The following is a 64,116-nucleotide window of genomic DNA, read 5'->3' on the forward strand; positions in this document are numbered from 1 at the left end:
ATGCGAATTCCATCGCTCCACGGTTCAGTTCCTCGGCTACGTCATCAGTCAGGATGGAATTCTGATGGACCAGGGGAAGGTAAGGGCCATCAAGGAATGGCCGCTTCCACAGTCTGTGAAGGACCTGCAAAGATTCCTTGGATTCACTAACTTCTATCGCCGGTTTATCAAGAACTTCAACATGCTCACAGCTCCTCTCACCTCCTTGCTCCGAGGTTATCCCAAGTCCCTGTCCTGGAGTTCCAATGCCCATGAAGCATTCAAAACGACTCAAGGAGGCTTTCAGCACGGCCCCCATCCTTCGCCATCCAGATTGTGGTGGAAGTGGACGCCCATACCCCGTAGACCCTGGTCCCACATAGGAGTGGATTTCATGACTGACCTACCCATCTCAGACGGTAACACATGTATCCTCGTAGTGGTAGATCGCTTCTCCAAAGCCTGTAAATCTACCAACGGCACTAGAAACTGCTGAGTCCTTATTTACTAATGTCTTCAGGAACTACAGCATCCCGGAAGAGATGGTCTCAGACCGGGGTCCTCAATTCATCTCACGTGTGTGGAAGGCCTTCTTCCGTCTCCTGGTAGTGACTGTGAGCTTGGTAATACCTGCCAAATGGCCAGACTGAACAAAGGATCCAGGAGCTCGGACGTTACCTCCAGTCATACTGCCACAACGATCAGCACAGCTGGGCCCACTTCCTCCCCTGGGCCGATTATGCACAGAACTCCCTCCGACAGAAGACCATCGGCCTGACCCCCTTCCAGTGCATACTCGGCTACCAGCCCCTGCTCTTCCCATGGATGGAAGGGCCCTCTGAGGTTCCAGCTGTGGACTACTGGTTCCGAGTGAGCAAGAGAGAGTGGGACTCAGCTCATGTCCACCTACAGCGAGCAGTTGCTGAGGCACAAGGCCTTCGCAGATGCCCGGTGTACCTCTACTCCCACTTACCAGCCTGCAGAGAAGGTCTGTCCACCCGGGATCTGTGCCTCCACCTGCCCTGTAAGAAGCTGAGTCCCTGCTACATTGGTCCGTTCCCTATACAGAGGCAGATAAATGAAGTCACCTACCTTCTCCAGCTTCCACCCAGTTACCGAATTCACCCCTCATTCCACGTTTCACTCCTCAAACCATGTTCTTCTTCCACCGCAGAACCCACCGAGCCGGAAGCACCTCCTCCTCCAGAAAACCCTTGACGAGCCCTCCGTCTACCAGGTCAGGGACATTCTGGATTTGCGGCGACGGGGCGGCCGATTGGAATATCTAGTCAACTGGGAAGGATACAAACCAGGGGAGAGATCCTGGGTGGCCCGGGACGATGTACTAGACCCATCCCTGCTAGAGGAGTTCCACCGCACCCATCCAGATCGTCCCGCACCCCGAGGTCGAGGCCGCACGCATCGCCACATGAGGGTGTCAGGAGCCGCCTCTGGAGGAGGGGGTAATGTCAGGGAAACACCACAGTCACTCACATCACCGTTGTCACCTACCTCAACACACACCAGATCCCAATCGCCCGAATTCTGTAGCAAATCTAGCTCAAAAGGGAAATGTATATAAATAATTACAATTAATTATGATTAATTACAATTATTTATATCGGCTGACAGTAATAACTGTAGCAGAATGAAATTGCCATCAACTGATCTGTTCGTCCAGCGAACATTCAGTGTAAGTTCATATCAACTCTAAGAAAGGATATTTCCGTGGCCACAGAAAATACTTTCCTATTAATGCATTAGAGCATGTAGCGAGGGTCAAAATCGTAAAGAGACATTAATTTGCAAGGCAGAACCAGAAACTCATGTAATTTGTGCACACAACTTTTATTAACTAAATGCTAACACACATAACTAATCTAAACAAACAAACAAATAAACATACACTCACGCGTACATACAAAGGGGAGCTAAAGTGGATGAATGAAGCTATTAGAGAAACCAGAGAATGCAGTTATGGAAAGAGTCAGTTAACCACCTGAGTAAAACCATCAGTGCCATTTATGACGGGATCTATAGCTTATACTAAATCTCTGTTTCGTTTAGTTAAATGTGCGATACTTGCATTACCTTGGTCGTTGACCAAGTGTCCGGATGCAGTCTCGGATGAAAGTTCTGATGGTTTGAAGGTTTGGTGGTGTTGGAGTTCTTCAAATTCTTCCGGGTTTGAAGGGTGATGCACTCCAAAATATGTTATTCTGGCTCGGTGGTAATTGGGAGTTTCTTCCCAGGTAGAAAGGGAAAAAGAGCTAAGAAAGAGATCTGCTGAGATCCGAGGATCCTTGGTTGTATGGTAAGTCAAGGACTTACAGAGTCGCAAAACTTAAGGGTCGCTGAGTAGCTCACATCCTTCTCATCCTCTTAGGATCTAACAGATCCGCAGACTGGGAGCGGTTCACTGATGTGAGAGCTTTATCTGATATAGAGGTCACACCTCTGGGGTCACACTCTACTCTTTTCCAAGCTGTCCAGTCTACCGTTCACCACCCTGACTCCTTACCTGTTACTTACCTGTTGTTTACTCACCTCTAGAAGCTCCATCGTCTCCACGATCCCAATCTCCAGTGATCCCCGTTCACCCCTGGATACCTGCCAAGGAAATACCTGCAATTACCAAGAGCTAAGAACCCAGAACTCTCTTTATCATCTCGTACTCACCTGCCCTCAGTCTCATTGCACTCCGAATTGCCAATAAACCCATCTGTTTGCACTTTTACCTTGTGTCTCATATGGGGTGCAAAGGTTTATATATACATATTTTTTAAAGCATACCTTTAATTTTGAACTATATCATGCTAGTGACGTGCTGCTGCTTCTTTTTCATCATTGGGCTTGAGTGTTTCCTTTAAAAATAATAATAATAGGATAAAACATGTAAATACTACTGATTTGAGTGATGTACAGTGGAAAGAAAAAAGCACCACATTCCCTCCTGAGACCCAGAAAATTTTTTAGGAAAAAATTAGTATTTTTTCCATGTCATTACATTGTTTAGAGCATTTAAATTTTTTTTATAAATAAATAAATAAATTAAAATGATATTTAATTCATAAGTTATGACATGTATAATATATATATATATATATATATATATATATATATATATATATATATATATATTTTTTTTTTACCAAACTTTGTGTAAATATAATTCTCAACTATGTTATAACAGAATGATTTGATATACCATTTTTCTTTATGCAAAATGTGTGTAAAATGGCCATAAACAGATTTTCTCATTATATACAATGTATCTATAAACTAAATCTAATTTGCATATTAATGTATTCATAAGAAGATTTTCATAATATGTAATACTTCATAGGAATATTGAAATATAATTTCTTTCCTATTCATTTGCGTCTCCCAAAATGCTTAATAAACATGCTTTTAGTCCCATTGTCCTCAAATGAGGACATCAACGTCCTGTTTCGTAACATAGTCAAATTTTTATTTGAAACCCCATAACATTTTCATGAGATGTTGATTTATGACACACAGTTAAAAAAAAAATCAGATTTAAATAAATATTATCATATTTCCATAAGAGTGTCACTAAATTAATTTTAGACATTTTTGAAGGCCAATGAGAGGGAGTTGTCATGGTGAAACATCCAATCATTTGGTATCTCTGAAAAGACCTGAATGTGATCTGTACAGGACATCCAGAGTTAAAACTGTGACATGTATAAAGCTGACAAAATATTATCAAACTTTTTATTAAATATCATATTACATCATATAATTAAAGTGAGAAAAAAAATCACTACTAACTGTAATTACTCTTAGCTAAACATCTTCCTTTCCTATCACAGTCTTAAATACTTTATTTTGTTTTTCTTTTCCCTTTTCCCTGCTCAGGTCTTGACATGTTTTCCCTGTCATTGTATTTGGCCATCCTTTCGATCAAAACCTGTTTATCATCAGTATGCAGATAATAGTTTACTGGGTCTTTAATGCGTGCAGTAGAATGGCGTTACGCCTGTTTCACACATGCTCCGTTTGCAGTGCGTATGCGGTCCGTGTGCGTTATGTATGCGGTGCAGAAGCAGCACGGACTCATTTTGCTTTCACACGAGATGCATTTGCGGTCCGCTCCTGATCCGCGGCTGTTTACCACAGACACAACATTTATCCATTATTTTGATTTCAAATCCAAACGTTATTAGCATATATACTTAAAGTGCTTTTTCAGCATTGTATTGGTCCAGTTACACAATCTTTCATAGACATTCACGCTTACTCAATTAATATAAACAACGTATTAAATGCATTTGGCTATAGATTTGTATATTAAGTTGCTCAAGCAAGTGGAAACACATTTAAACAGCATATAGCCTACGTTGTGTTACACTGTAAAAAATTACTGTAAATTTACAGCATAAATTTACAGTACTGAACTGTTTTCTAAAATTACGGTGTCTTACCATAAATGCACACAGGATTGGTAGGGGAGGGGAAACCAAAGGCATATCTTGGTATAAGTGATTGACGCTGACACATCAAGGAGCATCGGTTTCAGTGAAAGTTTATGCATTGGTTTCATCTCAAGTTGAAGCTCCTTTACAGGTAAGCAGATCAGAGTCTGAAAAAAGTGTGTTCCATGTTTATTTAATATGTTTATTTTTTAATTTGCCTTTGACAAATTGTTGCCAACCCTGAGGTTTAAGACTGTGAATTAGTGAAATTTACATATTTGTCCTCAAAGCTAAGTGTGTGTGTGTTTGTAAGAAAGAGAGAGAGATTCTTGCAGCTAATTGCATGTTTTTGTTCTTTCCTGGTGTAAAATCCTGTAAATGTTAACCTTATATAGAGGGAAATGTAAAATACTTGTGTTCGCTGTTTATTTTATTGAGTAGAATACGGCTTTCTACTGTAAAATGAACATGAGCACGTGATTGGTGGGGGAGGGGAGCGACGGTTAGCTTCTGATACCAGTGAGAGAAGCGTCGGTCTCAGTGGATGTATAAACGGATTTTATCTCAAATTGAAGCACGATTACAGATAGTAGATAATGGTAGATCTGAAGTAAGTGTGTTTGCTTGATTATTTGAAACAATTATTTGCACAATCTTTATATTTGCATTTTGCATGGAGGGTGGAGGATTTAAAATGGAGGATTTGCTTAATTTGCATTCTCGTTACTAAGTTAGGTGTGTGTAAAGTTGGCAGATATTATATATAGGGAAATCGAAAATAGGCGTGTAAACAATTTTATTAAGGAAGAATAAATTGAACGCCTTTTGCATGAGCACTTGACATTGGTCTCAGTGGAAGTTTTGCACGGATTTCATCTTAAATCGTATAAAGCAATTTAGAGTGTAATCTAAATATATTGTAACTTATTGTTTATTAAGTGGGCTTTGTATATGAGCACATTTTAATCGCAGATTTTGCACTGGATAAATTGGTGCCAACTGCGTTCAAACCTCTATATAACAGAGGCAACGTAACTTCATTCACTTACATTCTAACTTGTTCCTGTGTGTGTGTACCTGTTTTTCTATTCAGGTGGGGACTTAAACCTGAATACACACAGACTCATGGGGATTCGTGTCACGGTGGGGACCTAAATTGAGGTCCCCACGGGTAAACAAGCTAATAAATCACACAGAATGAAGTTTTTTGAAAATCTAAAAATGCAGAAAGTTTTCTATAAGAGGTAGGTTTAGGTGTAGGGTTGGTGTAGGGCAATAGAATATATGTTATCCAGTCAACATTTTTGACTGCAGTTGCGACAGTGTTTGCTATGTACTACATCTTCAACCTGCAGTATCATGAGGAGGCTTTTTACACGTTAGAAGTTCTTCAAAAGGTAAGTGTTTTCCTTTTTGCTTGTTTTTTTTTTCACTCTCTTAGAATCTATGGTAACAGTTTATAATACGTATACAGTAAAAAAGTAGTAAATAATTTGCAAACTAGTTAACTCATATCCTTTCTCCTGTGTTCTCCTTGTGTCTGGTATGTGAATAAAACCGAATTTGAGTTCATTGTCTGAAACTCTGTGGTGTTATTCACATACCAGACACTGGGAGAAAATAGGAGAAAGGCGTGTAGATCCACAATAAATCCAAACAAGGAGACAGCGTCTATATAGATAGTTTGCAAATGATTTATAAGTGCTTTGTTACTATATACTTATTATAAAGTGTTACCAAATTAATCTAAATTCTAAACCAAATTAATTAATCAGAATTTTGAGAAATGGTTATTGTATACTTTGGTAATTTTTAATGCAACTGTCCTTACTGTGCGTTCACACCAGACGCGACTTGCACGAATAAATCCCGCTATTCGCGTAGTTGGACGCTTGAACATTTTGAGTTTACTCACTTCATTCGCGGGTGAAATTCACTTCACAACAGATGCGAATTCACGTCAAGGAGGGGCTTCTGCCAGGCGGCTCCAGTCTCATTACACTATAACACTGGTCCAATCACAAATAACTATTTTTTACTATACTATTGTGAGTGTATTTGCAATAGGATATAATTAGAATGAATATATTTATTTATAATGATAATGATTTTATTAAAACCATGATTTTTTTACATGCACACTATAAAAGCAACTGATGCAATCTGTTAATCAGTTAATTTGGTCCACTAATGTTGCTCGAATACTCCGTTACCTCTCCCTCCTCTAATCACTTGCCGAACCGGTCACCCCTCTTTGTTCCGGGACCTCGCAATTTACAAATTAAACACTGCTCATACTAGTGGTGTGGAAGAAACGGTTGTTATTTTAGTCAAAGCGTAAAAACTAAATTTAAAAGGTAAAATAATACAAAATCATCAGTCGATTAAAAATATTGATGTTGACTAATTATCAGCATTGACGCAGTCGATTATATAAACCAATCGTGACAGGCCTATTAACAATAAATCATGAACTGATAAGAAGAAATTATACAATTAGCAATTAAAAAGAGAAAAGAAGCATTTTCCACTTCTATGAATAATTTAAAATTTTATGTGAGTGCTCTGCACTGAAAAAAATATAATATAAAATTTACTTGATAAAATCCTCGTAACAATTTGCACAAGTAGATTAAATATATTTTACTTCTAATATAAAGCACAACTCACCTGTCATTATCAGGTAAAATCTACTTACTATTTAACTTAACACTCATGAAGAAATTATATGAAATTATATGCCCTATGAAATCCATTTTATTTTTTCCCAAATTCCATTTGATTTTTTTCCAAATTCCATTTTCTGTTTTAATTTTTCCAAATTCCGTTTTAATGGTTAAAATAAATTTTAGAAATCAAATAGCATGTCCAATTAACTGAAATCCTGAAACTTATTCAGTTTAACAATTTATTAGTATATTTTTTTAGGAACCCTATGAAATTTTTTTTCCCCCAAATTCCATTTTATTCCTGTTACAATTAAAACATGGAAGAAAAATGTATTCCTTAAACATAATTTTTAATGATTATTATTATTGTTATTTTTATTATTATATTACTTTGAAAACAACATATTCTACTGTACAATAGTGATATATATCTGTCACAATTACTTCACATTAGCCTAAACTTTTATTTTGAAGGGTTGATGTGAAGATGCTTGATTTTTTATTTTATTTGTGTGTGTGAAATGATGGTAAAATATTGGTAAAACGGCTTTCAAAGAAGCTCTTATATGAAGTTCATGTATTCTTGTCCTCATATGGTGAGAAAACAGGTCACGTGTGCTTTAGTATGTTTGTAGTAAACAAAACCGCACATCTACGTCATTCATTCACACAGAGACACACAGGTTTAGAACTGGTTAAATTGGTTTAGAACAATGGCAACTTGGAATTAAGTGCAGTGTGAGAAGCCCTTTTTATGAAAGTCTCCCTCTCCTCCCCACCCCTTCTTCAACAAACTCAAAAACTGTCACCCCTATTTTCTCTCTCCTTTTAAGTGAATCTAATTTCTTCATAACAAATTCTTAGTTTGTGTAGTATTATATGTTGCTTGTTGTCATGTTCTTTTGACATTCTTTTGATGTTATTTTAACTAACAATTAAATTTTTTTTTCTATTTTTCTAAATTTTCTATTTTTTTTCAATGTTTATGTTTCAGACTACACCCGTCCCTGGCTACACTTGCATCAGAGTTGGTGACAGTTTTATGTTTCGTGGACTGTTCTGCAAATCCTTGCCAGGTTTTGACTTTTATTACACCAAAATAAGAATGTTGTTCAGAAGTTGTTTGCCATTTCTGAAAGGCTGTTTTTAGGGAAACGTACACCCCAAGCCCATGCTATGTCATACTCATAGCACACAGATACACCTTAAATGACAGCTTGTTTTGTGGTTATATAGTCAACTTAAATCAGTTTAAATATGTCTACAGACTTCTGCTGGGTTCTTTTTGCACATTGTCTGTGTTTTGTAATGCTATGGTTCATTTTTCTTCTCTTCATCTCATCTTTCTCTAACATACACAAAGACTGATTCTTCCATTGGACTGTAAACTGATTCTTCCATTTTGATTGCTTTTTTGAGAAAGCATTTGAATTATTGTTTGGGCACTTAAATAAATACTAAATAAGAAATATCCTCTTGGTCTTCTCTTTTCTGTGTATTTGCTGCCACTTTTTGTATAAATGAAATTACAATGCCAGTGTGTAAATTTGTTCAAGTACAGATATTTATAATAAAGTTAATGATTGACAAAATTGCCAGTTCTACCGTTTTATTAAAGAAAAAAAACAACAACCTAGAATACAGTAATGAAACTGTAAAATTTCAGAACACTGGTGGAAACCCTGCTGCCAGCATTTTACCGTTAAATTACAAAATAGCTGTAATTCATAATACAGTAATGAAACTTTAAAATAACAGTACACTGCTGGAAACCATGCTGCCTGCATTTTACCGTAAGATTACAGAAAAGCCATAATTCAGAATACAGTAATAAAACTGTAAAATTACGATACACTGCTGGAAACCCTGCTGCCAGTATTTTACTGTTAATTTACAAGGACATTTTTTACAGTGTAGGCTACCACAAATATTTTAAATTAAAACTTACCACTGACAGAAACAGTCGGCTCTCATGCCTTTTACATTTAAATCTTTATTACAAACAGTCCCGCGGGTCTTAAAGAACTTTGTTTTTCTACCTCCACAAGACACAAATGCATATGTTGCCTTGTTTATCTAAAAGTTCATTTTTTTGTGAAATTACTACATTTCCATGTCAATCCATGTTCATTTTTGCCGTGAACAAAGCGCTGTCACTTAATTCAGTGCGTGCAGCACAGCAAAAATAGACTCGGTGCGGAAACGATCTCTGCACTGCTGCAGATGCACCGCTCCTGGAATGCACTGCCGGACCGCAACCCCGTGCAGTGTAAACGCTTTAAACCGTTAATATGGGTACGGGAAAAAATACGCACTGCAAACGGAGTATGTGTGAAACAGGCGTTAGTCTACCACTGCGCTGAAGCTGTTTCTATGGCATTATTCAGCCAACACTTAGCAGTTACAGCTACAACAGACACATCAAAACATGAAATGAAATTGAGTTGCTCTGCTCACATTCCTTTGGGCAATAAAACTAATGTTATCAGCATTGGTTGCCATGGAATCAAAGGCCTGTTCTACATTTTTGAGGTGTTAGCTGCATTTTGGGGGAAGGGTCCATAGACCCTCATAGTTGGCTTTTTGAGGAGGTGTTAGGGATTATTTGTTAAATATAACAAATAATTGGGTGTCTGATTGGTCCAAATGCTACACTGTGCGCCCCCTGACCTGCTTGAAAACCCCTGCGGTAGACCGATTCAGTTGTTGCTCACGGCTACACAAACGCACTGAGAAATCATAAATCCCAAATCCAGGGTACAGAGATTCAGTGAATGTGGAGGTGAATGTGTGTAAGTGTGTGAGTGTGTGAGTGTTAGAGATGCTGTAGAAGGACAAACTGCCAGCCAACCAGTCCAAATACACACCTACTATCTTAGAGGAATGTAAGGGGACATGTATGTCAGTTGAATTATTATTGTGACGGGCAATTAATCCGTCATCAGAGCAGATAAGACTCCAGGAATTTTCATTTCGTCCAAACCAACAGTCATGACTCTGTCCTTTCCTGCTGATTCCTTTATATGTCACTGATATGACAGAATGTCCCCTCCATTCAGCCTCCCAGTAACAGCGTCCAGACAGACTCTCTCTACATAGAACCTGACGACATATATCAAATCTTTCTGGATGATCAGGATATGACTGTTCCTCATCCACACGTGTCACCTTTCTGTTCCCCTCAGACAGAATGAGTTGAGTGTTTGCTGTGTTTGGATCCAGTGTGAGAAAACAGGCATCTGAACACAAGAAGAGAGAACATCTAGAACAACACAACACAACAACACTCACTAAAGGTGTGCATTTGCAGACATACATTTGTGTAGGCCTGCTGTAATTCTGAACTCTCCTCCATGATCCACACTATAAAACACACAGTGTTCACATTCTGCACATCATGTACAATCAGTAAACAAACAGCAGTGTAACTCTTCCTGCTCAACATACTTGAGTTTGTTCAGTGTGCAGTTTGGATCCTCCAGTTTTTCGGAGAGATTGACTACTGAATCTCCTGGGTGATTGTAGCTCAGATCCAGCTCTCTCAGGTGTAAGGAGTTTGAACACAGAGCTGAAGACACATAACGACAGCCTTTCTCTGTCACCATACAGCCAGACAATCTACAAACACACACAATATGTCCACATCATATTAGTTTGACAATCAAAAGTACTAAAAATACTGGTATAGCTGTACATTGTGTCCATGTGTTGTGGTAATATCTTTTTTTTTTCTTTCCCCAAGTCTTTCTTCTTTTTTGCTTTCACTTTCCTAGTTACATCCCATTGGCCCACGTCGCACACCTTTGTTTATTGCACTTTTTTTTTTCTTCTGTAATTAATCACAATTAATCCTGATTAATCCCACTTAACATTAAAGTTTTTTAAAATAATTTTACATTATATTGTTTCTACTTTAATTTAAAGATTAAATGTGAAATTATTGCAAAGCCAGTATATTTTTTTGTACGGTCTTCATCATAGCTTTAGTTTTGTTTTGACAGTCAGGTAAACTCCCTTCCCTCACACAAGAAATTAACAAATCTGCAGAAGCAAAACAACATTCACATTGATATAATATGCTGTGATGCTTGGAAATACACACGTCCTTTACTTATGTAAATACACAATACAGCGATAGGACGCTAAAGTAGAATGTGGCTAATGCGATAGCTCAGTGAAAATGATTAATAAGTCACTTTAACCTTAACAGTTTACATTTATATGCAGGTATAGTGAACATTAATATAGTATAAGCGATGCTGTTGCAAGGTTGGTGATTAAAGAGAGTCATCGTTACCGCTGCCCGCATGGAGCACTCTACTTCCTACTACTTCCTGATTCACGTGAACACCAGAAATCGCAATTTAAAGTAACATTAAACTTGCCACTAGATGGAACTCTAAACCATTAATAAAGTGAATTGGAGAAGTACTTTCATTAAAGAATTGTACTCAATAAACAATTAAATGTCTAATCAAATTAAACATTAAACATGGAATCTGTTTAAATCAAACTTGTTCCAGCACATTTTTAATATTTGCATAATGGCATCTTTGTTTTATGAATAAAGGCCAGTATCACTGATACCAATACTAGTGATGTCTCTATGAAATAGTTTTTCTGCTAATATTTAACCACTGACTAGCCATTCAATATTACAAGAGCTATCAGTTTTAACATTTATTAGACTACTTAAAATAACTTCTAATTTAAATGAACTTCAAACAATATTCACATAAACCCATTATAATAAATGTCATATTTAGCTACCTGTGCCCTTCAGCAAGTAGGAAATATACAGAAATTGAATAAAGTTATCAAACACTAAATTCTAAATTAAATACAGTTGAATCCATAAAGCTACAAAAGTTATTGTTTTTTTTCTTTTGATCTGTAAAGTGCTTTGAGTGCCCAGAAAAGCGCTATATAAATGTCAGGAATTAAATTATTATTATTATCTTTGATTAATAGACAGATTAATAGATGCTCTGAGCACAGTACCACTTCCACTCTCGTTTGACTCGCACCTAATTTTTACTGCTAATTTTTAGCAGTAATTTTTACTGCTAAATTCTGAAAAAAACAGAGGTGTTAATTATCGGACCTAAAAACCCCACATGTAATAACCTAGAACATTATCTAACACTTGACGGCTGCTCTGTCAATTCTTCTTCATCAGTCAGGAACCTAGGTGTGCTGTTCGATAGCAATCTTTCATTTGAAAGCCATGTTTCTAGCATCTGTAAAACTGCGTTTTTTCATCTCAAAAACATATCTAAATTGCGACCTATGCTCTCAACGTCAAATGCAGAAATGTTAGTTCATGCATTTATGACCTCAAGGTTAGACTATTGTAATGCTTTATTGGGTGGTTGTTCTGCACGCTTGATCAACAAACTACAGTTGGTCCAAAATGCAGCAGCTAGAGTCCTTACTAGAACCAGAAAATATGACCATATTAGCCCGGTTCTGTCAACACTGCATTGGCTCCCTATCAAACATCGGATAGATTTTAAAATCTTGTTAATTACTTATAAAGCCCTGAATGGTTTAGCTCCTCAGTACTTGAGCGAGCTCTTATCGCATTATAGTCCTCTGTAGTTAATACCTAACTACATAATACTACTATTGTTAGAACTTGCAACAAAATTAAAATAGAAATATAAACTTTTGAACTGTGGGTTTCGTCTGGTCAGAGGACAACTGGCCCCCCGACTGAGCCTGGTTTCTCCCAAGGTTTTTTTCTCCATTCTGTCACAGAGGGAGTTTTGGTTCCTTGCCGCTGTCGCCTCTGGCTTGCTCAGTTGGGGACACTTAATTTCTAGCGATTATCGCCGATTTGATTGCACAGATACTATTTAAACTAAACTGAGCTAGACAATGACATCTCTGAATTCAATAATGAAATGCCTTTAACTGAAAATTGAAAATTGAGTGTTTAATCTTATCATTATACATTACTGACACTATCCTCAAATTTGATACTGTTAAGTGCTTTGACACAATCTGTATTGTTAAAAGCACTATATAAATAAAGGTGACTTGACTTGACCTGCGCTGAGGCGAAGCTGGAGCGCGCATCTGAAAAGTCTCTGGTTTGATGTGGTCGTAAAGATATTCTGCGTTTAAATAAACAATGGTTCTTGTCAAGAAAAATTAGATAGAAGCAGCAGTTGTGAGTGGGGTGGCCAACCCTAGACCCACCCCTGCATTAATTGCATTAAATATTTTTAATGCGTTAAACTGAAAAATTAATCACCTGTGTTAACAAGCTAATTTTGACAGCACAACTATATATATATATATATATATATATATATATATATATATATATATATATTGTTACGAATGGAATCGCATGTTTTTAGGGGAACGGGATATCATTCGCTTATGTGTGTGCGTGCGTGGGTTTTTCCCTGTGTTCCTCTCTCTCTCCCTCTTTCGCTTTAATTGTTTACAGGTGACGCTGATTAGGAGGACTGAGCTGGTTGGTGACCGGAAGGATTGCCGCAGTATTTAAGTCATCCGGTGGAAGAAATTGTTGGCTCCCTGCTCTCCTGGTGGCTTTGTTGTTTCCTCTGTTTAACGTGTGTAAATGCATTGCTAACTGAGACATTTGTTGTCAACCATTGATTAAAGTAATGGTTTAGTTGTAATTGTATGTTTGGTTGCTTACGTCCTGGACCTTGTTTCAGTGGAGCTTGGTTGGGAGACGGGTGCCTGTTTGTTTTGTTTGTTTTCTCCTGTTTATGTTAGCAGGGAGGTAAGAACTTGTATTTTATTTGTTATTTGATTTGCAGGTTAGTTTTTGTATAGTAGTAGTTTTGTTATTGTAATTTACTTTGGCAATTTGCTCCTCCTGAAGTTTATGATGTTCCTTTTGTTTATCCTTAACTTATGTTTATTTACACTTAAGTGTCTTGTGGTTGAGGATGAGAGCGGGGACCCCAGGGGCCGGTTGCACCAGCTGGACGTACACCCGGTCGTAAGGCTAGGCTGGACGTAAAATGCGCTTTAAGTCATGCGTAGAATTTATACCTGTTACACCGTCTCGGCGTAGTGCTAAATCTTACGCCTAGTCAGTGGATCTCGGTGTTGACTATAACACTTTTGACAGTAATTGAGCTAATAAAAAAATGTACATCTTGTAATTATACAGTAAAATATTACATGATCTGGGATTATTAAAAGAAATGTAGCCTACCATTCCACATCTTGCTTTGAAGGACAGTATGCTTGGAAATATTTCACGTCTTTAATTCCATTGTAGCGTGCCTGCCATTCAATAATGACAGTAAGTTTGTGCTTTGTTGTTTTTAATCAGAGATAAAAGTATCGGCTTTCAAACTCTGTCAGTTTTATCACAAAATACTAACTATAAATGTGGTTTTCCAGCCACAGAAAGACGTCACATTTGGCTACCTCAGGAAAGACATGCATTGTACATATAACCTCGATTGTCAGCTAGAAAAAAATAACTAGAAAGAAGCCTTGTATTGCATTCATTATATTTTACTTAACCTGCTGCCTTCATTTTTAATGTTTGTTTAAAGAAATCTGTCATGGGAACGTGCAGGGAGACTATATAAAAATGCGGACTTGTTAGAAAATGTTTACTCAATGAAATCATGGCGCGGTGGCTTCGCTTGTTATGATGTCTTGAGCAATTCAGTTCTATATTAGTAGTTGTTGCCATTGCAGCGTGAACGTCGTCTCGGCTATATCTATAACTGTGGGAGAATGTGTCAGCGTGGATGCACATCGTCTACGCCGGGCTTAGCTGCGCCTGATCGTAGTTTTAGTTGGTGCAACAGGTGTAAATATTTATCGTAAAGCTGGACGTTGCAAAGCCCAGCGTAGGGCTTACACCCAGCTTTTTAACGTCTAGCTGGTGCAACCGGCCCCTGGGATCTTTCTTAGATGGATCCCTGTTAATTATGAACCAATTTATTTTCTCTTTGAGTAGGGTTTAATTTGTAGTTCGTAACTATATATATATATAAATAAAACATTTGCTTTCAGTTCAGCCTTGTATCTCATGTATCTCTTCACCTAGTTGTGTTATGTGTTTGCAAATGTGTGTTCTTCCCAAATTAATGTTACTGCCGTTTACTCCTTGACTGACCAGGGTTTGTTACGCTGTGCCAATGACCTTTAAGGAAACATCAGTATGCATGAACAAATCGTTAAACCTGTTCAGCTCATGTGCACACAGTAAAATTTTCAGTATGTACACTGCTCAATCTACATATTGTTCCAATCAACCGAGTGCTGAAGTAATGCTGAAGCAGTGTTGCCATTAATTAGACAATTGATTAAGTGATGATTGACCATTAGTCATGACACCTGATGTTAACAAGCAGAATCACTGAAGGAAAACAACAACTACATCTGATTAACAGCCACACAGCCTTACCCTGTTGAAAAAAACAGCATATGCTGGTTAGGTAGGTTTTGAAGCTTGGATGCTGGTTTGAGCTGGTCATGTGCTAGTCCTGAGCAGGAGGGACCAGTTTAGGACAGCACATGACCAGTTAAGGACCAGCTTAAACCAGCTCAAACCAGCATCCAAGCTTCAAAACCTACCTAACCAGCATATGCTGTTTTTTTTTTTCAACAGGTCCTTGATTATGATTTCACTTTTTTTTAACTTGAGCTAGTGAGTAATGTTGCTGTTTAAGCATGAACAACATCTGCAAAGTTACGATGCTCAAAGTTCAATGCAAAGTGAGACATTTTCTTTTACAGAATTTGCTTTTTAAGGCCTACAACAAATGGCTGGTGGGGACTACAGCAAGCTTCTTCTTGGGTTTGTGACTTTACGAACCCCAAAGTTTATATAAACCGTGCTCCCAGGAACACACAACAAAGAGGGTGAGGCCATGTTGAACATGGAACTACCCGTAATGGTAAGGGTGTGACATTTGCGGCCAATGTGCACTAGGCAGTTAGCGAATCACAACACACTGGGCCAGCTAACCAGTCCGAGTCCATTGCATATTTGAGGTATGGGCTTCACAGAACCAGGAAGTCAACAGGCTGTTTTAGGGGAACGGAAACGGTAGTGTATTTTATTTATTTTTTTTAAATGAAGCATGGACACATGTTACGGTGCCCCCCATAAACGCAATCAAGCCTTCAAAAATAGTTGACTGACCACCCATTGAAGACCTATTTGGACAAAACAAGTCTTCCTGGATGATAAATTGAAATAAATTTGTTTCAAAGACGTACAGCCTAAAGACGTATTGTCTGATGCCTGTGTTTTTCTTACATAACCTTTATAAAACTTCTAGAGCAAATTACATACTGTTTTTCAGCTAATTCAATGGACCTCTGAGAAACCTAATCCCATCCAAATGTGCATGTCTATGATTGCTGATAATTTATTATTTCTCATGTGATTTTTTTTGAGTTACCATTTGTGCACAATTCTTCCACACCTTTCAATATGAACGGTATCTGACAAAAATAAATAAATAAAATAACAATACTGGACATTTTAATATCAGCATCAAGTAAGACACCCAGATTTTAAACAACAAAAATTTTAAGCAGTGTTTTTGTAAATATGTTACAGTCTAAAAATCCATAAAATAGTAGCGTTTTGTTCCGTGTATATGAAGGAATTTTCTGTATTGATTTTTCACAGGTGTTTTACATGTATTTTAAATTACACATTGCGTTTTATGTTTAGGGTTACAGGAAATGTCCATAAACTTAACAGAAAATGTCCTGGCAGAACATTACCAGTACCAGTTTTTCTACATATTTTAAGTTAAGGTAGTCTGAAAAGTTGCTAAATGTAGCAACAAAATTTCTAAGTTGACAACACTGCTCCCACCTATGCATTAAACATGGAGATGTTAGTTCAAAAATGGTACAGGAAATCACAGATGTCAAGTGATAAGAACTGTAACTCACACCTGGTTTGATGACTGGAGACATAAAAGGAACCAGGATCAGGGTTGAGAATTACTGCTCTAACCCTAATCAAACACCTGAACCAACTAATCAAGGTATTCAGTCTTACAAGAAATATTCAGGCAGTGTCTTTGGTGCAAGTTGGAGCTAAACTCTGCAGGACATTGGCCCGCCAGGAGTAAGTTTTGACACCCCTGTACTAGTCCAAACGTTAACATTTGTGAAAGCAAACAAATTGCTAATCACATGATATTTACATAGCTCACAGTGTTCATTGCATGTACAGTCAAACCAAAAATTATTCAGACACCAGATATAAGCTAGTTTTACTAACAGCTTTCGCCAGCGCAAACCGTCTTTTGGTGTTAAAATAGTACTGTCAGGTTTTACTAAAGAAGCGCAGTGACAAATTAGCACTGAAAAGGCGTTGAAACTGTTATTTTTGCGCCTGACCTTATTGAATATGCATTTGTAGGAGTTTCCTTTTCAGACGCAAAATTTATGGGAGGAAAGTATTAAAATGAATCACGCAACGTGATTTACTAATGTTTGTGCTCCTCAAATTACTGGTATTTACTCCATTATTTAATGCCCAAAAAAGCATGTCTTAAAGCGGGCGGTAATTTGTGCTGCTCCTGGTAGATTATCATTATGGAAATTATCTGGCTGCATCTGTGTTCTTTAATGTGTGCACTGTCAGTAAATCGCACACAGAATTTTTCCCTTCCATTAACGCTTTTATGGAATTGCGCTTTAATGCTAATTTGGCCTGTTTAGTAAATCTGGTCACAAGGTTGCCTAGAAGCTCAAAATGTTCAATATTACTTTTTAGCAAACCAACTAGTTAAATAGATTAACAAAAAACTATATCAGACTAATTTATGGATAGATCTAGAACAAAATCAATGCAATAACACCTCAGTAGCAGACCTTGCTTTTTTACCCAATTAAATTAAGAAAATACACTACTTCAAGAATGTTACAATCACCTCGACTCTGACAGCCTGGTGGGAAGTGAATAAAATTACTAATTCACCACTAACACCATGTAAACACACCCCGATCTGGCACAACCCTGATTTCCAACTAAGCAATAAACCTATCCACTTTCCATCTGGGCAACAAAAAGGAATCACCCACCTCCATAATTTATTTTAAGAAAATAAATTGTCACCATTTAAAACATTAATCCAGAGGTACAGTCTTGGGGGAGAACAGTTCTTTCAATATCAACAAATTAAATCCATAGTTAAATCAAAGATTAATATAACTAATAACCCATTTAACCCCTCTCTCGAATAATCTACTATATATATATATATATATATATACTTAGGGCTGTCAGTCAATTAAAATTTTTTATCTAATTAATTACAGGGTGCTGCAATTAATTAGTATAATTAATCGCAAACTAAATTTGGCTGTGAAAATACCCCCAAAAGATCATTTAAACCTTTTATTGTGTTAAATGTTTTGGCTACAATGTCCTAACATAAAGTATGGAACATAAAAGAAGATAATTTGAGAAACATCTCAGTATTTTTTGTTCATGCAATGAAAGTCACTACCGCTTAGTTACCGACAGTATTCAAAATACCTTCTTTTATGTTGTGCAAAAGAAAGTAATTCATTCAGGTTTGAAACAATATGAGGGTGAGTAAATGATGACAAAATGTATTTATTTATTTATTTATTTATTTTATTTTTTAATAAATGAAATGATACTCTAAAGAAGAAACTAAAACTACCAGCAGATGGCAGTAAATGTGCTTATGAGTCGATTCGTTCAAACGGCTGATTCATTCAGAAACTAAACACCGCTGTGTTGCTCATAGATGCACAACAGTTCTGCTGTGGCTTTATAGGTAATATTTTCATGGGCAAAATTGAACTAAACGCACAATATTGTGTTTACATTTTGCACAATATTAACTTCTTATTTACTGAACTGTTGTAAAAAATCAAATTTGCACAATATTTGGGACAAAAACTGCACTCATGTGATATTGCTCTCGCTTCTGGTGTGATATCGCTTATCATTTGATATTAATATGAGACAAAAACTCATATGGGGGCATTTTTTGCCCCAATATCTTTAATTTTTAGGGCATAACTGCATTTATGGAGTTTTTGTCCTGCATCATATTTGTCAACAGTCAACTGTGTAAAATGATATACAGGGCCAGTCAGTCTGGGGGCAGGGCCAGTGCGTTAATGTTACAGTTAACTGCATTAAAATATTTTAATTGCGTTATTTTTTCATAACTAATAATTAAGTTAATGTGTTAAACTGACAGCCCTAATATATAACAATCCTACACAAACACTTCACATAATTATATGTAAATTTAAATTCATTGTTTGTGCTTTTGTTTTGGCTTAATTTGTTTGTTTATTGTCAGACTTGGTTTATATATACAGCACTGTTTTCTTCTATTTTGTACTGTTTTATGTCCTATTTTGTCCTGTTCTAAAAGCAAATAAAAAAATAATTTAAAAAAATTATAAAACTTTTGGTGTTGTATATGTGCATATGTGCAGTACAAAGAACAGTAAATGCTCTCAAGCTTGCTGCACATACACATTTATATATGCAAGTTGGCTTGTGAATGTGGCTGAGGTGAATGGCTCCATAGAGACTGATTATTTCTATTCAAAACCTTGCTTGCAGTGAACATTCATGTGGAAATTCATGTTTGGTGTAAAAGTCCCTTGAATCTTTATCTGTGTTCCTAAATACCTCAGTATGTTCAGTTGACAGTTTGAACTTGTCAGTCCAGCCAAGAGAAGCTTCAATCCTGAATCTTGCAGGTCATTGTTACTCAGATCCAGCTCTCTCAGATGGGATTTTGATGATTGTAGAGCTGAAGACAAACTTTCACAGCACTGACCAGTGAGATTACAGTTGACCAATCTAAACAGAAAAAATTGAGGAAGCAATTAATTCACAACACCCTTTAAATTACTTAAATGACACACATTCTGACCAACATTTACTAATGCTATAGAATCACTTTAAAATAATAATAAATATTAATTTATCAAACTTGTAGACATGGAAAAGTGTTTTGTGCTGTTTTCACACGTTAGCCTAACGCAGTAGTTGATGTGCTTCTCCAAACTGCATTAGGATGTGGTCTTGGGTGGAAAGACAAGGTCAATATAACTACATCTATAAATACAGATTGCAACGGGAGTTAAAGGTGAGTAGTGTCAGTAAAGGTACATAATACACTACAATATACATTCTAAAATCAGCTCCAAATATCAAACTGAAATAGAAATCCAAATGCAAAGATAATGTGGTTTAACAGTAACAGGTTTATAGACAGGTTACAGTCTGTGGGTTGTGAGCACACACACAGAAAGTGAAGGTAATTGGCAGGCAGACAATGTTGAAGGGCGGGTAACAGTGGTATGAGGAGATCATAGAAGCACAGGTATCCACACTGAAGATCATTTGAGGAACAGAATCTAGGATTCACCACACTGGGGACCTTGGGAGTAAAGACAAGCTGACACTAAGATCACTTGATCAGCAGAGATAAATATCACTGGACAGGAGTAATATCACAGAGGATAACAATCACTGGAGGTACTAGGAGAATAGGTTAGTTATGCTGCCTTCACATGCTATTGGATTTATCATAAATATAAGTTGGAAATTGGGCATGAACAGCATTTCAAGTCAAATTCATCACTGGGAAGCTCAGAAATAATTCTGATACCCAAGTTTCCTAGTTGGGCGGGCCATAAACTTTAAACTTTAAACATGGTGGAGGACAGAAACTAGTACTGTAAGAGTAGCTGTAGTACAGTTTTAAAGTTTTATTAGTTTTTCCCACAACATCTACATTGCTTTCTCCTGAAGTTACCCTCATGTGTAGTTGTGTATATAAATAACCATTTGATGCATATTCTATGTATTGAACACAGCAAAAATAGCATTTATTTGACCAAAATTTAGGAATCATCAGCCAGCTGAATATCTACATAGCACAGCGAAGGTTTGTACAGTAACTAATGAATGGAATGCTACATCTTATTCAAAACCTGTTGGATATTGGCTGAAGATCTTCTATACTGTTTGGCTTTAATAAGATTTCCCCAAGAAACAGGCAAGAATGAACTCATGAATGGCCAATCCACCATGATCCCTGTTCTTTCCAATAACAAAGCACTTGAACGCGACAAACTCGTAATTACAATTTCAGAAGTGGGAAGTAGGAAGTATATGAATATGTGAAGGCAGCATAATTGACAGCAGTGGTTCCGAGTCATGGTCCTGGAGAACCCCTAACACAACACATTTTAGGTTGCCTCTCTAATCTAATAAACCTTATTCAACAGCTCATTAGTAAATACTCAAAAACCTTAAATTTTTGATGTGTGTTAGATAAAACATAAAAAATGTGCAGTGTTGGGGGTTCTCCGGGAACCACTGATCCACAGAGTAGCAAAAAGCGAGGATGAGTCTATTCAGACCAGATACTGAGTGAGTGAGAAGGGCTTTTTGGTGTTGAGCTGCAGGTGATTAGAACTACAGGGAGAGTGAGCACTGTGTGTGTGTGCGAATGGAGTGCCTGGTGTGTCCGTGGACCGTGACACAAACATGTTTGATATTCTCTGACTGGATGGAATTACAGTTTGAAGCTTAAAATTTACACACTATATGATTTTCTGTGAAAATTTACTTTCACAAATTCTGTAGACTGGCTTTGACATGTTTAATAGTGTCGACTCATTTAGACTGCAAATCGAAGCAAAAATCTGAGCAAAAGTCATGCAGTGTATTCCAGCCTCAAGATTTCCTTGCTCTGATTTTTGGCTATAAATCACATTATTGGAGAACATGTTAGCCCTTAAATGCATACCGCGATCTTTAGTGACCCGGTACATCATTCTCTACCCTCTCCCTCCTTCATTTTTTTAAAGTTAGACATCAACTTTCTTAGTATTTCTCAATCTATTCATTATAAACAATAAAACAAGAAAAAAATAGTAAAATATAAAAGAATGCCAGTTTTCTGATTAATTTTTTTGTAAGAGACCCGAGGTATGTAAATGTGTATTTTTTTCTGCGCAACTACATTTACATATCTGATGACTCAATACGTGCAATGCATCTTTTTTCCTCAAGGTGGCACTGTTTAAAACACAATGATGACATGACGTTTCACTCATAATTACCGCAGGCATTAAGCAAAAGAATATCATCAGCACAAATTGAACTGGTTTGAATGGCTTTACTGCAGAGCAATTACTGTACACAATGAAATATAAATGTCACTGCCGTTTGATGGTGGATGTGTTGAATAAGCTGCCAGTGATCAAAATATTGAATATGAAGTAATTGGAAACGCTAGTTTTGAGAATATGGTTGAGATCGTGAATATGAGGCAGATGCTGAATGTACTGTGGAAGTACGCTCTGACGATGACAGCGATGGTAAAATCATCTGCTCAAATTGAACCCTTTTAAGTTTCAAAAGGTAACAAAATATGCTTTATTTTATTCTTCTTTAATTGTTCTTAAAATATCAAGAGAGTTTTTTGTTATTGCAGCAGTTAGAGATCCATCTGTGCTGGATATATAGGTCCGGGTCGCTAAAGACCCGAATATGTAATAATGATTGGTGAAACATTCATGCATTTAAGGGTTAATATAGTCAGTAATATTATCTACAGTATTTGAACACAGTGAATGAGTAACCGTGAAAGTCAAACCTCAGTATGTTCACTTGACAGTGTGAACTCTTTAGTGCAGCAGAGAGCAGCTTCACTCTTGAATCCTGCATGTCATTGTTACTCAGATCCAGCTCTCTCAGATTGGAGTCTGATGATTGTAGAGCTGAAGACAAACTTTCACACTGCCGATCAGAGAGACCACATCCAGCAAGTCTATAACAGAATGACACAGAGCAATAAAGAGGTGATGGATGGTTAAAAACATGTTTTCTGTATTCCGTGTATGTATAAGTGTGTGATGAAATGCAGCTGGAGATTCCTCATCATCATTACTACACTACTATTACTACCTCCTATTACCTAACTTTTAAAATCTGAACAGATGCTAAGTATTAAAATTAGAATTATACACTAAGAATGCTAAGAATTGCTGATTTTCAAAATGGTTACAGAGAAAAACTAGGCATCACACACTAAATGACTGAGGATAACAGACTCAGCTCTTTATTTCTTTGCAGCCTGACAAAACATACCAATTTGCAAAACTAACGGAATGCATAGTTGATATATAAACTGGATGACTAGTAATTTCCTACTGCTAAATTCTGGAAAAAAAAAAAACAGAGCTGTTAATTATCGGACCAAAAACCTCTGCATGTAATAACCCAGAACACTGTCTAATACTTCATGGCTTCTCTCTTAATTCTTCATCAGTTAGGAACCTAGGTGTGCTATTTGATAGCAATCTTTCCTTCGAAAGTCACATTTCTAGCATTTGTAAAACTGCATTTTTCCATCTCAAAAATATGTCTAAATTATGACCTATGCTTTCAATGTCAAATGCAGAAACGTTAATTCATGCGTTGAGTTGCGCTCATTCAACCCCCACAAAATACCATTTTATGCTTAAAAAGCCCTTTATGCATAACTTTTTATGCATAAAATGCTTACAGTAAAAAAAAAAGTTTAGTTTCAATCTTGCTTGGTTTCAATTTTGTGTGTGCAAAAATGTAAGCAGTTGAAAAAAACTGTATATGCTTCAATGCTCATAGGAGAAAAATATGATTTTATTCACATTTTGTTCTATGAATAAACAGTCATGGTTTTATAGATGAATTAGTTCAAACAAAGCTGTTTCTTCTGTGATGACATAAATGAATGTAATGACATGAATGGATACTCACAGAGCTTTTCTGCAGTTTATCACAGCAGGTAACAGTCTCCGTCTTCCCTCAGGTGATGTATTATATTTCGTGAGATCAAACTCATCCAGCGGCTCCTCTGACATCTGAAGCATGTAGGCAATGGCTGAACAGTGACTAGGAGTGAGTTTCTTCTCAGAGTGTTTGTCTGATTTCACAAAACGCTGAATCTCTCTGTAAAGAGTCTGATCTTTAACTTCCAGCAGACAGAGGAACAGATTGATAGATTTTTCAGGTGACAGACGATTATTTCTCTTGATTATGTTTTTAATGTGTTTTTTTATTTTTCTGATGGTGTTTGAGCTATTCTCTTTGCATGTCAAAAAAGCCTGTAAGACTCTCTGATTGGACTCCAGTGAGATCCCCAGCAGGAATCGCAGGAAAAGATCTAGGTGTCCGTTTTTACTTTGAAGAGTTTTTTTAACTGCTGATATTAGCAGCTCACGCAAAGGGCTTTTTTCAGATCTGTACCTCTCATGTTTATCATTCAGAAACAACTTCAGTGGCTCCATTTTCTTTAACAGATGTGAGTAAAACACATAGAAAGCAGCCAGAAACTCCTGAAAGCTCAGATGAATGAAGCTGTAGACTTTCCTCTGATGAATCACAGATTCCTCCTTAAAGATCGCAGTGCAAATTCCAGAATACACTGAGGCATCGGTGACGTCTATGCCGCTCTCAATCAGGTCCTCCTCATAGAACATCACATTGCCCTTCATCAGCTGTTTGAAAGCCACTTCAGCAAGTTTCACAACCACTTCTTTTTTGGACTGCAGGAGTTTCTCTTGATCTCTATCTTCATACTTCTGTTTCCTCATGTTTATTTGAGTGAGCAGGAAGTGGATGTACATTTCAGTCAGATTTTGAGGGATTTCTGCACTGTCATCTTGTTTCAGGAGCTTCTGAAGCACAGTGGATGAGATCCAGCAGAAGACGGGGATGTGGCACATGATGTGGAGGCTTCTTGCTCTTCTGATGTGTGAGATGATTCTGCTGGCTTGATGCTGGTCACTGATTCTCTTCCTGAAATATTCCTCCTTTTGGAGCTCATCAAATCCCTGGATTTCTGTCAGACGGTTGATGTATTTTGAGGGGATCTGATTGGCTGCTGCTGGTCTGGAGGTGATCCAGATGAGAGCAGAGGGAAGCAGCTCTCCTGTCATGAGCTTTGATATCAACACACCCACTGATGAAATCTTAGTAACATCAGAAATTTTAGAAGCGTCTGAAAACATCAGTGAAATTCTGCTTTCATCCAGACCATCAAAGATGAACACAACTTTACACTCCTCATAAATTCTTGAGTCCAGATCTTGAAGTTCAGGATGAAAGTCCAGCAGAAGTCTGTGAAGACTGTACTGATGATCTCGGATCAAGTTCAGCTCTCGAAATGGAAGCACAAACATGAAATCTACATCCTGATTGGCTTTTCCCTCGGCCCAGTCCAGAATTAACTTCTGCACAGAGACGGTTTTTCCGATTCCAGCGATGCCTTTAGTAAGAACAGTCTTGATTTTTTTCTTCTTCTTCTTTTTCTTCTTCTTCTTATAACCTGGTTCAGGTGAGGGTTTAAAGATGTCATTGCAGTAGATTGGAGTGTCTTGTGTTCTGGCTGTTTTCTCCATCTGTAAAACCTCATGTTCTTCATTCACCCCTTCACTCTCTCCCTCTATGATGTAGAGCTGTGTGTAGATCCTGTTCAGGAAGGTTTTATTCTCTTGTAGTTTGACTCCCTCACATAATCTCTCATACTTTTTCTTCATGTTAGTTTTGTGTTGGTCTTTGACTCTCTGTAGTTCATCATTTACTGATTGGTGAGATTCCTTCTGCAGGTCTCCAGTCTGATCATCTCTATCCACACGGCAGAAACAAGAAGAATGAGACAAAGACTGAATGAGAGCATGAGCAGCAATATCTTCTAGTAAAGTTACCTGTGTCATTCTTAAAACAAGGTAAGACAATAAACAGCTCTATAGGCCCATGTTTATACAGAAACTATTCAAGATCAGCTAGAACAAGCTTTATAAATGCCACTTAGTGATTTTTTTAGTCTCTCCATGTTTGTTTGTTTATAAAATGATGCTCCACAAATTACTATTTACCTAAAATGTCTCCTTCCTTACTAAATAATAAGAATGAAACTCTCTGGCTCACTGCTGAAAACTGAAATCTTCACAAAGATACTGTTAATGCACATACAGGTGATGACAATGATGGATGAGAATGAATATTTAGGCTAATCTCAAATCAAACAGATTCACGCCAACATTCACACGATGCACTGCGTAATTCACAAGGAAGCATTAGTTTCCAAATTGGGGACCACACAGTTAGAAATTCAAGGCAATTGTATTTGATTATGAATGGAACTCTGTGTTGAATACTTTCTGCTTTCTGTACTGACGCGTGCATGGTGTTTGCGTATTTTACCAGTTTCTTTTCCACAGAAGACAGATGCTGATTCATCTGTGCAGTGCACATAAAGTCGAACACACCTATTGACTTCAATTCATATGCATCTGACTACAAAAAAACAGAAGTGCAAACTCCATGTGGAGAAATTTCATATATTGCCGCCACCCTACTTTATTCAGTTCAACCATACCAGAATGTAAAATACCATTTAATAAATTAGCTGCATGGTATGCGGTGTCTATGTAAGCAGGAGCCAATGGTATGTATTTTAACATTTGCAGTTCATTTGCTAAATTAATTCTGTGGCATGCTATTACCCCAAGGGTCCTCTGAAATATGAAATATATATATACAGTGGGGCAAAAAAGTATTTAGTCAGCCACCAATTGTACAAGTTCTCCCACTTAAAAAGATGAGAGAGGCCTGTAATTTTCATCATAGGTATACCTCAACTATGAGAGACAAAATGAGAAAACAAAATCCAGAAAATCACATTGTAGGATTTTTAAAGAATTAATTGGTAAATTCCTCGGTAAAATAAGTATTTGGTCACCTACAAACAAGCAAGATTTCTGGCTCTCACAGACCTGTAACTTCTTCTTTAAGAGGCTCCTCTGTCCTCCACTCGTTACCTGTATTAATGGCATCTGTTTGAACTCGTTATCAGTATAAAAGACACCTGTCCACAACCTCAAACAGTCCAACTCCAAACTCCACCATGGCCAAGACCAAAGAGCTGTCAAAGGACACCAGAAACAAAATTGTAGACCTGCACCAGGCTGGGAAGACTGAATCTGCAATAGGTAAGCAGCTTGGTGTGAAGAAATCAACTGTGGGAGCAATTATTAGAAAATGGAAGACATACAAGACCACTGATAATCTCCCTCGATCTGGGGCTCCACGCAAGATCTCACCCCGTGGGGTCAAAATGATCACAAGAACTGTGAGCAAAAATCCCAGAACCACACGGGGGGACCTAGTGAATGACCTGCAGAGAGCTGGGACCAAAGTAACAAAGGTCTCAAATCCTGCAGTGCCAGACGTGTCCCCCTGCTTAAGCCAGTACATGTCCAGGCCCGTCTGAAGTTTGCTAGAGAGCATTTGGATGATCCAGAAGAGGACTGGGAGAATGTCATATGGTCAGATGAAACCAAAATAGAACCTTTTGGTAAAAACTCAACTTGTCGTGTTTGGAGGAGAAAGAATGCTGAGTTGCATCCAAAGAACACCATACCTACTGTGAGGCATGGGGGTGGAAACATGCTTTGGGGCTGTTTTTCTGCAAAGGGACCAGGATGACTGATCCGTGTAAACGAAAGAATGAATGGGGCCATGTATCGTGAGAGTTTGAGTGAAAACCTCTTTCCATCAGCAAGGGCATTGAAGATGACATGGCTGGGTCTTTCAGCATGACAATGATCCCAAACACACCGCCCGGGCAACGAAGGAGTGGCTTCGTAAGAAGCATTTCAAGGTCCTGGAGTGGCCTAGCCAGTCTCCAGATCTCAACCCCATCGAAAATCTTTGGAGGGAGTTGAAAGTCCGTGTTGCCCAGCGACAGCCCCAAAACATTACTGCTCTAGAGGAGATCTGCATGGAGGAATGGGCCAAAATACCAGCAACAGTGTGTGAAAACCTTGTGAAGACTTACAGAAAACGTTTGACCTCTGTCATTGCCAACAAAGGGTATATAACAAAGTATTGAGATGAAATTTTGTTATTGACCAAATACTTATTTTCCACCATAATTTGCAAATAAATTCTTTAAAAATCCTACAATGTGATTTTCTGGATATTTTTTTTTCTCATTTTGTCTCTCATAGTTGAGGTATACCTATGATGAAAATTACAGGCCTCTCTCATCTTTTTAAGTGGGAGAACTTGCACAATTGGTGGCTGACTAAATACTTTTTGCCCCACTGTATGTATATATATATATATATATATATATATATATATATATATGTACTGTATATGTGTATATAAAGTGGTTCCCAAACTTGGTCATCTATCCCTTGTTTATCTATAATACCAGTTAAACTGCCCACAGTTCTTCAGAAGAAGGATCCTCCAGGTCCTGCATATTTGGTTTTCCAGCATCTTCTGCATATTTGACCCCTTTCCAACAGTGACTATATGAGATCTCTCTTTCCACCACTGAAGGACTCATACACAACTATTACAAAAGGTGCAAACACTCACTTATGTGCGAGTAGGCAATATTAGCAGCATGAAGATGTGTAAATTGTTCTTGTTTTGATATATGGGAAACATAAAAATATCATATGTAACTTCTAAACGGCAGTGCAACATAAAAACATAAGACCTTTAAACAAAATACCTGTATTACAGCCATATCATCTTTTTTGTTTTTTTGGCATAGCACATGATTATAGCAGGTTTCATGTATAAAAAGCTAATGTATAAATGAAGAAAAAAATGTAACGGCACACTAGGGCTGAATGAATTTGGAAAATAATCAAATTGTGATTTTTTTTTTTTTTTTATAATTTTTTTTTACCAATATTGCAATTGCGATTTAATATGCAATTATTTTTTAAAGCTATTTATGTTCTGTATTATTCAACAAAGACAAGCAATAAGTCATTGTATAGTATGACCAACACAATATTAGATAGATTAAACATAAATGTTCTTTTCTGTAGGCCAGGCCTAGCCTGACTACGTCAGACTTCGTACTTCCGCTCAATTTCATTTCGCTTCTGTACTCAGTCTGATATAGCAGACCATCTCCCAGTTTATCTCTGGCTCCGCAGCAGCCGGGCCAATCAACGAACAGAGGGCGGGCTGAGAGCCGTGACGTTGATGCTAAGCGCCAGATTTAAGATTGTATTTTAGGTTCAGGTGAGGGAAATCTAACACAACAGCAGACATGGAGACACAGGATGCTATTCGCTCTGTTGTGGAGAATATTTGCCAACCGAAGCCCGATCAAGAAGAGTGTTTGGTTCACATTTTGAATGGAGGTGATGTTGTGGCCCTACTCCCGACAGGTTTTGGGAAAAGTTTAATTTATCAACTGTTACCGATCGTCAGTGAGAAACTGGGGAGGCCAAAGTTCGGCAAGGCGATAATTGTGGATGCGTATATTTACTTCACATAATCTGCAAAAGTCGTTCACAGCCATCTTCCCTCCGGTATTTCGCTCTATGGTTTTGTTTTCACCGCATACCTGTGTTTACAGCGGAAGTTCGAGGCAGCTGAGTCACCGAATAACATACGTCATAACCAACCGTTATGTGATTGGCTTACGGGTACACCAATGATTTTAAACTTCAGACAAGCGCCCACCCACGAGAAAGTAAACACTTGTCAATTATGCCCTTCCAGACTCTGTCTACGAAGCAAAGCGAAGTAGCAGAGTAGGCCTATATGTTACAATGAAATTAGGTGATGCATGAATTGATATGAATGACATTTTTATTTAACAACTACAATCACAGTAGTATATTGACTGATTTGTTGAACTTCCAGCCTCGTATGAATGTAATAATTATGACAACATAAAACACTGACCAATAAGCCTGGTGTAAACATTAATATGAAAGTCAGTAACAAATCACACAAACTAAAGTAGATTGCAGAAATATAAAAACAAATCTGTTGCTTTACCACACTCAGTATTGAGGTAATTCAAAGTCACTGTAATAAACATATATAGATAGCACTTTTTAAACACTGTCTGAAAACTTTAGAAAGACTTTAAAAAAAATTAACTAAGCTTGAATAAAGAATAATCAATATAGCTTATGCATACAATTTATAGTCTGTGAAGATTGTTTTAAGTTCACTTATAAAAAGTTATATTTTTAAAGCCTATTAAATGTTAAAAATAATTTCATAACATTTCAATTATACTGTAATATTAAATGGCTATAATTAATGGCTAAAATTAAAGGAAAAAATGGATTTAATAGAGACAACAGTGACATTATTTATATCAATGATAATAAAAAGATGCCATTAAACACATATTTAAAATATACCATCTTTATGTTTTTTCTATATTAATTTGGAAGTTCAGTGTGAAAATATGACAACACAAATATATTAATATGCGTTTAGTCACATTTTTTTAATTACAGAAAATTTTTATTGAATGGCAGACAGCACTAATGTTAACCTTTCATAGATGTAACTGTTGGTAATATTAGTTAATTTTACAGCTGAATATGCATTTAAATTTAATTTCCAATTTTAAGGAAGGCCCCCCCAGAAAAAGATCGGATTAACTCTGAGTTCATTTGGGGCTAATAATCCAAATCAAATCTGTATATACTCCCCTTTTACTTAAATTCCAACCCCTATACAGTGGGGAATTTTTTTTTGATCCCCTGCTGATTTTGTACGTTTGCCCACTGACAAAGCAATGATCAGTCTGCCATTTTAATGGTAGGTTTATTTGAACAGTGAGAGACAGAATAACAACAAAAAATTAAATTTGCAAATAATTGTACCAACTGTTGTCACCTTCTCACCAAGCTGCTTGGTGATGGTCTTGTAGCCCATTCCAGCCTTGTGTAGGTCTACAATCTTGTCCCTGAGATCCTTGGACAGCTCTTTGGTCTTGGCCATGGTGGAGAGTTTGGAATCTGATTGATTGATTGCTTCTGTGGACAGGTGTCTTTTATACAGGTGACAAACTGAGATCCCTTTAAGAGAGTGCTCCTAATCTCAGCTCCTTACCTGTATAAAAGACACCTGGGAGCCAGAAATCTTGCTGATTGATAGGGGATCAAATACTTATTTCACTCATTAAAGTGTCAATTTATAACTTTTTCTGAATTTTCTTTTGGATTTCGTTATTCTGTCTCTCACCGTTTAGATAAACCTACCATTAAAATTATAGACTGATAATTTCTTTGTCAGTGGGCAAATAATTTTTTCCCCACTGTAGCTGTTTGAAATGTGATGGGGGTCCAGTAAATTAAAAAGTCTGACTAGTTTAAAATAATAATTATTGTCTGCAGTTCTGGTTATTGTCTCACCTGGGTTTAAAGGTCACTGATCCTTCACTTAGATTTGGAGGCTGATTTATGGATCCATCACTCTCCAAAGACACACAGCTGGGCCCTGAAGATGCTGCTCTTTTTCTCTTTTTTCTAGTGATAGTGAAAAAAACATCAACAAATCAGATTATCTGACTTTACCTCTGATCGGTGGTGTAACTACTAGCAGTGCAGGTGGGGCAGTTGGACCACCCTGCATCACCCAGTTTATTATCCAATACAGTGTACAAAACAATTGTTCTGGCAACAAGATGAACAACACTTCAATAATATTACCATAGGCCTACTTTTAATACTGAAGTCCTCTGGTTTCATTTTACAATAAATACAGTCAATAACTGAGGCACAAAATGACAGCAGTGGTCTAATTAGGTGTATAATTACCATTTCTGAGGGAAGTAGTTTGTAGCAAATAAAACCTGTACTTGATTATGATCATTACTGTGACTTAGCCATTGGCTTGTCTTGCTTTGTTTGTGTGCAAAATTAGACTTGTTTGTGTCTTGAATATGTGTGACTTGCTCCCACCTCTGCTTAAGCATCTGCATTAAAATAAATGAGGAAAACACCTAATTTTACAGTATCACATTCCCAATTTATTTGCTTCTGTATTTATGGCTAAAGTATTTTATCCATAGTACCTGTTAAAAATCTAAAAACTCACTTAACAACTAAAATTTACTGAAATACAGTATATGGCTCATTTCAAATAACATATCAAATTATTAAACCTTCTGAAGGAAATGTGATTAGTGCTTGCATGAGCAAAACCCTGGTGGTTTCCAGAGCTTATTATTGTTAAGCCAAATGCAGCCTGTGCATTTGCAAACTGAACGAATACTACAATTCAGAGAAATCTATTTCTGTACAGTATCATTTAATGAGAAACAACAGACATTGAACTTTTCATAGTTTAAGACAAGATGTCTTGAGAGCACCAACTGGCTTGAGACTGTGAACACAAATATAGTGTTATATTTGCATTTATTTAAGTTAATTTTGGTCAAATGTGTAAGTACATCAAGAGCTGGCTGCATTATCCATTTGCAAGTTATAAATTAGCTTAGTTGAGGTGTAAAGGGGAAATAATATACAGTATCTCACAGAAGTGAGTACACCCCTCACATTTTTGTAAATATTTTATTATATATTTTCATGTGACAACACTGAAGAAATGACACTTTGCTACACTGCCTTGCAGTGTATTGCAGTGTATATACAGTATATTAGGGCTGTCAGTTTAACGCGTTAACTTAATTGATTAGTTATGAAAAATAACAACAATTAATATTTTAATGCAGTTAACGCACTGACCCCACCCCCAGACCTGTACATCATCTAGTAACATTTCATACAGTTGACTGTTGACAAATATGATGCAGGGAAACAACTCCATAAATGCAGTTATGCCTTAAATTTCAAGATACTGGTGCAAAAAATGCCCCATATGTGTTTTTGTCTCATATTTATATCAAACGATAAGCGATATCACACCAGCAGCGAGAGCAATATCAGACAAGTGCTGTTTATGTCCGAATACTATGCTAATTTAAAAAGAACACTTTGTACATAAGCTCTGCTTTGTATTTTTGATTGTATTTATTTGTGCTCTTACAGTGGTGTTTGTATTTGTGTATAAAGGTTTTTCACCTGCTTGACTAAATGGCTGATTGATCACTACATCAAAAAATCTGAAAAAATAAAAGAAAGCAAACTATGGTCAATCTGGTTGAATCCTTGTAGTGGGAGAATTCTGCACACTGAAACTTTGTAAATGGTGAATCACTTGACAAATAATAATAAAAAATAAAAAAAACATTAAAGGAATGTTACATGTCTGTCTGTCTGGAATCCCCGTTGTCCTTATTTGGTTTAGTTCCGTTTCTCATTAGTTCATTATCTGTGATTATCTCCACCTGAGTTTAATTATGTTGTTTGCTCTTTTGTTCCTGTTCCTTTATAAGTCTTGAGTTCGCCTTCTTTGTTTGTCCGTTCTACTTTGTTAAACGTTGTTAAACTTTGTTAACGATGTTAATAAATGGTAAACGTGTGTTGAAGCCGTTTATTCTCCCGTCTATCATTCATATTTACTTTTATCCTCGCCACAACCACCGAACCCATAACAAGGAATAGTCAGATTTAATTCTGTCATTATTTACTCACCCTCATGTCGTTTCAAACCTTTCTATTGTGGAACATAAGGGAAGGTATTTTGATGGCTGTTGGTAACAAAGCTGTTTTGGTTACCAATGACTTTCATTGTATGAACAAAAAATACTGATATGTTTCTTAAATGATCTTCTTTTATGTTCCATAGTTTATGTTAGGCTGTTGTAGTCTAAATGTTTATGTGTAATAAATTTGATGTTGAATCAAATAAAATTTCTTTCTAAACCTACAATTTGTAATGTCTAATTGATACTTTCTCATTTAACACAACAATAGCTTATATAATCTTTTGTGGGTATTTTCAGTCAAATTTATTTTGCGATTCATTCGATTAATTAATCGAAACATCATGTAATTACAACCCGAATTCCGGAAATGTTGGGATGTTTTTTAAATTTGAATAAAATGAAAACTAAAAGACTTTCAAATCACATGAGCCAATATTTTATTCACAATAGAACATAGAGAACATAACAAATGTTTAAACGGAGAAATTTTACACTTATCCACTAAATGAGCTCATTTCAAATTTGATGCCTGCTACAGGTCTAAAAAAAGTTGGCATGGGGGTAACAAAGGACTGTTTATTAATATAAATGATTACTTTTTTCATATTTTATGTGGTGTCATGATTTGATACAAACAAAGGTTTATTATTGTATGTTCTTTTGGCATTTGATTTGTTGTATACCTTTTAAATTCGCTTATTGAAAGAACAACAGCAGCAGCAGTATGGTGTAACATTTATTTGAAACACATGTATTTGGTACTTGCTACCTTAAATCTTTACTCTTTTGTTTCATTCTTTTCATGGCTTTGGAAAACTTGCATCAGATGTTTCTCTATGTTGCTTTTTGCATAACTCCGAGGCGTCCACACCAAGCTTCGTTACAATTTCTTTCTAGGAATTAAATGCTTTCTCTGAATCTTTAAAGTCTCTCCGCGAGCGATTGTACAGGTGCGGATGTATCTTTTTTATTTTTTATTTATGTTGTTAGTGACTTGGAAATGTTGTTCTCCCACCTGACCTCAGTTGAATGAGAAATGAGCCGGGGGAAGAAAAAAAAAAAAAATTGCACGTCAAAGAAGGCGGAGTTCCAGAACACACCCACCGATTGTGTAATTGCCACAGACCAATGGTAGCTCAAAGGTGTTTAGGAGCCCAAATGAACTCTTGCTTTGGTGAGCTGTATCGAACTGCTGAAATGAACTCAAAACAAACTTTGTTTTGGCCTGATTTTGTTCGAAATTACGTCATATCAGTTTGTTCTTCGATTTCGTATGAAGTAAATCGGGGCCTTTACAAACTAGCTAGTAGTTACTAAGCTCCTAATAGCCCCTTAAGTAAAAACAGCGCTACCCTGATGTCCTGATCGCTCTCTTGTCAGCAGTACTGGTTTTTGTCTCACCTGGGTTTAAAGGTCATTGATCCATCACTTAGATCAGGAGGCTGATATATGGGCCCTGGAGATGCTGTTCTTTTTCTCTTTCTGAGGAAAAACATCAATAATTCATATCATTAAAAATACGTTATTAAAAATAATGTGTGTTAGAATGATAGTTTTCTTTGTTTTTGTTTCTTTCTCTGTGAATATCTAGGGTCCTCAAACGTCTTGACATGTGGTTGGCATATGAGAACCAATGAGATTTAAATGTGAGGCTTAATTTCAACCTGCTCATCAAGAAATGTGATCGATCACTTCTGCAGATTTGGATTAAACCCCTGATTCACATGGTGTGTCATAATATTATATCACTCTTTTGGAGATATTTTAAGGGTTTGAAAAGTAGAGTCAAAAAAAAAGGAACTGTACAGTAATATTTAAAAATGCAAAATATTGATTAGCATATACCATTAGACTTTCAGTATATTTTTTAAATAAAACAAAGATTAAAAAAAGACAAGATATTTTGGGTGCAGTATCTTAGAAGAGTTGAGAATCACTAGATTATGTCTCCAGTACTGGTTATTGTCTCACCTGAAGTCAGAGGTTCCTGTTCCATCACTGAAATAAATGGGTCGTCCCATGGATGCATCACTCACATAGCTGGGCTTTGGAGATGCTGCTCTCTGGTTCTGATAGTGATCAACATCCTCCTCCTCTCTCTCCTCATAAAGACTCATTTTAGAGCCAGTCTTCTGTATCTCTATACAGATTTCAGTTCTGCATTTAGAGGTAAAATCACACACAACTGAACATCTGAAAAAGTATTGTGAACCACTGCATTACAGTACTGAGGAGTAGTGAACAAATAAACAGATTTTTCAAGTGCGGATCACTTCTTTATGTGTAAAATGAAGTATACTTCAGCAGACTACAAGTCAACTCATAACATACCTGTAATAACAATAGTACCAGTAAGTAAGAATGAATGAATAGAAACTAACTACGACATGAAGGCTTACCTTGAAGACTTTAGTTGGGGTTTGATCAGTCTTTCGCTTTCGCTTTGTTCAGCTGAGGTGACGTCAGTGCACATCTGAAGCTGATGACTCACACATGAGTCTGATCTCAACTCCCACAGCTTCTTTTTTTCCAGTGGCTGGGTGTGTATTTGTGACTACAAATGGATGTTTGCAAAATGTAAAATGTATTTAGGAGCATATTTTAAGAGTTCTTTCTTTTGGGGATTGAAAGACAAGAATGCTATGGCTTTATGTGATTATTGATCTTAAATGCTATGATTTATGAGCACCGCACATTTATGCCAAGCAATTGCTTATGATCTAATGTTGATTGATTATGACAGGGTTTACTATATTGTGTCTATATTGCAATATGTTGTGGATTGTTGTAAGAGTGCATATTTTATCTCAGTCTTTTTACAGCTGGAAGAAGTAAAGCATAAAAATTTCAAAATAAGAACCCCGGTGTATTTCAGGCTTGTTTATTATTAAAAGTCATTATGCATTACTCTTTTTTTACGGGTTATTATTGGTACTTTGGTTATACAATAAATGTCAAATTAAATGCCATATACAGTTTAAAGTATAAATAATTACAGTCTGAATGGGACAGTTTGCAGCCACGTGGCATTAAAAAGTATATCATAAACCTCAAAGTTTTAGAGTTATCATTCTCAGAACTTAAGATGTGTGGTTTTAGGACTGTAATTAATTCAAACTTGAGGACAAAAATCTGCCTGTCAGACTGCTTTTAAAATATGAGCAAACCAAAAATGCAACACTGTGTGTGGTCAAAGACTATGAATGGGAGAAAGTGCAACGCGTGTAGTGGTTGTTACTCTGCGTTGTTAATTTTTGTGATATTAATAAAAGAACTCTCCACGCAAAGCTAGATTTTGATCACGAGGGATTTAATTCCAGTGCCTGAGTAGTAAAACACACAAACATTCAGACACTGTTATCAGCGATGCTTGCTCGGCATTGCCTGTTAACCACAAAACATGTTTTGATCAGAAACAACATTTCTATTTCATAAAGTTAACAGCTATAACACCAGCATTAAAGACTTTTAAAATAATTTTAGCTCAAAACTCACTTTCAGACAGCAGCGAGTGTTTAAAATAACTTCTGTTTGAGATCCGATGTGAATTATGATCACCATACAAGGCAGAAATATTTACAAGCGATGCAAAATACTATGTACGCTAACCATTAGTAAACATGGTAAATGGCTATCACAATCATGTATTTATTTAGTAACATGTTTTATCTGTCTAGTCTCAAGATTTTAGCTCCGTGTATGTCATAAAAAATTGAATAATTGTTTTTGTTTGGGAGCTCCCTCTGATACTCAGGTCGTATTTTTTGATGGAAATAATATAGAAATTATCATTCTTTCTAAATGTGATATATACTGTGACTACAAATAAACAGAAACTGACTCGACCGAATAAGTAGGGTATGTGTCCTCTTTCTTTTGTGAAATAATTCCGCTTTATTTCTGTGTGACGGATTTTTAATCCTGATAAATTAATTCATTATGATTGATGTATCACTTATTATTGAAAAACATAAATGCTTTTGGATTTAAATCTTTAACAAAACATGCAAACACATGGCCGCTTTTATTAAGTTCGTTTTGTGATCGTGCTATAGTTTTCTGATAACTTCGCTTTGTTGGTGAAATGCTGGGGTTGCGTGACGTTGTTCCAGAGAGCCGTGTAAAGGGCGGGTTTTAGTGAAGCACTGCGGAGCATCTGGCCCGATGGTGGAAACGCAGCGTGATTTTGGGCTCGGTGCTGCAGGTCCGAGGCTATTAGCCCTGCCCGGGCTGTGACTATTACCTTTAATAGGTGCGCACAATCTTCTTTCAAAATAAAATACCCCCTAACAAATAATAATTAAAAATAAAATTAAGTAAACAACTAAAATTTATAATCTGGTGTAACAACATACCCCTGCTACATGCATAATATGGCGGAATAGTCCCACCTTCTAAATTAAAGAGCCAATCGCTAATTGGTAAAGCCATTTCGTCCCTGCAGCTGTCGCTTGAAGCTCCAGTTCCCATAGAATGCGGGGAGCCAAGATGGCAGCAGAGTGAATAGTCACGTTTTTTTAGCGTCCAAGTAGAAGTGAGGAGTTTAAACCTAACAAGCTGAGATTCAAGTATGTAAAGTTCTGTAGCATTTGGACCAATCAGACACACAATTTTTCATTAGATTTAAAAAATCAATTAGTTATTAGATTAACAAATAATCACAGACCCCTTACCCAATGCACATACTGGGTGCCAGTATGTCTGTGAATGACTCCACGCCCCTGGTTACCATGGCAACCAGGACACCTCAGCCAGACCAGATAAACTTTATGACCTAATGGCATGTTGAGAGTTCTCTCTCTCACCATCTTTGAACCTTAGGGAAGACATTATGCCATAAAAATGGACTCTTCTCTAATTAATTAATAGAAAAACCTTTCTTTGAATGAACACATATCCTTCAGGTCATTGTGTATGTTATTACTGTTCTTGTGTATTGTATACTGTTTTAGTTAATATCACCTCACTTATACCATGTTTGGTCTCTATCAATTCGTCTTCGGATGATCTAATGGAGAGTGTATATTATATGTTGATACCTATGCAACATATTAGTGTTCTAAGAATCTTTACTAGTTTGTATATCAACATCCGATCCAGTTACATATGCAAATTACCATGCTTGGAGACAAAGAGTTGTAAAAAAGTTCAAGACACCATTGGGTGTGACCTCTATAGGAGATAAAGCTCTCACACAAGTGACCTGCTGCAGTCTGCAGTTCTTTTAGATCCTAAGAGGATGAGGAGGATGTGAGCTCCTCAGCAACCCTTAAGTTTTTGCGCCAGGCCTTGTAGCTTTGACTTTCCATTCAACAAAAAGATCCTTGGATCTCAGCAGATCTCCTTCTTAGCTCTTTTTCCCTTTCTACCTGGGAAGAAACTCCCAATCACCATCGAGTCAGGACATCTTTGGAATTCATCACTCTTCAACCCAGAAGAACGTGAGCTCAAGTCCAAAATCTTGAAACCATCAAGACTTTCATCTGAGACTGCATCCGGACACTCGTCAACAACCAAGGCAATGCAAGTATTGTACATTTAACTAAACGAAACAGAGGTTTAGTATAAGCTATAGACCCCTGTAATAAACGGCGCTGATGGTTTTATTCAGGTGGTTAACTGACTCTTTCCATAACTGCATTCGGTAACACTTTAAATTAAGGTACAAATATTCACTATTAACTAATTGCTTATTAACATGCTTATTACTGGCATATTAGCTGCTTATTAGTACTTATAAAGCACATATTAATGCCTTATTCTGCACAACCATATTCTACGCCCAGCAGAGCATTAAATAAGAGTTATTCTTTAATAAACTCATAGTTACTGCTTATTGGGAGTGAATAAGGCAGTTGTTGTATGAGAATTATGATCTTAATATGCTTTGCTTATTATGGGACTTATAAGCTGGTAGTAGCAGAAGAATAGTCATTCTCTCTTAATAACACTTAAATATAGTTTATTCTTATGTAACAACACACATAACTACAAGTGTTAATTGTGTCCAATTAACCCTAAATTAAATCTTTATAAGTCTGAATATGTTACTCATTCTAAAGTGAGGTCTTGCTCATTACTAATTCACTAGTAGTTGGACACTTGTTAACCCATAACCGTTTCCTTATTCTAAAGCTGCCTCCTCTTCAAGTTCATTACAGCACACAACTACTACAATTAACGAACCTTAGTCTTAAAAAAGGTCTCTGGTTACGTATGTAATCTTGGTTCACTGAAACGTGGGGAACAATATGGAAGCTGCCGGCTAGGGTTCACAGGTTATATTTCTATTCAATAACAGACCAAAGATAGCACAAGTAGAAATATATCCTTTAATCTAAGACAACTTCTGTGATTTACAAACCTATTATAACTTTTTATGGCCAAAAACAAATGTGATGCTGTAAACAGTATGGCACATTTCTATTTAGCACTCTAAATATAACCAAAACAAATACATATTTTCAATTTTTCATACAGTACTTCCAACATAACATATTTAAACTGAAAGTTGAAAACTAGCATTTGAATACTCCATCAGTGGAAGAAGTTGACTGGATTTTCATGTCTTTTTTCTCAGGCTTTAACCGAAAGTAAATGTTGGGTCAACTTCACTATTTGTATTTTCCAAAAATAAAACATGTTTCAAGCACATTTAAGGCATTTAAACACGAAAACAGCACATTCAGTGTGTTGAAACAGAGTAGTAGTATAAAAATCAACTTATCTACAATCTTATCTACGATCAAGCTATCTACAGTATATGCAAGTACATTTCATGTAGGCCTCATATATTTTTTCTTGATGTAATACAAAAGCATTCTAAGTGGTCCAATTCTGTGATTGTTCCCACGCCAGTAAGTCCACTCAATTACATCCAAGTGGTCTTTCAACATATTTTGAGCGTGGTTTCCTCTAAGTCTCCAAATAGTTGACTTACAAACACCCCAAAGTCTTTCCAGGTTCTGTGTATGTGCACCTGTAACAGGGTCAACTAAATTTTCTTTATGGTTGACAATCCGGTGATCATAACCTTCATTCTGAAGATTGTGGTAAGACCGCCATCCATCTGAAATGACGAGCTTCCCTAGCGAATGTGCTTTTAAATGAGATTTTAATTTTTTTTTTAAACTTTAAAAATAGGTCTCCTCCTCTCAATCTTCATGCCTAGCATTCCGAATACCCAGGTGCTCCTGTTGTTGGCTCGTCCTCTGTTGTACTGGAATTGACAGGAGGCATTCAGTCAGTGTGTTCAGGTTTATTCAACATCATTTTAGATGCAAAATTATGCAAGGGACACCAAGGAGGAATTCTGAAATGTTTAAGCAATTTACATACCTTTCTTTTATGGCCAAATTAGCTTTCATATATCAGAACAATTTCTCTTCTTCTTCCAATAGTCTGCTTGCCTCTTTTTCTCATTCTTTTCATTGCAGATTTACAAACTCTTCTCAGCTTGTCTGACAGTTTACTCAGAGTTGCAGAGCTCCGAGTAATCCCCTCCTGTAGCATGTCCACTTGTCGCAGTCAAAGACCTTGGGCAAATCTGTAATGGACAAACCAAAAAAATATTTAAGCTACACAATTTAGAAGTTGGGGTTGAAGTCCATTTCTCTCAACATGACAACCACAATTTCCCATTTGCAGATGCAGCACCACCCAAACATGCACAATAGATCAGTCCACCTTCTCCAAACACCTGAGGTCTGACCAGAGACCCCAGTGGGTTCGGTGCCTCAGACATGTAGCTCTAGATGCTTGCTGATTTTAAATAAACATGCTTTCACCAAATATACCTTGGAAGAGCTTAATTCTTTTAAACAAATATCAAATTTCTATTATGGAGAAGAATGCTAGTAACTTGACAGCATACTGTAGGTATGACACTAGACACTGCACTAGACACTGCAAAACCCGCATTCAGTGTGAATGGCCTTCTACAGCACTTATCAGAATGTGATGCAATGCAATGTTTATTTTTTTAATGCTGTTTGCTCATTGTGTTTCCAGTTCAAACCAATTATTCCACTGAATCATGAAACAAATATTTATTTTAGGGCCAGTTTTTCCAGTTCTCTGAAAAGAACATATTCAAATGAATGATTAATTAACGGTTACGTATCTCTAGTTCTTTTAAAACCAGTCATCAGAAATCTGGGACAGATCAGGAATAACGAAATAATCCAAAGAAATTGTTTCTCATGTCAGTCTCAGCACCCATGAATGAACATACAGCTGCAGGTCACAACTGGATTTAACAATATTTTATTTAAAACAAATATTAAATATATTAAAATACCAAACTCCTCCTACTCTTTATACTATATATATAGCTGATTGGCATGTCACCATATTCTAATTTGTTAAGATAGTGAATTGGTGGGTTTTTGTTAAATGTGAGCCAAAATCATCACAATTAAAAGAACCAAAGAATTAAACTACTTCAGTCTGTGTGCATTGAATTTATTTAATACACGAGTTTCACAATTTGAGTTGAATTACTGAAATAAATGAACTTTTCCACGACATTCTAATTTATTGAGATGTACCTGTATACACGATATATATATAATCCAGCTGAAATATATCGAAATCATTTATACCCTACCTGATTGAAAAAATCCAGTCTTCTATGTGAAATCAGACATTGAGCACCCCCATATAGCCAAAATGGCATGATCACAACACTCTGCGAATATTCGACTGTGCGATTGGTAGTCGAATTAGGCTCCTCCTATCAAAGCATCGAATCGTCGACTATTCGGGGTCACCGCTACTAAAGTGAATGAAACGCATGACAAGGTGATCTCCATTGATTCTTGTGGATAACTCGACAAATTGTATGAGAAAGTCTCCCATATGAGTGAATAGGTCAAGATGCACGCTATCAAGATCGTTTATCTCGAAAAGGAGGTTAAGGAACTGCAGGCTGAAAACCTATGTCTAAAAGAAAACTTTGATGAAATCCAACGGTACTCCTGTGGATGGAATCTCAAGTTACATGGGATCCCAGAGCGTGACGGAGAAGATGCGAGAAGCGTGACAATCAACATCCTAAGAGAGAGGATCCCGAGTATCCAGAACTAGGTGTTGGGGAAAGTTAATTTTAAAAGTAATGCATTACAATATTGTGTTACTCCCTGTAGCATATCAGTGCGAATCAGACAATTTAAGATTCAATCAGAACAGTGTTGAAACAACCCAAAGAGCCGAATTCCACAAAGAGGCCCAAGACAACATGGATGATCGTAAATCAGATCCTAGCACCAGCCAGCCTGAAGAAAGCCTAACCAACCAACTCTTTCACAGCTTTGAACAGCTTGCAACATTAAAACAAAACAACACTTATTGATAATTCCAACTCAGGAAGGAGATTATCAAATTTGGGGCAAGTAACCAAGATTAATGGTCAAAGAGACCATCACATGTAAATCCATGATGGAAATCATGAGCTAAAGACTTCCTCGGATTGACTTACCCCACCGAGCAGACAAGGACCAGACTGAGATTCCTTCTTAACCCTTTTGACTGTTGTTCCTCACAGAACACGCCCTCATGTTCACAGAATGGCACAGAGACTGTCTTTACACACACACACACACACACACACACACACACACATATATATATATATATATATATATACACTGCACCAAAATGATGCTAAAAGGACTTATGAGCAAATATCATCCCTATACATAACTCTATATCATGTATGTAACCCACACATTTGACTATCATGTCCCAATCACTCATTGTGTATGCCATTTTGAATAACTACTGAATAGTTTATAGGTTTATAGTCATGTTTGGTATGCACGTGTTGGAATATTCGAGCTTGAAACGTTCCAATGGATGTTGTACGTCTGGTCTTTATAACTTATCCCATTATGTTTGAGATGCTTGTACCCACTCAAGAAATCAGATAGAAACTCAAAGGCACTAGGCTTCTTTTATCCACAAAAAATAGTGACAATAAATGGATCGAAATGGCTAAACTTTTTCTAACTATTAAATATGGACAACTGAAATTCAAGATATTTGGTCAGGCCACTTGCAGAGATGGGCAAATACAAAATACCGTGTGGAAAAATGTATTTAAATACAAATACAGTATTTTGTATTTTGAAAACACACAAAATACATCTGAAATTGGCCATCCAGTGAAGTAACACTATTAAGGCCTGTTTACACCAAGAATGATAATTATAAAGATAACTATATTAGTGTATTCTAAGTATACAATGAAGTTGTGTCATCTGTCACTAAATGCTCAAGCTTTTTAAAGCAGAAATGATTCCGATTGGCTGTCAATGTTTTTATCATTCATAATTTTTTATGCTGTTATGGTTATAGTTGTGGTGTGCTATCTTCTATTCACTTAGATTTGGGATGTATTCACATTAGGGGATCTGATCCGTGCTTGAGCTCGATTGACCCCCAAAGTCCAGTTCATTTCACAAGTGTGACTGCTCTGTACCGTGTCCAGTGCTGTTCGTTTAACCATGCCCTGGCCCGCTTGAAGAGGTGGCTCGGGCGCGGTACGCATGTAGTGTGACCGCTAACCGCGGAGCATGGAACAGTTCATTTACTATTTTTGTATGTGCTACTGTTATCATTATGACAGCAAAAATCTTTATAACTACTTGGATATCACACTTTTTAATTTATTTATTTCGAGTACATTTAGATTTTATAATGGGTCTGGGTCCTCATCTTATTGATGAACGTGTATTGTAGTTTGTGAGTAAAGCTGCAAATACCACCATTATCCTCAGCTGCATCTGTAACAATCCTGTGATATCTGTCTGTTAGCGATGGGACAATCATGCTTGGGCTTTAGTACAAGGCAACTGTGCCTAGTGTGAGTATACCCTTAGAACATTTTTTTTTTTTAAATTATATCTTTATTATTAGCATTATAGTTATCTTTGTCTTGGGGTACACACACACACACACATAAAGCTGTTTATTACTCATTTATCCATGTTTCTTTATCGCTCTGACATGTCAGTAGCTCCTGCCCACTAAAAGCTCCACAGATATATTTGCATACCATGACGATATAAATGATTCAGTCGAAAAGAAAAAGTTCAGTCGATTTACACTTTATATTATTGCCGACATTTATATTGTCATATTGCCATAGCAAGCAGTAATTTGACTAGTTAGCTGATAAAACCAAAGTCTGACCAAAAATAAAAAACCTAACAAGACTGACTAGTGCTAATGCTGTGTTCCCATTGCTAGTGCTGGTTTTTACCTGCTGAGACAGGTATGCTTTTTTCCCCACAAAAGCAAGATCACCTTGTTTTAATGTTAAAGTCATGCACATAGTAGTGCAATAACCATTTCAAGTATTTTGTATGGTTTATACACAGCAAAACAGCATGTATTTAACTGAAAATCCAGAATCATCATTTATTTTATTAATTTATTTATTACAGGGACAATGCATATTAATAAACATTTCTGTCAATATGCCAGAGTTAGCCAGAAGGCTATTTTTCACCTGCAGTCCCTAGACAGATAGTAAAAGTCACCCTATAAAAGAGTAAAAGTACATATGTACATAACAATAAAACAATTACAATACAATTAGAAAAAAGTACTATTAACCCTCTGGGGTCTAAGGGTGTTTTGGGGGCCTGGAGAAGTTATGACATGCCCTTACATTTGTGCTTTTTTCAGTTGCTTATAAACATATAAATAGTCTTATATCACTGTAAACAGCACAAACTGGGCTACAATAATATGTTAGCAGCATTTATGTACATGATTTTGTTTTTGAGAAAGAAACGTTTATGCGTGGCTAGTGAAAAACAAAAATTTTGAAGTCACTGAAATAAGGCCATAAAACACATACAGAACATTTGTTCACAAGACTTTTGAACTGGATCTTGTAGCCTAGAATTTTTGCTTCAAAATGATATGTAAATCATCTTGTTTACTTTCTCACAGAAAACAATATATTGATTTAAAGATTCTGAGTAAAAAGGGTCTATGCGATAGGGCATGACTCACACCTGAGAGAGAAGAGTTACAAGAAAGAATGTGAGGAAAAAAGAAATGTGTATACGTATAACTATCACATAAAATAACTTGAGATTCACTTGTGAGTGCAGTTAAACAGTTTATTAGGAACAAACAAACAAATAAACAACAGAAGAGTCAAGACATCGTGGGTGCAATATCCAAAATATCCAAAACAGTGGCAGGAAACTGGAACCCAGGAAAACAGGAGACAGCAGAAACTGCATGAGAAAACACAAAACAGACGTGAGCAACACAATGAACAGACAAAGACAAAGCAAACATGGTGACAATACATACACTACCAGTCAAAATATTTAAACAGTAAGATTTGTGTAGAACAGTAACAGTAAGAAGTGTCTTCAGCTCACCAAGCCTGCATTCATTTGATCCAAAGTACAGCAAAAACAGTACATTATATTTATTATAATGTATAAGCCTACATATTTGTACTATTCAAAATAAATAAAGCATAGAACATATAACTATCCTCACGTCGTGCAACATTTAAATGCAATGAAAGGTTGCCTATCATATTTCAAAATGTTGCACTCGATTTTACACATTTTATTCTGGAGTTATAGTTTGGGACAAGTTCACCAGTAAATGCGTTCAACTTTGTCACAACAACACATTATCGAATGCCAATAAGAAACATTACTTACTCGGTATAAAGTATCTCCTCCTCCGCGGCTCCAGCTGCGCTCGCGCTCTGTTTGTGAAGTAAACAAAAGCTTTTTCCTCTCAGCGCGTCTTCTGGCGGTAAATACAAGGCTTTTTCCTCTCAGCGCGTTTCTGAGGTAAATACAAGGCTTATTCCTCACAGCGTGTTCTTCCAAAACTGAAAAGTATCTGAGATGAACGCGTTGCTGCTTTGTTTACGGTGGAGTGGGCGTTTACATGCAGCGTGGCTCGCGTGGAGGTTTGTAATAACAATAGCGCGAGTGGCGCGTGGCGCGTGGGCGTCACCTAATTAGAGATAATGAGACCAGACGGAAAAACTGGAAATGTCCTTGGTTTCATACGGATTACTTTATCACAGAATATTTGTTTTCGGTAAAACTTACTTCATTTAACAGTAGACATGTCAAGCTTTCTATAGATATATTACTCATGTCTCTGTGTGAAGTATTTGCTGAGTTACAGTTCATTTTAGTGACGCGTTTCAAAAAGCAGTTCGCGGAGACAGAGAAGACAGAGAGCACACCCTGTTTGTTTTCTTTATTCTTCAAAAGCACAAAGTTTAGTTGTTATTATGAGTGTATACAAATAAAAGTAGACCCCTTACAGATTCGAATGGTGTATTGCTCTTATCTGTACGATCAAAAATGGCAGAGTAATTCAAGCTCATTTCGGCCTTATCAGGAAAATCTGCCTCAAAACGCATATATGCGTTTGTCGACCCCAGAGGGTTAAGCTAAAGTTTACAATAGAAACACAACAGACCAACATTCAGACAAACATTAGACAAAATACATTAAAGGGGTACCTCCGTAATCCCAAGAGAACAATGGAGAGATCCCAAGAGGGGATGAGGTGCGGCCTAGGAGGATTTAATCTCCTCGCACCTCTCAGGAACCTGACGATTAGGTGATGCTTCCCCAGGGACAAACCATCCACTGCATCGTGGTGAGCCACAACGGCAGCGACATACACCTTCAAAGTGGAGGGGGACAGCCTCCGCTCCAGCTTTTCCTGCAGGAAGGAAAGCACCACACCAAATGAGCATCTCTGAGGGTCCTCTCAATGAATAGACCCCACTTCAAAGCATAGGCCTGCCTCATAGAGGGGGCTCTAGCTTGAGTGATAGTATCTATCACGGCCTGAGAAAGCCCAGAGAGGTCTACCACTTCCTGTCCAGAAGCCAGATGTGCAGGTTCCATAGATCGGGTTGCGGGTGCCAGATCGTGCCCCTCCTCAGGGGAATCCTCCAGCATTAGGTCGGCAATCCAGGTCCGGGTGGACCAAAACGGCGCAATCAACAGAACCTGCTCCTCGTCCTCCCTGATCTTGCATAGGGTCTGTGCAAGGAGGCTCACTAGGAGAAGGCGTACTTGCGTATATCCTGGGGCCAGCTGGCCCGACAGAGCATTCCTGACCGTGATCTTCAGGTCACCGTTGTCCCTTATTCTTGGTGCCGATATGAATGCGGTAGTGGATGTATCTCTTGATCGCTCGTGTTCCCACAACCTCCCAACTCAGTCTTTATCATCCGCTGATCTATGTAAATTTATATCTGATTTAAGTTTAATTGATGTATATCGTATTCTTCACCCCTCAGCAAGGCAGTACACTTTTTACTCTTCTAGACATAAAAAAAAAAGACTGACATTACTCTAGATTATATTTTTATTTCTAATTCTTCATACTCAGAAATACATAGTGTTTCTAATAATCCTGTGCCCTTTATCTAATCACAGTGTTGTGTCAGCTAAAATTTCAATTGCGTCTGCACCAATTAAGGCATCTCGCTGGCGTTTCAATGTCACACTGTTACAGAATAAAGATTTCCGTGCAATGCTCAAAGAGAGACTAAGATGGTTTATAGAGGTGAACACGGGTTCGGTCAATGACCCTCGCTTTCTCTGGGATTCTGTAAAGGGTTGCATAAGAGATTTTTCTATTTCTTTTGCACCCCATTTTAACAAGTCCAGATTAAATACAATATGTAGTCTGGAGACAAGATTAAATAGGTTAAAACATGTTCAGCAGACCTCACACGCTTAGAATGTTCAACAAGAAATAAATGTGATACGCACAGAACTTAACTCCTTGTTACAGTGCAGAGCACAGTTTTTGATGCACAAGGTTAGAAGAACCTACTACATCAATGGTGCTAAGCCAAGCCATCTTTTAGCTCTCAGGTTGAAGAACAGTGAAAAAGTTTCAAATATTATGGCAATTCAAACTCCCAATGACTTGACAAGTGAACCCAAACGAATTAATAAATAATTTGAAGATTTTTATCAGAATCTATATAAATCAGAGGTGGTTTTTAGTGAAAATTTATGTAACAACCTTTTCCAGGATTTAACCCTTACTGCTCTTTCTGAGGAGGAGGCAATTTCTCTGAATGCCCCAATCTCTTTAGAGTTATTATAGTGTTAATATGGTCATTATCACTCTGCTACCGAAGGCTGACAAAGATTTAACTCAGTGTGGAAATCATAGACTATTGTCTCTTCTAAACAGTGATGTGAAACTGTATGCCAAAGTTTTAGCTGACCGTTTAGACACTTTTATGACTAAACTGGTGCACAATGATGAAACCGGTTTCATCAGATCACGACTGGCAATAGATAATGTCCGTTGTATATTGCATATCATACATGCGGCTAGTGGACTTGACTCACCGTGTGCCACACTTTCTTTAGATGCTGAAAAAGCCTTCGACAGGCTGGAGTGGCAATATCTCTGGACAGTACTGGAACACTTTGGCTTAGGTAGTGACTATATTGATATGATTAAAGTTCTATATGCTAATCCTTCTGCAGTGGTTATGACAGGTGGCATTTGTTCTTCACAATTTTTAATCTCACGTGGCACTCGTCAGGGATGCCCTCTCTTGCCATTGTTGTTCGCCTTATCTCTTGAGCCTCTTGCACAGAAAATCCGTCAAAACACTATGGTGAGACCCATTACTTTTTGTAATACTTTACATTGTAAAGTATTACAAATGGTATTTTTTGGAGCATCTTATACCCATACTGCCCTACAAAGGCAAAAGTACTTAACTCACTAGAGTGTGAAACTGAGAAAAATGACTTTAAAGTTTTTTACTTGTCCAGCCAAATTAATTATAGGTAAGACACTGGAAATTTGGCAATTAGATGTTTTAGTAATGAAAATTATCTACATTAAAAAATTGTGAGCTCAAACTTGATTTTTACCTCTATTTTGAAGTTAATGTACTCTGCCTCTGTACTCTGCCTCTGCAAAAAGTGAGAAGTCACACAAAGGCAAAAGACAATAACGTCCACATTATCAATATTTGGTTGCTGATCACTATTTACAAAATCGTTATAGTAACACCTGTATAAAATCTAGTGATCATGGGCTATTGCATATAGTAATGTGACTGTATTATTTAATTATTTAGTTATTTTTTGACTGTAACAAGCAGACTAAAAGTAAACCGTTTTGCAACCAATTTATTTGCTATGCTTAGTAACGTAAAGGAATGCTAGACATAGCATAATTGCTTTTATACGGACTTGAATGAAATAGCTTAACCTAAAAGAACGACTTGTGGATTTATGTAAACACCAGCAAGCAGGCATGCTCAGTCAGAAATGCATGTGGATTAAACATCTCAGACGACGTTCAGCGCCATGGATTGATTTTATTGGGTTACAAGAAAAGGTAGGATATGGATTTAATTGCAAACTGTTAGTCTACTGATTTTATGATTGATCATGCTGCATGTTATGTCATTCAAGCACACACGCATCCAACTAAGTGACAGCCTGGTGAATAATCTGCATTACAAAAAGGGAAAAAAATATATACAGTGGGTACGGAAAGTATTCAGACCCCCTTAAATTTTTCAATCTTTGTTATATTGCAGCCATTTGCTAAAATCATTTAAGTTAATTTTTTTTCCTCATTAATGTACACACAGCACCCCATATTGACAGAAAAACACAGAATTGTTGACATATTTGCAGATTTATTAAAAAAGAAAAACTGAAATATCACATGGTCCTAAGTATTCAGACTCTTTGCTCAGTATTTAGTAGAAGCACCCTTTTGATCTAATACAGCCATGAGTCTTTTTGGGAAAGATGCAACAAGTTTTTCACACCTGGATTTGGGGATCCTCTGCCATTCCTCCTTGCAGATCCTCTCCAGTTCTGTCAGGTTGGATGGTAAACGTTGGTGGACAGCCATTTTTAGGTCTCTCCAGAGATGCTCAACTGGGTTTATGTCAGGGCTCTGGCTGGGCCATTCAAGAACAGTCACGGAGTTGTTTTAGCTGTGTGCTTAGGGTCATTGTCTTGTTGGAAGGTAAACCTTCGGCCCGGTCTGAGGTCCTGAGCACTCTGGAGAAGGTTTTCGTCCAGGATATTCCTGTACTTGGCCGCATTCATCTTTCCCTCGATTGCAACCAGTCGTCCTGTCCCTGCAGCTGAAAAACACCCCCACAGCATGATGCTGCCACCACCATGCTTCACTGTTGGGACTGTATTGGACAGGTGATGAGCAGTGCCTGGTTTTCTCCACACATACCACTTAGAATTAAGGCCAAAAAGTTCTATATTGGTCTCATCAGACCAGAGAATCTTATTCAGGTGTTTTTTAGCAAACTCCATGCGGGCTTTCATGTGTCTTGCACTGAGGAGAGGCTTCCGTCGGGCCACTCTGCCATAAAGCCCCGACTGGTGGAGGGCTGCAGTGATGGTTGACTTTCTACAACTTTCTCCCATCTCCCAACTGCATCTCTGGAGCTCAGCCACAGTGATCTTTGGGTTCTTCTTTACCTCTCTCACCAAGGCTCTTCTCCCCCGATAGCTCAGTTTGGCCGGACGGCCAGCTCTAGGAAGGGTTCTGGTCGTCCCAAACGTCTTCCATTTAAGGATTATGGAGGCCACTGTGCTCTTAGGAACCTTAAGTGCAGCAGAAATTTTTTGTAACCTTGGCCAGATCTGTGCCTTGCCACAATTCTGTCTCTGAGCTCTTCAGGCAGTTCCTTTGACCTCATGATTCTCATTTGCTCTGACATGCACTGTGAGCTGTAAGGTCTTATATAGACAGGTGTGTGGCTTCCTAATCAAGTCCAATCAGTATAATCAAACACAGCTGGACTCAAATGAAGGTGTAGAACCATCTCAAGGATGATCAGAAGAAATGGACAGCACCTGAGTTAAATATATGAGTGTCACAGCAAAGGGTCTGAATACTTAGGACCATGTGATATTTCAGTTTTCTTTTTAATAAATCTGCAAAATGTCAACAATTCTGTGTTTTCTGTCAATATGGGGTGCTGTGTGTACATTAATGAGGAAAAAAAAGAACTTAAATGATTTTAGCAAATGGCTGTAATATAACAAAGAGTGAAAAATTTAAGGGGGTCTGAGTACTTTCCATACCACTGTATATATATATATATATATATATATATATATATATATATTCACAATTATGTATTGCTGCCAAGGTGTCTAGTCTTTACAGTGCTTTATGGAGCTGTTTGGTAGATCGTGATCTAATTCGTTTGTCTACACCGTAATTAAAATGCTGCAGACTTTAATGGACAGTAAAAAAAAAAAAGGCAGAACACCGTATAACTCCAAGCCGGCACCGTAACTTCATTTTGACATGCAGTTAAACAAAGGCGGAATGAGCGTTCCAAACAAAGTGAAAGAGCCGTTACTGGTGTTATACGGTGTTCTGCCTTGGTTTCTCCGGGGCTTTTTGAAGTTACGGTTGAGACGACCCATTACTTTCTCGGAAAAACAACGAAATTGACTCTTATGCACATGATAAAGATGTCTTGAATGTCCCCAAAATATCAATAACTCATTTTTGACAAAAATCGAAGTTACGGTCCTTTGCACAGCAGCATAGGCCTACATAAACATCACTGATCCTCACAAACTTCTCCAAAACACACTTCTTTGGTGAACATCCATTATAAAACACTCGCTGTACATTAATTTTGACAGTAATGTGAATATACTGAACTGTGTTCAAGCAGAAAGAGCACACATACGCGGTTTGTTTGCGGATCAATAATAACGTATAAACGCGAGCCTAATGCATGACTGTATGTCACTAATCGTCCTTACCTTGATTACAATCGTCATTCACCAAAACCTTGCTAGTGCAATAGTGGGTTCTTTTATCCAACCGAGAGCTGTAGTTTGTGTATCACATGCTCATGCAGTACTCAGGTGTTTTGAGCCGCTGTTCAGTCTGTATTTCTCACAGCGCAAGCTGCTCCGAAACACAATAATATCACAGAATACGTACAGGAGAGGTGGTGCTGCTCTTTTTTCATCTTAATTTTTAATTTCTTTAATATTAATCATAAAATTAGTGAATTGAATATAAATATACTTATAGTCTTAAATTATCTCACAGCCCCCCCTGGAGGATCACTGCGCAAATTTAGTTTTAAAAATTAAATACATACATGCTTTGAATAACATAACATAAGCTTACATCATGCTTCAAATGTGTGTGCTGCACGCATACAGGGCGCAAGTTCTTTCTGTTCCTGCACTTAAATCCTTTTAAATCACATTAAAATGCGAACGCAGGAATCGTTAAGCAGAATCAAAATGCATGTGTCTTATCGAATACCCAGTTCTTGGAAATATGGAACCGGTTTTAGATACCCAACCATATCTATGAGGAATGTATGCTGTCAAACATACGTAACTATTAGCCAATCATAGCAGTGGGCATTTACTTCTGAGTCTACAATCCTCCATGCCTATTCAAACAGAGCGTTCTGATGAGGGGGGTTAAACACAGGACAGAAAATAGCTTATTACTTCTAAATTATGATGTTTTTTGATGTAGAAAGCCAGTTCATGACCCAATGATAGAATGTCATTACTACAAATATGGTGCACAACATAAAGTACCAGAAATCGTAGTGGTTTGGTGGTGGGCTCCTTTGACTTACCCTAGCAACTGCATAACAACGCCCTGGCAACCACTCACATTTCCTTCAGAAAATGACAACTACCGTATACTTGAGCTCTTCAAAGTCTGGTGAATTCTGATTGGGTGTTAATTTATAATTATTCATCAGCTAGAAAAAAATTGGTTCTGAAAGTGATTCAATTTCAACAATATTGTTCCTATCTGCCAAATTTATGGGTACATAACTTCAAAATGCTGCAGTAAGTGCCTTGGGAATAATTCCCCAGTGGAACTTTTAATGCACCCTCAAAAGCAGCTGAGATATAGCGCCTCCAATTGGGCCAGTAATACAATGTTCTCCTGTTACTATATTGTCATATCTCGCAAATTTATGGGTCTATATCTTAAAATCCTATAGTAAAATTGTCTGAAAATTTTCATGATAACAATCAAGTGCCCTGGGAATAAGGCCCCAGTGTATCCTTTAACACAGGGGTCACCAACTTCAGTCCTGGAGGGCCAGTGTTCTGCAGAGTTTAGCTCCAACCCTAATTAAACAAACCTGAAGCTGTTAATCAAGGTCTTAATAGGTATTCTTGAAACTTCCCCGCAGGTGTGTTGAGGCAAGTTGGAGCTAAACTCTGCAGGACACCGGCCCTCCAGGATCAAGTTTGATGACCCCTGCTTTAACACATCCTCAAAGTCAGCCAAGATATAGCGCCTCCAATTGGGCCAATACTGCAATGGATGTTCAAACTGTGTTTTCAGTGTCAGTGTGACTTGCAATGGCTCTTTCAATTCGGTTCAGTTTAGTTCACATTTAATTATATAATGCTTTTCACAGTACATGTTGTTTCAAAGCAGCTTTACAGAAAATGCGTCTATATGAGATATCAAAAAGTACAGTTGGAAGATGCTACAAATTACAGTATTTACAAATGTCATATATGCATTTTGCAACGGCTTTCAAAAAGTGGTAGGGACAGAATTGACTGGCGAAAAGTGGTGGGGACATGTCCCACCCGCAAATTACACCTATGCATCATTAGCTGCGTTCCTATTACCCTTCAAATTTCACAAATTACTAATGGAAACACGTCCATTTATCAATATAGATTCTATATGTAAGGGATAATCAACGGCTAGCTGTGCGTTAAACTATTTGAATGCACGATGTGGAAGCGAAGAACCACCCGACGCGCAGCGGTCATTTCCCAGCATTCACATATTAAAGATGTTAATAATATTTCCGCTGCAATATTTGACCGGAACGATAAAAATGACGGTTATTTTTGTCTGTATTACTATTCAACTGTAACTGTATGTTACTATGGTTACCAATGTTTATAGGAAGCGCATTAATATAGAACGTGATTAAACTGACCTGGAACTACCTGTGCAGTTAAACGAATTTAATTAACACCTGCCAGCCAATCAGAATCCAGTATTCAGACAGACCATGGCATAAAGATAGAATGTGTCTCAAAAAAGACTTCACACTTGCATGAGGTGGTTTTTCATGAAATTCAAAAAAGGAATATTGGTTACACTTTACTTGAAGGGGTGTGCATAAGACTGACATGACACCTTCATAATCATGACATGACACATGTCATGACTATGAAGGGTTTTTATGCATGTTTATGACAACTGTCATTAAGTGTCATTCGCTCAGTTAATGCAAAGATAACATTGTTTGAGATGTCTTTGTTATGGGCTAGGGTTAGGTCAAATAATGTCATCTTTACATTAAAAATGACATAACTGAGCGAATGACACTTAATGACAGTTGTTATAAACATGCATAAAACCTCCTTCATATTCATGATATGTGTCTTATGCACACCCCTTCAAGTAAAGTGTTACCGGAATATTTTGCAAAACTGCAATGGAAATGGCCTTTTTGCATTTACAGGTCACTTTGCCTACGTAAAAGTCACATGATCATTATTTAATGTACTATAACCTCAAAAAACACCTCATATGTGGTTGCTTACACAAGTATTAACTACACAATGCTTGTATAAGGGGCTTTCCTTGCCATTAAAGCTTGGATAACCCCTTATTTACACTGCACACGTCTGTGGTGCATTATTATGTTTATACCAACCTACGGCACATTTCAGAAACAGCTCTCAACAATGCTTTGCTAAAGATACACGCCTACGTCTCCTACGATTAAAATGAATGGCTAGTGCTGTAGCTGCGATATACATAAGCCTACTAATATCCATCAAAACATTTTAGTCGCACAACATCGGTTAATGGAAACACCGTCATTTCGCATCAGTTTTTTTAATCAACATTTATAAAATATCTCAAATGTTTTGCGCAAATCTGTAATGTAAACGCACCTATTGTTTCTCATTTGGTCAGATTATTTACATGATTTATTTGAACCCTTCATCATGTTTTAATATTTTTTTAATATTTAAAGATGAATAAATGTACTTGTTTTCTGATCTGATATTCATATTGATTCAACAGCACTCTTACTCATGTGATTAAATATTGTATCATGATGAAAGATGAAAGTAGGAAGATCGAGACCTGGGGTCTCATTTATAAATGTTGCGTATGCACAAAATAGGCATAGAAATATGCGTATGCAATGTTGCATGCACATATCGGGATTTATAAAACATAAACTTAGTGTAAATATGTACGCACCGTGCGGACATTCTAGACCATGCGTATGAACTCTTTTTTTTCCTAGCATGAAAAAAATAATGAAGTAAACAATGATTTTATACTGTTTTCATGTCGATATACACATTTACATTAAATATTCCACTCTAATTAATGGAGATAAGCACTGACATTAGGCTATATAAAGTCATTACGCATAAGTTAAACCAAAATTATATTAATTTAGACATATTTGTAGTGGATGCACTTGATCACTTTTCCTGTGGCATGCTATGTTTTAATGCACAATAGTTCATCTTAAAATGAAACTGCAGATCTCATGTTATGTGAAAATATCTTGGCGAGAACAGTGATCAATGATGCGCACTTAGTTCGATATTATGGCGGACACAGCTGGATACTCGGTGGTCAAACGGTCCATTGTGAATAGGACCAATGATAATAGTTTACTGTACAACCGCCTCACAGAGTTGTTGATGCTGTGTGAAGGAATATCCAAAACATTATGAAAAATACCACTGTATTTGAAGGATACAACTAGAAGAAAACGGTAAAATGTGCATTTTAAATGTGCTTTTTAAAATACTTTTGTCAGTGACGCGCCGAGTCAGAAAATTGTATTTACACTGCCATCGTTTCCACTGCATCTGTTTTCACTAAAAATAGCTAAAACATGTTCATATTATCAGCACAACTGCATAAATTTAATTTGATTTGTTTAAAACAACTGACATACTATTTGGCCAGTGGAAATGAATGAGATCAACTCTATTCTAAAATGTTTATCTGAGAACTATTTTAAACTGCTTTAATGCATATTTTTATATATGTACTCTAAAACATAACAAGGATACTGGATGATTTTTAGCAATAAAAATTAATTTGTATGTAACAAATGGTATTTATAGTACGCATCTCATATTTCCTTAATGTCTTGTACCTTTGACGGTGTTAAACATGGTGTCACGTGGATGGGAATATGCATGGAAATTATATGCAGATGAGGTTATGCACAGTAAAACGAGGCGTTGTAATCTCCATATGATTTCGGGGTGGAGACGCACGTACGCACATATCTTCCCGACTTCGATTTATAAAGGGATTTTTGCGCAGGTTCTGTTTTGGTTTTATAAATCTGAAAACCTTTGTGAACACGTACACTTTTAGGATTAAATGAGACCCCTGGAATAACAATTACTGACTATTGACTGGTAAGATCTTCAGAGAGTCAAAACAACAGAAGAATGGAAAGAGAATGTGAGTGAATGTGGTTGTGAATGTGTGTAGATGTGTGTTAGTTACAGGATCAGAAAATGACACCATTCCTTTGTCATAATCCAGATACACTCTCACACGATCAAGCTTCTGTTCAAGACAAAAACCAGAACCTAAAAACACACCGTACTGATTATACTGCACACACCAGACATTAGTGTCAAAGAAACCCCACCCCTTCCTCTGGTTTGATGCTGTAGTTACTCCAAGTCTCCAGCATGAACTCCGTTTAACCTCCACATCCCAGCTGTGTGTTCCTGAGTTAAAACCCTCTGAACCCAGCACACATTCATAACATTCAAATCTCTCTGGATTATCAGGAACAGGTTGATTGTTCTCGCTGTTTGTCACACTGGTAAGATCATCAGACAGGACGAAACGTGGATTTGCAGTGTTTGGATCCAGAATCACAGGAGCTGATGAGACAATTAACAGATGCTTTTATTCTGATGTTCATATAATGAGTGAACAGAACACAGATTATTATATATGATGACCCTCGTCCGATTAAACACTTAAGATATTTTCTTCAGATCACTGTCAGTGATCTTCTGTCACAGAGTCGCTGTGTATCAATACTAAAGGTTAAAGTCAGAAACTGAGTGACACACACTATTAAGATATTCAATTGATTTACGCTGTAATTTATATTAAATCAGGAGAAGCTGCTTTTAATACAAAATATTACTTTTGTACAGAACTTTACACTGTGCTGTCATATTCAAATGAGATAAGCAATATAATAATGCCAAAGAAATAATGTTTATATCCATATAATTTCCCTCAGGGTTTCTCTTGTATAAATAACAAAACTCTTTACTGAATGCTGCCTATTTATTAAATATAAATAAACAGTAGGTTTTATTCCACAATAATGCAATAAAATCTAATAATAATAATAATATCCTGATGATATTGTTAATTAAAACTACAACTGTTTTACTAAATTATTAAGCCTTAAAAGCATACCTCGGGGCAATTCAGAGCAATTACCAGAGATCAAAATATTGAATATGAAGTAATTGAAAATGCTAGTTTTGAGAATATGGTTGAGATCGTGAATATGAGCCAGATGCTGAATGTACTGTTTGAACCCTTAAAAAGTAACAAAAAATGCTTTATTTTATTCTTCTGTAATTGTTATTAGAATATGGGGAGAATTTTTTGCTATTGCAGCAGTTAAAGATTCATCCGTGCTGGATATATAGGTCCGGGTCCCTAACGACCCGAATATGTAATAATGATTGGTAAAACATCCATGCATTTAAGGATTAATATTATTTTCACTTTCACTAAAAATTAAATAAAGCTTTAAAAAATTACAAATATTAGATGAAAATCTAAAAACTAAAATTAAATAAAAATGAGAATTGCTTTGGTAATTAATTTAAATAAATTATCTTGAAGTAATAAATGAACTAAAACTGATTTTTTTTTTTTTGTAATTATACAAATTTAATTTGAAGCTAAATATAATTTTTTTTTAAATAATAAAAATAACAAAATCACATAAATTAGTTAAACTAATATGTAAAAATAAAAATTCCAAATATTTATAAAGAAATTAAAGTAATATATAAACAGCATTCATTATATGGGAAATAGAAACTTGTTTGTGTATAAATGTGGCAATCTTATCATATAAACAGTCTAAAAACTGCTGAAATCACTTCTGTATCTTTCATAACACTGAAAATGGAAAGTCAAGCACACTGAATTCTCGGATTCATTATTTCTAAAAGTAAGCTGCTTGTTTTGGTGCAGTAGATCATCTGGTTCTTCACACATAGGCCTAATGCTGAAATCTGTTAATATTCCCCCTCATGCGTTATTTCCAGTTTGTGTGTGTGTGTGTGTGTGTGTGTGTGTGTGTGTGTGTGTGTGCGCGCGAGCTCAGATCTTCTCCAGACTCACTGTTTTGGACGATGTCCTCCATCTTCTTCCAGACTCTGAAGGGCAGGTTGCCCAAGTAATGTGGCACATGAATCAAAGCTCCAGAAGGCGTCTGTGGATCCGGCTGTGATGGGTTCTGGACTCTGGAAGAACATTCAGGATCAGAACCGCAGTGGCTTTGGATCAGAAGCAGAGAGACCAGAGACACCAGCAGATCACTCACCTTTCCATTGAGACTGGAAACTCCTGCAGAACAAACACACCATTGATCATCAAGAACTCAATCAATCATCAATCAATCAATCAATGATATGAAATCAGACCTTTAGAAAGCAGACATTTTCACTGGCTTTCATCATCTCCTCCATGTCTTTGATTGTGTGTGAAAGAGCTGAGATGTGTCTGTTCATCTCCCCCAGTTTCTCCTTCATCATCTGCTGCTTCTGCTCCTCTTCCTCTCTCAGTTCAGTGATTGTAGCTTCTTCTTCATCTCTGAGAAACTGATGAAGCTTCTCAAACTGCTGTTTAATCTGATGCTCTGTGTGCTCAGCTTGAGACTGAAATCAAATCACATTGATTTCACCTCAATCAACAAACATCAACACAACCGTATGAGGCGCCATATAGGACTTAAATCAAACTTCACTCAAGCAAACATACATGAAACAAACATACATGAAACATACACATATGAGACGCGCACAAACGCACTCAAACTCTCCGCGCGCACGCACACACACACACACACACACACACACACACAAACTCTCCGCGCACATACGCACTCACACTCTCCGCACACACACACACACACACACACACACACACAAACTCTCCGCGCACATACACATGAGACGCGCACAAACACACACAAACTCTCCGCGCACATACACATATGAGACGCGCACAAACGCACTCAAACACTCCGCGCGCACACACACACGCACACACACAAACTCTCCGCGCACATACACATGAGACGCGCACAAACACACACAAACTCTCCGCGCACATACACATATGAGACGCGCACAAACGCACTCAAACTCTCCGACATGAGACGTGCACAAACACACATAAACACATTATGTGTGTATGTGTGTGTATATATATATATATAATTTTTAAAAATACCTTGCTACATGTACTGCCTTAGGCTAACCGAGACTTATCATTTGCACTTAGATATTGTTGCTCTTTTGTTAGTTTCCATTGCTTATATTGTCCTCATTTGTAAGTCGCTTTGGATAAAAGCATCTGCTAAATGACTAAGGCACACGTGCTCCAAGTTATCCATTACGCTTTCTCCAATAGTAAGTAATAGAGACCTTCTCATCTCCCTATAGTAAGACAATCTCTGACTGCTGTTCTTTGTGCTTGTGCTTCAGACATGTGCTCTGCACGCAAACAAGGCACAAATTATTTCAGTTCCTGCACTTAAATTGTTTTAAATCATTAAGCAGAATCATGTCTTAAGGAATACCCGGTTCTGGAATTTGGAACCTGTTCTAAAATGTAACCGGTTTCCGATACCCAACCCTACATATAACGGATCCAGAAGCAGACTGCTGCTCACCATTTACATATATAATCAATTAGAGTATGTTATATTAAATATATGAGATCATAACTGTATAGTGATCCTACAGCTGTAATGAAAGTGACTCTCGATTCTGTTTCCTCACCTTGATGTGTTGAACTGTTTTCTCAAACTCTCCTTTCATTTTCTCTCTGTGTTGAAGTTTCTCCTGTAATGATTTCAGTGCTGTATTGAGGTCCTTCTAGAATTGAACAAAATTAAATCCATAAAACACCAGATTACTATGAAAAAAGAAGAGAGGACGACACAGCAATGATCATATAATGCAGAGCAAAACTATTTGATTTCTTCTGTTTTCGTGTACATCTCATGCTAAATTGATTCAGAAGTTAAAACCTGCCATAAAGCAGTCAACCTTGTATAGTATAGTTTGTGAATGACAGTGTTATTCATTGAAGCAAAAAAGTCCAATACCAACTGGGCCAGCGTGAAAATTAATTTGCCCCCATAGTTACTAATTCCCCAAATCTATGAAACTGCATAGATCATGGGGTTCAGCCGGACTAAACACAACCAGTCCAGGGGTCTCATTTATAAACGTTGCGTATGCACAAAATGGGCATAGAAATATGCGTACACAAAAAGAATGAGATCAACTCTATTCTTAAATATTTATCTGAGAACTATTTTAATCAGTTTTGTTTTTATGGATATTTTTATATATTTATTCTAAAACATAAGAATACTGGATGATTTTTAGCAATAAAAATGAATTTGTATGTAACAAATGGTATTTATAATACGTATCTCATATTTCCTTAATGTCTTGTACCTTTGTCTGTGTTAAACATGGTGTCATGTGGATGGGAATATGCATGGAAATTATATGCAGATGAGGTTATGCATAGTAAAACTAGGCGTTGTAATCTCCATATATGATGATTTCAGGGGTGGAGACGCACGTATGCACGATCTTCCCCATACTTCGATTTATAAGGTTTTTTTTCCGCAGGTTCTGGTGTACGCATGGTTTTATAAATCTGAAAACTTTTGTGTGTACGCAAAATCTAGCTTTTGTGCCTATGTACACTTTTAGGTTGAAATTTATGGAGAGTTTTATACATGAGACCCCAGATCACTGCAGCACTGATCAATCAAATCAACAGTTAAATAGGACTTTTGCAACAGCATGAAGTTGAAACACTCATTTGTCTTACCTTATATGATGAAACAACTTCACTGATGGGTCTGAATTTATGATTGTCATGTTTTTGTGAATTAATACACACTAAACACACCGGCTGTTTGTCCTCCAGACAGAAGAGTTTGAGTTTCTCACTGTGTAAACTGCAAATCTCTCCAGATCCTGATGAATGCTTCTCATTTCTCTCCTTCAGGAATGACTCACATAAGTTTTTTAACGCAAGATTAACAGGAGGATCAGATCTTGAGGATCTTCTCCTGCAGACAGGACACTCCTGGGTTTCCTTGGTTCTCCAGAACTGATGAAGGCACTCTTTACAGACACTGTGACTACATGATAAAACAACAGGAGCTTTGAAGATTTCACAGCACATGGGACAAGAAAGTTCGTCTGCAGATACATTTACTGAAGCCATTTCCACTGTTTGAGCTCCAGCAGTCTAAAGTTTACTTTCAATTTCTGAACGATGGTTTCAAAAGTGAATCACATGAGAATCTGCTGTATATTCGGAAACAAACTTCTCAAAAATCCTTCTTGAAAGCTTTTGTCTTCGTTCTCCACTGATCGCTGATTCGTTTTTGCTTTTGTTGAGACATTTGAGAGCCAGTATGACAGAAAAGAGAAACAAAAAGTAAAGAGAAACAAAACATCATATTAAAACAGAGTCAGAGACATTATAATTTTGAGTGTGTTTTGCCAATTGTTTGTTCTAAGAACATTTTCCAAACATTCTGTTTTGGTTATGGTGAAATGTCCAGTGGCCTGTAACACAAAGCGAGATGAACAAACTCAGAGTTGCAGAGTAAAGGCCATTGCGCACTGAGTCCGAAATTTTCGCATTAGTTTTTCCGTTTTTTCGTATTCTTCATCCTTTCCTATTAAAATGAATGCTACAGATGTGAAAACGCAGAAAATCGAACCTGATCCGAATTTTCTGTGACGGATGAAAGTTTCGGAGGCAGTGTGTAAATGGTGTGTAAAAATTGAACCTGATCCGAATTTTCTGTGACGGATGAAAGTTTCGGAGGCAGTGTGGAAATTTTCATCCGAAATTTTAGTCCGAAATTTTCGCATGAAAATTTAGGACTCAGTGTGCAGAGACCTTAAGTTTTGAGTTGACAAAACCTGATAAAGCCAACCTGGTTTAGATCAGGTTCACCGGGCTCACAAAGCTTGATATAAACGTTCTCTGACAACTCGGAGTTTGTGATTAACTTTGGAGCGCGTGCACCTGAAAGGGTGACACGTGCAGCAAACAACCAATCACACGGAACGTGGAGAGCATCAGCAAAGTGTCAGTTTGATTCACTTCTCGCGAGAGTCAGCAATTCACTTTTCTGCTGAGGATTAAGAGATGTTGTTATTAAAAATGTAATAAATTTAAATGCATTTACAAGCCAGGAATAAACACTTCTGCTGCAACAAAAGTTTGACAGCAGAAAGTGAAAAAGTGACAATGTAAAGAAGTACTCTTTGAGAGAAGCAGTCAATCAGCGGAAGTTAAAAGCACTTTTAGTATACAGCGGCAGCCCTTGTGTGAAGACCGAAGAGTGTAAAGACCACCGACTTCTGTTTCAGTTTTTATGACAAACTCTTACTGCAAGGATCCACCCGCCAGCCCAAAAAGTGGAATCCAGCGGCCTGGTTGAAGGTTTAATGCGTGTTCGGTCTTTTACTTGCGCTTCTGAATTTATCAGAATTTAGTTTCAATTTTGATCTAGCACAAAACACTACTTTCTTTTTCTATTGGACTCTGGAATTGTCAGTCTGCAGTAAACAAAGCAGATTTCATTACATCTATTTCTAGTCATTCTAGACTAAGCCTCATGGCCCTGACAGAGAAGTGGACAAACCAGAGGACACTGCTATTCCTGCAGCACTCTCCAATAATTTCTAATTTTCCCACACTCCCCATTTGACTGGAAGAGGTGGAGGTACTGGTCTGCTTATCTCTAATGATTGGAAATGTATTCCTTTACCTTCTCTGGGTATTAACAGCTCCTTTGAATCACATTCAGTCACTATTACCCACCCTTTTAAAATCCACTTTGTAGTTGTTTCGACCCCCAGGAGCACAAGGTAACTTCTTGGATGAATTAGATGTGCTGCTTTCAACCTTTTCTGAGGATTGTACTCCCCTAGTTATGCTTGGAAACTTCAACGTCCACCTAGATAAACCTCAGGCTGCAGACATCCACACTCTGCTTGCCTCTTTTGATCTCAAAGAGAGTATTAACTACGGCTACTCACAAATCAGACAACCAACTGGACCTTATATACACACGTCACTGCTCCGCTGATCATGTACTGGTTACTCCACTGCACACCTCGGATCACTTCCTCCTCACTCTTAACCTCAGCATGGTTCCTGAAACAACACATACTCCTCCACGTCATCTTTCGACGT

At 37.2% G+C, this 64,116-nt stretch overlaps 3 protein-coding genes across 4 annotated transcripts; 1 reads left to right on the forward strand and 2 right to left on the reverse strand.

Annotated features, from left to right (window-relative positions):
• Positions 1-521: 521 nt before the first annotated feature.
• LOC131538477 (uncharacterized) lies at positions 522-2,989 on the forward strand. The gene is made up of 4 exons (XM_058772350.1): positions 522-602; positions 685-1,003; positions 1,092-1,442; positions 2,533-2,989. Exons 1-4 carry the CDS (start codon positions 522-524, stop codon positions 2,622-2,624), a joined length of 843 nt encoding a protein of 280 aa, XP_058628333.1. The 3' UTR covers positions 2,625-2,989.
• A 4,852-nt stretch (positions 2,990-7,841) lies between these two features.
• Positions 7,842-35,941, reverse strand: LOC131538711 (NACHT, LRR and PYD domains-containing protein 3-like). 2 transcript variants are annotated; one of them, XM_058772761.1, is made up of 10 exons: positions 35,922-35,941; positions 35,494-35,679; positions 34,924-35,004; positions 31,325-31,438; positions 23,883-25,751; positions 22,738-22,911; positions 19,752-19,925; positions 10,535-10,705; positions 10,404-10,450; positions 7,842-10,326 (listed from the first exon to the last, which is right to left on the reverse strand). In XM_058772761.1, exons 2-10 carry the CDS (start codon positions 35,637-35,639, stop codon positions 9,737-9,739), a joined length of 3,366 nt encoding a protein of 1,121 aa, XP_058628744.1. In that variant the 5' UTR covers positions 35,640-35,679; positions 35,922-35,941; the 3' UTR covers positions 7,842-9,736. The 2 variants fall into 2 exon arrangements, with proteins under 2 accessions (XP_058628744.1, XP_058628745.1); XM_058772762.1 differs by lacking the exon at positions 10,404-10,450 and having other exon boundaries at positions 10,141-10,326.
• Positions 35,942-56,796: 20,855 nt separating this feature from the next.
• LOC131538740 (nuclear factor 7, ovary-like) lies at positions 56,797-62,342 on the reverse strand. The gene is made up of 6 exons (XM_058772815.1): positions 61,723-62,342; positions 60,651-60,746; positions 59,289-59,522; positions 59,189-59,211; positions 58,987-59,108; positions 56,797-57,488 (listed from the first exon to the last, which is right to left on the reverse strand). Exons 1-6 carry the CDS (start codon positions 62,122-62,124, stop codon positions 56,992-56,994), a joined length of 1,374 nt encoding a protein of 457 aa, XP_058628798.1. The 5' UTR covers positions 62,125-62,342; the 3' UTR covers positions 56,797-56,991.
• Between the last annotated feature and the right edge of the window lie 1,774 nt (positions 62,343-64,116).

The sequence above is a fragment of the Onychostoma macrolepis genome, chromosome 04 (genome assembly GCF_012432095.1).
Source record: "Onychostoma macrolepis isolate SWU-2019 chromosome 04, ASM1243209v1, whole genome shotgun sequence".
NCBI lineage: Eukaryota > Metazoa > Chordata > Actinopteri > Cypriniformes > Cyprinidae > Onychostoma > Onychostoma macrolepis.

Excerpts from the sequence above, each read along its gene's own strand:
- LOC131538477 (XM_058772350.1), top strand. The coding sequence starts at position 522 with ATGGTCTCAGACCGGGGTCCTCAATTCATCTCACGTGTGTGGAAGGCC. Across the intron at positions 1,004-1,091 it reads TCTGTGCCTCCACCTGCCCT|TTACCGAATTCACCCCTCAT; the intron begins GTAAGAAGCTGA and ends GCTTCCACCCAG. Across the intron at positions 1,443-2,532 it reads AGCCGCCTCTGGAGGAGGGG|AAGCTCCATCGTCTCCACGA; the intron begins GTAATGTCAGGG and ends ACTCACCTCTAG.
- LOC131538711 (XM_058772761.1), bottom strand. The coding sequence starts at position 35,639 with ATGAGTCTTTATGAGGAGAGAGAGGAGGAGGATGTTGATCACTATCAG. Across the intron at positions 35,005-35,493 it reads ACAGGAACCTCTGACTTCAG|AAAGAGAAAAAGAACAGCAT; the intron begins GTGAGACAATAA and ends GTTTTTCCTCAG. Across the intron at positions 22,912-23,882 it reads ATAAACTGCAGAAAAGCTCT|ACTTGCTGGATGTGGTCTCT; the intron begins GTGAGTATCCAT and ends ATTCTGTTATAG.
- LOC131538740 (XM_058772815.1), bottom strand. The coding sequence starts at position 62,124 with ATGGCTTCAGTAAATGTATCTGCAGACGAACTTTCTTGTCCCATGTGC. Across the intron at positions 59,109-59,188 it reads TTTCCAGTCTCAATGGAAAG|AGTCCAGAACCCATCACAGC; the intron begins GTGAGTGATCTG and ends ATGTTCTTCCAG. Across the intron at positions 57,489-58,986 it reads GGAGGACATCGTCCAAAACA|CTCCTGTGATTCTGGATCCA; the intron begins GTGAGTCTGGAG and ends TTGTCTCATCAG.